The sequence below is a fragment of the Solanum lycopersicum genome, chromosome 8 (assembly GCF_036512215.1).
Source record: "Solanum lycopersicum chromosome 8, SLM_r2.1".
In the NCBI taxonomy this organism is placed as follows: Eukaryota; Viridiplantae; Streptophyta; class Magnoliopsida; order Solanales; family Solanaceae; genus Solanum; species Solanum lycopersicum.
The window spans coordinates 3,277,050-3,346,785 of NC_090807.1; the positions used below are offsets into that span (position 1 = coordinate 3,277,050).

Below are 69,736 nucleotides of genomic sequence, written 5' to 3' on the forward strand. Positions count from 1 at the left end.
CCAGCTCCGCCTCTGTTAACACAACACTTAACCAAAACAAGCATATCTAAATACACGACTATCATCTTTATCAAGAAAATAAAAATAAAAAAAGTTAACGTTTTTCATCCATAAACAACAAGAAACAGGAGAATCTTAGTAACTCCACTAGGTTAGCTACCCGAACTTTCACCTTGTTAATAAGAGTTCGATTCCCTGTCTTCCCCTCTCCATTTTCCCATTTTTAATTTAAAAAATCACGAACTTGCTGAATCAGCTGAAGAAAACATTTGGTCCATGAAAAAAACAAACTCAATTTCAGTCTAGAACAAGAGGTGTCTATTTACATGTGTATATAGTTATGCAAATCAATACAATATTATACAAACTGGGATCGTGATTGTCTATATATTATACATAAAAAGAAATATTTATATTGTCCTGAGAATAATTGTAGTAGTACCTACATTCGATGCTAGAATACAACAATAACGTCTCAGCCTAGAACAAAATAGGATTGACGATATGAATCCTCACTAAAGCTCGAACCAGATACTATTAGCAGGTAACCAACAGAAGAAGTTAACGTGCAAAAAAAAACAATAAATATTCATATAGTCAATCAATCATAATTCATATAGTCAATCAATTTATGATGAATCCTGGCGATACGAAAATTGAAAATTATGATCAATAATAGAAAAGTTGAAACATTGAATAACATCTGTTTCCAAGGATGGACATAGAGTGAAAGTTACGGATTCATCTGAAACAAGTAACTTTGGATTGAACAATGTATATAATAAAAAAACACAACTAAAGAAGAACAAATGGTAATTGATTCAGAACCCAGTAAATCAAATGAGTTATGGCAAAATTCCAAACTCTAACTACTAATTTAAATTCTGAATCTGCCTCTCGCGACTAATAGAGTTTCTCATTTATCAAAGGAATTCCAGAGCACACCAAGATCAACGTTTCCTCCGGACAGAACAATTCCAATATGGTTGCATTCACTATAGACTGGATTTTTTCGAAAACCATCTGAAAGAACAGCTGCAAGGCCTATAGCTCCACTTGGTTCCACTGCAATCTTCAGAATCTCATAGCAAAGTTTCATAGCTTGTATTATCTCCTTATCATCAACAACTATAACGTCATCCACGAGATCACGGACAATAGGCCTGTTGATGGTAAAGGTAAATGCCAGAAGTTCAAGAAAGGTTTGATTTTGACTATGGAAAAGCTTCTTATAATAGGCAGACAGTAAATTATAGTAGAAGGAGGTCGACTTTACCATGTGAGATCTCCAAGAAAAGCTCGAAGGCCATCAGCAATAGTGTTGACTTCAGATAACTTAGTAATCCTACCATTGCTCTTTGATTGGAAAGCATCATTTGCCCCCAGTGGTTCGGCAGCCAAAATGCGAATGGCGGGATTGATGGCCTTGGCAGCTAATGCAACTCCCGATATCATACCACCTCCTTCATCCCGAATCAGAAAATGAGGCTGATTTACAAATTAAAATTTCAAGTAAATAATGTATCAAAGTCTTAAAATTGTTGAATTTACCGCTGATTGGAACTATTAAAGTGTCAATATCTGAAGCTTGTTCCAGAAACTCCAGAGATATTGTACCCTGCCCACTGTAAAGATCATAAAGAAACATATTAGTAGAGAAGTATTCATTAATAGAGATCATTCTGTGTAGATTCCTAGCGAAAAAAGTGAGACTTGCGTTACCTTATAATGCGCCTATCATTAGAGGAAGGAACAAGAACAGCACCAGTATCTTGCAACACCTTGTTTGCAGTATCTTCCCGGGACTGCATCGATGGCTCACTGAAGATAACTTGACCACCGTAACGTTTGACATTCGCGACTTTGCATTTTGGAGCATCTTTTGGTATAACTATATATGCAGGGATGCCCCGCAGTTTTGCAGCCAAAGAAAGAGCTGCAGCATGATTTCCACTGAATTCGACGGGAAGTAGATTAGGGGATAATCCAAAAAATAAAATGAAGATATTTTTATTACAGAAACCAGAAATCTCTGAATGAACCTGCTATGAGTTACAACTCCTTTAGTGGCCTGATCATCATCAAGTGAAAAAATAGCATTGCATGCCCCTCGGAATTTGAAAGCTCCCCTGATAAATTGCAAGAACAAATGGCTCTTAATTAGAAGCGAAAATATCAGAAACTTTAATTCACTACAACACAGTTATATAGGAACTACTTTGAGAAAATCCCTGGCGTTCTATGTTAAAGAGTTGCTCACCCCTTCTGAAAGCATTCACATTTGAAGTACAGCTTTCTTCCAGCAATAGAATCTAACGTGTCTGAGGTGAGGACAGGGGTTTGTTGAGCAAAGGGTTTAATGCGTACTTGCGCTTCCCTGATGGAAGAGATATCGGCAGCATAAGTGTCACTAGATTTTGTGTGATTCGGTTCCATCAATGATTACTTTGGAAGTTAACAATCGCGAAGCTGTAAGCATGTGATATTTTTTGAGTCAGTCCAGGGAAGATCAATGAACAAAAATACCAAACAAGGTGGAATCTTTCAAGTCTATCAAGTGAAGATCTAAGACAAGAAATATATAATCAGTTGATTTTGAGAACAAACACAAGAATAACACGCCTCCAAGACAAATAGCCTGAGCAGACTTCATGAGAAAGGAAATTCTTTTGATCTCAACGATCAACCAAGGGAAATGATGGATTATGGATACGTTACCCATAAGCCACGGAGTCCAAATCTATAATCAAGTTTAAATTTTAATGTCAAATGATGGGTTAAATCTCAATTTCCCTAAATTTCAAACTTGAGGCCAAATCTCAATATTCTACGCCTCAAATCATAAATCTAAAGCTGAAAGCATATCTCATTACCACAATCCATCAAAATATTTAATTTTAATATATCAATGTATATAGTAATATTCTTGTTCCAAAGTAAAACATCTAAACCATACACGAATCGTTATAGAATCATTAAATCATCGTCATTTCTTACTACACAAAACATTTTCAAAAGAACCATCAAAAGAAAGCAGTTACATGGAAAATGGATGTGACCATTATCACAGTTGATTCTCTCATCATCTGCTCCATTTGGACTCTACATTATATCACTATCAAGTTCTAGCATATCCTTATCAACAAAAAATTTTAAAAAGCAACCAATAAAGCTATGAACCAAGTAAATTCTAACCTGAAGCTTAAATTGACGAGAGCTTCACTATCGGCTCAAATAAAGTTTCAGACCCTTCCTTCAAGCAAAAAGCTTTTTCTCAAAAGAACCAAGAGCTCTCTTACCCTAATATGTCTCATATACTTATATGTTGATAAGACTAAATGGGCCTAGCCCACTTCGTCGCACATAAATTAGTTACCTAAATAAGCAGATATAACTACTATATCAAAAATACATATAGTTTTAAAATATTACCAAATGTGACGTCACTTACCATTTTATAGCAAATTCACTAGCTTGTGTCCTTTCCCCTTTTTGAAGGCTGAATACACTGTATGTATCTATCAGTTAACTCTCTTACCAAATCCCACTTTAATCTGGTGGTTTAGACATGTGAAAAACTAAAATTAGAGTGTTGCCCTAAATTTGCTTTTTTTGAGTTTCTTGTGTTGTAATGCCAAATGAAGATTTAGTTTATTATGCTAATTATATTTGTTTCAAGAAAAGCTCACTTGTCATACCCCAAAAATTGCAAGGATTCAAGTAGAAGATCAAGAAATTAGATGTTTGTTTTAGTTAAATTCCCTTTTCATTTGTTTCAAGAAAAGCTCACATATCATTTTTTTTCTTCATCAAGTTTGTAGCTTTTCTTAATATTCAAGTACAAATATAGTCCTGGACTATATTTGCACTATATTAGACATAGTAGCTATATTTGCTTGTTTAGGTAACTAATTTATGAGTGAAGAAGTGGGCTAGACCCATTAATCCTTGAAAAGGAGAAGGAAACAAGCTAGTGAATTTGCTATAAAATAGTAACTGACGCGACATTTGGTAATATTTTAAAGGGAAAAGGGTCTGATATACCCCTCAACTTTGTCATTTAGAGCTGATATACTCTTTGTTATGAAAGTGGCTCATATATACCCCTACTTGTAAACAAATGGCTCACATATACCCTTTTCCTCTAACGGAAATGAAAAAAATAATAATTTTAAGCTAAATTTTTATTAACCCTTTTCCTCTAACGGAAATGAAAAAAATAATAATTTTAATCTAAATTTTTATTATTTTTTTCTAAAAAATATAATCGCATATGATTAAATTTAATCCTCGTCAAACATATTTTTTTTTTACTTTTTTTTTGTTTCAATGACTAATTTATAATTATTATTTTGATAATCAAATTTATTTATGTTTCACTAATATTCTTGTAAAACTTATTGTAGATGACCAAATTTTTTTTTCGAATACGAAATTAAATTACAATACACACAAAAAAAAATAGTTTAATTTTTTATTCTCTAAACTAAGGAATAAAAGAAAAAAAACAAAATAAGAATAAGAAATTCAAATAATTATGATAAAAGAAGTCAAAAAATAATTTATGTATGAAAAAAATTAAAATATACCTTGAACTTTGATAGAAGAATCATATATACCCCTAAATTTTAAAAAAAAAAATTAGAAGTAATAAATATAAATTTAAAACTAATTTTTTAACTTCCGTTAAATGAAGGGTATATGTGAGCCATTTTGTAATGGCAGGGGTATATGTGAGTCGTTTGTATAACGGTAAGGGCATATATGAGCCACTTTTATAACGAGGGGTATATCAGCTCCAAATAACAAAGTTGAGGGGTACATCAGACCCTTTTCCCTATTTTAAAACAATAACCATGTATCTTTGATATAGTAGTTATACTTGATTATTTATGTAACTAAATTTATGAGTGAAAAAGGAGGCTAGACCCATTTATTCTTATCAACATATAAGTATATGAGATATATAAGACATAATACATCAATGTACCCTCAACTTGACTCCAATTGACGTATATGTCCTCCAATTTTGGATATGCAAGCAAACACTTAAACTTGTATAAAATTGTATAAATAGATGCATTCATCTTACGTTGGAATTCCATATGACAATGTGTCTTATGTGAAGTTCTACATGTATTATGTCATGTAATGAACCTATCCTGAAAATAACCAAAACTGTTAAAGTGCACTTGGTAAATTGCAACTACCAAATGCGTTTTATGAGTAAACTTCTTAGGCTTGACATTTCCTAGGTGAATGGGATTTATTTCCTATTTAATATATTGTCCCACTATTTTGGATGATATTTTTCTTTGTTCCCACCTTTTCTCCCCCCTCTTCACTCATACATTAGTTACCCAACTAAGCAAATATAGCTACTATATCAAAAATACATAGTTATAGTTTTAAAATATTACCAATTGTGGCGTTAATTACCATTTTATAGCAAATTCACTACCTTGTTTCCTTTCCCCTTTCAAGGATTAATGGGTCTAGCCCACTTTTTCGCACATAAATTAATTACCTAAATAAGCAAATATAGTTACTATATCTAAAAATACATAGTACTAGTTTTAAAATATTACCAAATGTGGCGTCACTTAGCATTTTATAGCAAATTCACTAGCTTGTTTCCTTCCCCTTTTCAAGGATTAATGGGTCTAGCCCACTTCTTCACACATAAATTAATTACCTAAATAAGCAAATATAGTTACTATACCTAAAAATACATAGTAGTAGTTCCAAAATATTACCAAATGTGGCGTCAGTTACCATTTTATTGCAAATTAACTAGTTTGTTTCCTTTCCCCTCAAGGCTTAATACATTGTATCTATCGGTTAACTCTCTTACCAAATCCCACTTCCCTTAATTTGCTCCTGTTCTCAATCTCGCAATTTTGCTTATTCCTCAATTCGTGGTACAATGATTTTTCCAGTTATGTAACGGTTTTGCATAAATATGTTGGTTATGTGTATCTAATAGTTTCTTCTCCAGATTCTCAGACATCAAGTTGTTAATTTGAATTATTTTAGGGGGCTTCTCAAGCTTTTTTCTGTGTATCAATGGCGGAAGCTTCTACTCCTAAGAGTCTTTCTCGAGGTATTTCCTTCTAACCAACATTCTTATCAAGATTGTCCATACTTTGTTTTGTGCATTTTCACTCAAGAAGATAACAATGCAGGGGTTGTTGCTGCTTTAAAAGCCATGAGGAGAACTAAGTTCTGCAATGACCCCATAAAAATGCAGTCATTGGATGAACAACAACAAAAAAATCAAAGAATTTGAAAGTTGTTGCAGAAGATGCAAGTATCGATAATAAGAAAGGAAAGAGATTGTTTAAGATACATGTATCGAAAAGGGGAAAAAAGAAATTTCAACCCATTCTATCAAGGACACAAGTGTAGGGTAAGAGAGCACTTGGTTAGGTAACTTATCCCTTTCCAGACACACACAAATTTCTAGACATTACCCAAATATGATCCACAGAGGGTTTGATTGAATTTTTTTTCTTCTCGATTGTATACATTTATTATTATATTTTGCCACAATATGTATGAGATAATAAACATTGTATTTTGCCACAATATGTATGATAAAAATATGAGTAATAATACATGTATCAGATATATTACTATAACCGGAATAATGACAGAGTGGAACCAAGTATCATTTATTCAAAAATGATTAAGAAAAACAGTGTTACCTTATAAAGCGCCCGGCATTAAAGGAAGGAAAAGAACAGCACCGGTATCTTGCAACACCTTGTTTGCAGAATCCTCTCGGGACTGCATCAATGGCTCACTCGGGATAACCTGACTACCAAAACATTTGACATTCTCGACTTTACTGAATCAACTCAAAAATCCATTTGGGTCCATGACAAACAGACTCAACTTCAAATAATTTTTACACCCATTACAGCAATTTTTTTAAAAAAAAACTAAAATCAAGAACCAGTATTAGTATATAGTAGACACTGAAAATAGAAAGAGAACTAAGAGGGAAAGAATGAACCTTAATGGCTGGAAAGAACTTACAGTACCTGAGCAGGAAGATACCCCAATACTCAGTAGCTGAAATCACAGAAATCGACTCAACATTCGATGGAACTTCCATACCAAGTGTAATCCCGCAAGTGGGGTCTGGGACAATAGAGTATATGCGGACCTTATCCCATACCTTGTGGAGGTAGCGAGGTTGTTTCCAAAAGGCCATCGGCTCAAGAGCACCAAAGCAAGCAGTTATAGAAAAGAAAATAAGACAGTAGCGAGAAAATGACAACTAAAAAAAAAAGCAGTACAGAGCATTCAGAACAAAAGAACAGTAAAAAAAACAAATAATGTGAAACATAAAACAAAGAACAAGAAATTGCAAGAATACATGAATCATATAAAAGTTTGTTCCAATGAGGGGAGAGATTGAATACATAGTTTCTCATTTGTTAACGGAATTCCAAAGCACACCAAGATCAACATTGCCTCCAGAAATTACAATGCCAATATTATTGCATTTACTATAGGCTGGATTTGTTTTAAAACTACTGGAAAGAACTGCTGCAAGGCCAATAGCTCCACTTGGTTCCACTGCAATCTTTAGAATTTCATAGCAAAGTCTCATAGCTTGTATTATCTCTTCATCATCAACAACTATGACGTCATCCACGAGATCACGGACGATAGGCCTGTTCGACAGTAAAGGTGAATGCCAGATACCATTTATCAAATTGGCTCATTAGAAAAAGCAAAGTTATCAAGAGTGTGTTAGAAAACGCAAAGATATCAAATTATCTTGTTAGAAATCTCCATATAAGTGATAGAAAAAGAGCTAGCGGGTAGAAGGGCTTGGGAAAAAGGGACCAAGAGGCTTCATCAGTGCAGGGGTAAATACACTAAATTTGAGAACCAAAAAATTCTGTTGGTTGGAACCTCCAAAGATGTTGCCTCACTTGGGTGGGATCCTCAAAAATGCATACCCATAGTATTTTTGAAGAATCTAAGCAACATAGTTGAAAAAATTAGCACGATCTCTAAAACATTGAGTCATGCTGATCTTGCCGCCAACAAAACTTTGATCTTGATTGCTAAAAGCTTTAAACAGGCACAGTAATTTAGAGTAGAAGGAGATAAAACCTTACCATGTAAGGTCTCCAAGAAAGGCTCGAAGCCCATCGGCAATAGTGTTGACCTCGGATAACTTAGTGATCCTGCCATTGATCTTCGACTGGAAAGCATCAGCTGCTCCCATTGGTTCGGCGGCAAAAATGTGAATGGAAGGATTAATGGCTTTGGCAGCCAACGCAACTCCCGATATCAGACCACCACCTTCATTCCATACCAGTAACTGAGGCTGGTCTACAAATTAAAATTTGAAGAAAATGATACATCGAAGTCTTTAAAAAGTTGATTTACCGCTTATTGGGACTATTAAGGTGTCAATTTCAGAAGCCTGTTCCAGAAGCTCCAGTGATATTGTACCCTGCCCACTGTATAGACCACAAAAAAAAACATATGAAATGGAGAAATATTCATCAGCACAGATCATATTGTCTAGATTCCTAGCAAAAAGGTTCATTTTTTGGGGAAGAAGTATATTTGGAATACCAAAAACTACTATTCCATACAGTTCGATTAGAAGTTCAAGGTTGACTTGGAATAGTTCGTAATGAAATTGCTGCAAATGTCGAGAAAGATGAAATCATCATACAGAGGGATCATTAACACATAAAGTGAGATATAAGGCTCAGTTTGTCTTAGGCAGGAGATAGAATTTTAACAAAACACGTGCACACGAATACTCTTAAGGCTTCTTTGCGGGCTTTCAGGCCCCTCTCAATCTATTTTGTAGTTGAGAAGGGGGAAGTACCAAGTATCATCTAATAAAAAATAACAAAGAAAACCAATGTTACCTTATAATGCGACCATCATTATAGGGATGAATAAGAACAGCACCAGTATCTTGCAACACCTTGTTTGCAGTATCCTCTCGGGACTGCATCGATGGCTCACTCCAGATAACCTGACCACCATAACGTTTGACATTCTCGACTTTGCATTTTGGAGCATTTTTTGGTATAACTATATAAGCAGGGATGCCCCGTAGCTTTGCAGCCAAAGCAAGAGCTGCAGCATGATTTCCACTAAATATAAAAAGAAGTAGATCAGGATGTAATCCAGAAAAATAAATATAGATATTAAACCACAGAAACCAGAAAGATCTGCAAGAACCTGCTATGAGTTACAACTCCTTTAGCAGCATGATCATCATCAAGTGAATAAATAGCATTGCATGCCCCTCGGAATTTAAAAGCTCCCCTGATAAATTGCACAAACGCTGGCCCTTAATTAGAACCCTTAGGCAGAAACTCTAGTTCACTACTACACACTTATGCAGGACTACTTTGAAAGAAAACCCTTCCACTCTATGATAAAGAGCTTCTCACCCCTTCTGAAAGCATTCACATTTAAAGTACAACTTTCTTCCAGCAATAGAGTCTAAAGTTTCTGAGGTGATTACAGGAGTTCTGTGCGCAAAGGGCTCGATGCGTACTTGAGCTTGCCTGATGGAAGAGATGTCAGCAGCATAATCGTTGCTAGATGTTGGGCAGTTTGGTTCCATCAATAATTACTAGAAGTCAATACTCCTGAAGCTGAAAACATGTGGAACTTCTCATGTCAATCCAGGGAAGAACAAAATACCTAACAAGGTGCATTCTCTCAAATCTATCCTATGAAGAACTAAGACTAGAAAGATATAATCACTTAAAAACTGAGAAGAGAACAAAAGAATAATACACTTCCAATAAAAACAATAATATCATATAACATGACAAATTCTGTGAACTCGGCAAGGGGGAATCAAACATGATACCCATATTTGCCTATAAACAAAGGGCATTCCGTGTCCGAAGGACCTCAATGTACTGAACTCAGACTTATCAGTCTTTAACCCTCATCCCCCACAATCTGAACGAACTGTCTTCAGCTCGAACTAGTTATATGAATCAATCAATCAACTACGTCTTAACCCTCAACTACTTGGTCTCTGCTATAAATACTAGAGTTTACACCAAGGATTTGAACCTATGACCTAAAACAATTTTTAACCCCCTTTACCACTACACTAGAATCTTTCCTCACGCAAGGCAGGAGTGGATGTAGTTCACAATTTACGAGTTCATCTACACCAGTAACTTTAGCTCAGACCTAGTATATATGTTAAAAGATTCACTAAATAAGAACAGATAATGCATTTGAATGGGATGCAACAAAAGTTTTGAACTTGAAACCATTAAGTTTAAAATTTGGATCCACCTCTGAGTCGAGGGATTCAATAAAACATTGTTTAAGCGAACGGAATCAATTGAACCCCTTTACCTTTCTTTGCTCCGCCTCTGGATCCAGATACACAGACCAATCAACCAAATAACCATATGTAAATACGCCCCTGTCAAATCCTTCAAAAAGGCACTATTTTTGGAGTACCAAACACACACCTTGAAGAGAATCCGAGCAACATAACTTATAAGTCAGTGGTCTCATCCTCACAACATTATTCTACTTCCGCTACCTTAAAATTCAACCACTCAATGAGATAACCAACTTCCCCCATCACCAACAAACAAGATTGCAGATACACAGACACATTGATAGAGTTAGCATATATCTTTGGTTCAAATCATGTATATGCATTTTAAAAAAAATCACCAAATAAATCCACAATCCAATTACTAGCACTTGAGAAAGTTAAATCTTAGAACCCAGACCTCATACTTCCAAATCCTAGCTCCGCCACTGTACAGAACACTTCACCAAAACAAGCATATCTAAATACACTACTACCATCTTTATCAAGGAAATATAAATAAAAAAGGTACATTTTTTCATACATAAACAACAAGAAACAGGAGTATCTTAGTAACTCACTCCGTTAGCTACCCAAACTTTCCCCAATAAGAGTTTGATTCCCCATTTCTTATTTAAAATCAAGAACTTGATGAATCAGCTCAAGAAAACATTTGGGTCCATAAAGAAAACAAACTCAATTTCAGATAATTTCTAAAATCAAGAACTTGATGAATCAGCTCAAGAAAACATTTGGGTCCATAAAGAAAACAAACTCAATTTCAGATAATTTCTACACCCATTACAGCAAATTAAGAAATATACTACCAAAATCAAGATTCAGTATTAACCTTTATGAGTGGCAACAACTTAAAGTCACTGAGCAGAGAGAAATTGAAGTTCCCCAACAGTATAATCAATAGTCACATATGGGATCGTTTGGTGGCCCGAATAGATTAGACATAAATATTTCGAAATAAAATTTCATGTTAAATTTATTTATTATGATATTATCGATTTTTTATTAAACATAAATATGATTGAGAATTGAGATATTAACTTTTTATTTATCTATAGTAAAATTAAAATTTACATATTTAAAAATTAAAGTATCGAAACTAATTGTGGTAGAAAATTATTTGGCTACTCAATAAATGCGTATATCAATTCTTCTTTATCAAAAATCAATTTAATTTTAGCTTGAGACTGTGTCAGTGATTATTTCTTTATCACCTTTTGTTGTTAATAGAGAAAAGATATACAAGAAGTAGTATAGACACTAAAGGTAATTCCATTCCTATTGAATCTTTATGTTTTTTCTTTTTTATTATTTTATTTATTTAATCTTGATTTTGTTTATTGTATTTTAATATATTTTCTTTAAGTTTTTGATCTTGTTTTCATCAAATTGTGCTAAGAATCTGTAAATACAATTTGTTAATTTTGTGTGACCTTTTTAGTGTTATTTGCTTTTGATTCTTCTTTCTTAATGTTAGATTTTGATGTATTCTTTGAATATCAACTTTTTTTATTGGTTTTATGGTATTTGATATGCTTAGCCTCATTATGGTTTCAATCTAGACTAAAAGAGGTTTACACAGTTATTATTTTATTTTTGTGTGGTCTTGTTAATATGTTATATCATTGAATGTTTCTTTATTATTTATTTTTTGACTATTTTTAGTAATTTTGAAATGTATTCTCGAGGTATTGCTCAATTTTATACGTTATGTGATAGTTTTCTATTTTTTACCTTGGAATTTCAATTTTTGTTGGTTCTTTGACGAACTTTTTCATCCTTTAAGAAATGTAGTTATTACTGTCAACACATAGTATAGGATCATAGAGACATTAACTTTCAGAAAGTCATCGTAGTAATGCCACTTTTGTGATAACAATTAAAATAATAAGGTTGACCCTCACTTTTATGGTATCAATTAAATTGAAAAGTCATGCATATATATAATACAAGTGTATGTAATACAAGACCAGTGAATAAATATATGGTTCTCATATCTATATTTGATAATAGGGTAATATTACTTGACGTTTCAATTAATTCACAAAATTTGGAGTATACATGTCACCCTTCATTGTTTCAAGTTTATGATTATTTTTCTAAAAAATCTACTTTATGCCTCATTTATATATTATATACTTATATCATTTAAAAAACGAAATATTAATTAATAGGGTACACGTGTGTTGCACGTGAGCAAAGACTAGTTAAAAAAACGTATGAGGGCATGTACATTTTTTCTAATATAAAATATTTTTAGTCTTAAAAATACTAGATGATTTATTACAGGCACAAATTATTACTATTTTTTCTTCTTCTAATTTATATTTCCTTTTTATCAATTCTAGACAGGTATATAAAAGAATTTATTGAATAGTAATTACGTTTGTTTTTACTTCCTCCTAATAAAAAAGAAAGTATATGAAAATCAACTAAATTCACTATACTAATTAGCTATATCGCTTTGACTTTCAAAAGTTGTCATAATTATGTTTTTAAAGAGTTTGAGAGACCTAGTTAACTGGTCAAGTTTAAAAAGTGTGTTTGATGAAAATTAAAATCCGACACAATCTTTATATGTCAGACCTCTATGAAGACTCAACTTCGCAATTTGTGCTTTAGTCGTCATAGCTTTAAAATGCACCACAGCAAGGAATCAAACTCGGGTCTGTACTGTGGCAGTGTACTGTCCTACCACTAAGTCACTAGTGTCATTTGTTTAATGAAGGATGTATAAAACTTATAATTCTAGCTGAAATTTGACTTGTAGCGGGATATATATAATTTTTTTGGTCACAAATAAGAAATTTTGATTTCGTGCCTTCAAAATTGACAAAATTTTGATGAGGAACACTTCCCTAAAATGGATCTTATGCATTGTGATGAGATGTATAAGGTCTTTTCATTCTTTACTTGGAATCTCGAATTCAAATCTAGGAATAAATGCAATCTTAATAAACAATGTTTTACCTTGAGATTGTTTTGTTACTTAGACTAGATTGTCTTATACGTTGTGATAAGTTGTATAAGATTTTCTCATCCTTCGTTTGAGATCTCATGTTCAAATCTAGGAACATATAAAATCTTGATTCACCTAAGAGTCATCAAAAGGTCGTTTCGTTACCAAGACTAAATTATCTTATGCATTGTGACGAGATGTACAAGATTCTTTTATCCTTTATTTAAAATCTCCGTTTCAAATATAGAGACAAATACATACAATTTTGATAAGCAATGATTTACCTAAGATTCATCTTGTTACCACAAACATAAATTGTAATATACACAAAAAGATTTACGAAGCCAAGCTAGAATTTACGTGAATGTCAATGGCAAAATCAGACAAGATCGAAGGGTTTCGATAAAGGAAATCAAACTACAAAAAAAATAGGCACACAAATAAGTTTACAAAGATTCAACATATAAATTAAAGAGAAATATTAAAAATATCCCTAACTTTGACGCAGATTATTAGTTTCATCCTTAAACTATTGAAGACTTAAAACATCCCTTTACTTGACTAATTGAAGCTAAATACACCCCCGTTCTTGCAAAATTAGTGACATATACCCCTAAGTTCTCGTCAAGTTAAGGGGTGTTTTCAACACTTCTTTTGATTTTTATTAAGAACTTCATGTTCCTACAAGAGTTTGAGACCACTTACTATGACATGTTGCATATCAAGAGTATATCGGGGGTGTATCTAAGTTTAGTTAGTCAAGTAGAGAAACACTTTTAAGGTTCAGGTATAAACCTAATAATTTGCACTACGTTTAGGAGTGTTTTTGTGATTCCCTTTATAAATTATAATGTACATAAAAAGTTTTATGAAGCCAAACTAGAATTTACGTGAATGTCAAAGACAGACTCAAATGCAATTGAGGAAATTCAATAAAGAAAATCAAACTACAAAAAAAAAAAATAAGCACGCAAATAAGTTAAAAAGACTAATCTATAAATTACACTTTCTCCGTTTCAAAAAGACTGATTCTATTTCCTCTTTAGTCTGTTTAAAAAAGAATGACCCCTTTCCTTTTTTCGTAACACTTTAACTTTAACTTTTCACGTGACATGTTTAAGGCCACAAGATTAAAGGATATTTTGGTACATTTGACATAACTTTAATTTAGAACCACAAGATTAAAAAGTTTTCTTTTTTTTCTTCAACTCCGTTTCAAATCAAATAGGTCATCCTTTTTAAAACGGAGGGAATAGTATCTTAAAAAGTTTAAGCCAAGGGCGGAGCCAGATTGAATCGATTGATGATTTATCTATTACACTCAAAAAAAAATACACCAACCAGAAATCGAACCTGAGTCTATACCGTGGCAAGGTACTATTCTACCACTAGACCACTAGTACTTCTTGTTAAAACGTTGAAGGCATAAAATATATAATTTATCTCAATTCTCTTTTTTTTCCTTTCAACATATATAATTTACTTAATTATATATGTGCTAAAAGTAACATAAATTAAGAAAGTATATCATAACTACATTGAATGCAAGATTTTTTTTAATCCTTCATTTGATGTCTCAAACTCAAATTTAAGAATTAATACAATCTTGATAAGCAATGTTGCACTTAGAAGTTGGTTGTTTTTTTCTGAGGACTGAATCGTATTTTTTATTATGATGAGATATATAAGATTTCTTCATTCTTGATTTGATATCTCATATTCAAAACTAAGAATGCGTACAATCTAGATAAATAACGATGTATCTAGAAAGGTTGTTTCATTATCAGGACCAGTTCATATTATGCATCCTTCATTTGAATTCCCGAATTCAAATCTTGAATTGAATACAATTTTAATAAGCAATAAGTTTCATTTCGTTACCACAACGTGAATACTAATCTCGATAAAAAAAATTTGAAATTGTATTTATTTTATGTTCCTTATTTATATTAGCTAAGATCGATCCATTTATATAGAACATAAGATTATAATACTATTTATAGTTTTACAGATATAATCACGACATAATTTTGTGATAAATTAAATAACCATATTATAAATCTCATCGACATGAATTTAGATTAGTCGAATCAGTGAGCTACGAAATAGAAGATGCCTCGATAAATGTGTAAATGTGGGACCATGTAACAGGCCTTTAATGTTAATCTAAAAGTACATTTAATAAGATAGTATTGGCATTTTAAAATTGTCAATTCCTAAGCCCCTTTATGATATATCCTTCCAATTATCAAACTCCATATTTCATCACAATGCCCAACATAAAAAGATATAATTGGTGATGGGGACTTTTCATATTTTTATTTAAAAATAAATGTCACGGTGGAGTTATATCGTAAATATTTATTCTTTAATTAAAAATCTCGTTTTTTATTTCTTTTAAATATGTAATTATCTTTGTTAAAAAGAATTTCATCTTTTAATATAAAAATTTTCAATGCGAATTAAAACTTAGTTAAATTCTAATATTGATATCAGATATCGAACGAAAAATCTAAAAATTAAAAAATGCCAAAATTAAAGGCATGGGAAGTTTGGGACCATGTAGATATCCATTATTAGGACCATTACTTCCTATTATCAATGAAAGGATTTTGTAAGCTCTATTAGTAGATAATAAATTTTATATTTGTACTTTTGAATTTAAAAAATTGAAACTCGATTTTGAATCTCACTCTTGATTTTTAGAATTTGTAGAAAAATATTTGAGCGTTTCGATATTTTTGTAGAATAATTTGTGGCCTTGGATTAACGAATTATCATTGATTTCTTCGTAAAATTTTAGTATATATTTTATTAACCTTTGATTTAATTTTTCATTTTGATATAGGATTAAATTTTATTGGCGTTTTAATTTTAATTGATATACTGATTCATTTGACACGTGACATCAAATTAAACCTATAAATTACTTGTGGACCTTTTTAACCCTCGAAAATGGTGTCACTTCCATTGTATTTTTCATTTTCTGTTTGATATCAGTATTGGAATCAACATATATTTAGATTTATATCAAATAGAGCTTTATGTAAAAAAAATATTTTTATCAAGAATTTTTACTATATTGAAAATTAAAATTTAAATTTGAGATTTTTAATTAAAGAAAGAATAACTACGTTACATTCTTTAGTGGTGTGTCAATTTGATCTCGATATTAGCTATATAAAATTCATCTTTTTATCCGTTTATAGAAAATCACTAAAATGATTTCTTATGTTTGATATAAGTTCAAAATAATCGTCTAAAAGTATGCTCTCAACAATTTTAGTTTTTAATAGTTTTACAAAAGTGAAAATTCTACTAAACGAAATGAGTTTGTTAGATTTAATGAAAACGCTAAAAAAGAAAATAATTTCGCAAAAACTCATAATTATAGGTATTATATAATTTTATAGTTTAAGTTAGTATTTTTTTTGTCTTAATCTAGACTAGGGTGCAACATTCTTATTTCTAATTTTTTTCTATGTTTGGTCTATGATTTAGTTTACAATCCATAGGACTTAATTAGATTTTTTTTCTTGATGTTTATGGTTTAAAAACTATTTGTCCTTTGAAGTAGTTACAATGGAAACTTATTGATTAAAATTGTTAAATATTTGATAGAGATTGAAAATGTGCAAAGATATACTTCCTCCGTCTTATTTTAAGATTTTGAAATTAAATAAATCTATTTATTATATAACTTTTAAATTGTTAATTATTATTTTATATGTCCAACAATAATTATTTACTATTCACTCGACATATTCCTTAACTTTTTGTTTAAAAAAGAATGACCTAGTTTTCTTTTTAGTCTGTTTAAAAAAAGAATGACCATTTTCCTCTTATTACAACACTTTAACTTCAACTTTCACGTAACATGTTTAAGGCCACAATATTAAAAGACATCTTGGTACATTAAACATAACTTTAATTTAGAACCATAAAATTTAAAAAATTTCTTTTTTTTTAACTCCGTTTCATGTCAAACTAGACCATTTTTTTTCTAAACGGATGGAGTAGGAACAGTAACGGACCCAGGATTTTCATTCAGGAGGTTCGAAAAATAAAAATATAAACGTGTAAATAAGTCTTTCGAAATGGGCCCTTTGAATTTCTTTGGGTTTAAAACCACACTTTTGACACGTTTTTAAAATAAAAAATATTTGAAAAACAAGACTGATTTTTTTAAAAAACAAAAATAAACTGAACCTATAAAAGAAAATAAATAAATGTTACTGTAGGGATTCAAACCTGGGACATGTAGCTTAATATTTAGGGGTCTTACCATTGAACCATATATTTTTATTTGTTATTATGGGAATTCAAAATATATGAATCTACAGAAATATAGAAAATTTCCTTATATATATATATATGGTATTTTTTTGTCGAGGGTGTTCGGATGAATACCCTGGACTCCACGTGGATCCGTCCACGAGTAGTAATAATATTACTTATATTTTATCCTTAGACTTTATTAAATTCAATGCTTTGAAAAATATGTTACATAATAAATAATATTTAATAATAACGATAAAATAGACACAATTTTCTAATTAGAACAAATATTGTTGGACAATAATATCATGAACAATTATTATTAGACGAAAAAAATATGACTTTTATTACTTTACATAGTTTACACATTTATGAATTTCATTTTAAAATAAATCAAGCATCTATATAGATAAATCTCCGATCATATTTCAATGGTGTTTCGAAAAATGAAAAATATCATGTAAGTTGAGATAGAATTATTAATTTCTTTTTGTTAAAAAGAAATTTTTTTGAATCACATGAGTCCCTTACCCTTCCATTAAATTCTTGTATTGGACACAAATCTATATATACACACAACAATAATGTACACATCAATGCCAAAAAAAGAAAAAAAAGAAGTTTCATAAATACATTCTTGATTTTCTCTTTTGAAAATTTGTAATGTTGGTGAAATCTCAAGATTTAAGCTTTCTAAAGAAAAGGGTATGTTTTATTTTTCTCTTTTTTTCTTCTTGATGCTTTAAAGTTTGTTTCTTTTTTGTGTTTCATAACTTGTGATGTTCAAAAAACAAAAATATTACTTTTTTGTTCTAATATTTGTTTCAAAGATGAAAACTTAACTTGGTTTGCTTCAAAATGCAAGAATTTTGAAGCACAAGCTCAAGAAATTAGAATTTTATGAGTTCTGAATTTGTTTGTCTGATTTTGTGTTTATCAAAGTAATAGAAATGTATCAAAATGTGTTTTAATCTTGTGGTTTAGACATGTGAAAAAGTAAAAATTATAGTGTTGCCCTGAATTTGCTTTTTTTTGAGTTTCTTGTGTTGTAATGCCAAATGAAGATTTAGTTTATTATGCTAATTATATTTGTTTTTCAAGAAAAGCTCACTTGTAGTACCCTAAAAAAATGCAAGGATTTTAAAGTGGAAGATCAAGAAATTGGATGTTTGTTTTAGTTAAATTCCCTTTTCATTTGTTTCAAAAGCTCATATATCATTTTTTTTCTTCATCAAGTTTGTTGCTTTTCTTAATATTCAGGTACTAGCTCAAAAACCCAGATTATTTTTTTTTAGTTTCATGAATTGTGATATAAAAGAAAAAAAGATCTTTATAATTCATCCTTCTTAAAGTTTGGTGCTTTTCTTAGCTCCTGTTTGTTGAAACTTGAAAATTTGAGTTTGTGTTGTGTTTGGACATATGTTTTACTTGAAAATATGCTTTTGAGTTTGTGTTTGAAGGTACATTTTACTTGAATTTTTTAAAAGATTGTCCCATAAACTAGTCTTGGCCAGATTTTGTAATTAAAATATTAAAATATCATATTTTCAGAATCTGATCAAGTTTCATGGTCAAAGAAGATAAATTTTTTAAAGCTACTCAGAAAAATCTATGGTCAAACGCGAGCTTATATTCAGGCTTAGCTAAGAATTTCAGAATTTGTTTTTTTTTGTTTCATGATTTGTGATGCCAAAAGAAAGAGAGTAATTGTTTATGCTAAATTTTAGCTCAAGAAAAACTCACTTCATTCCCCACAAATACATGAATTTTCAAGCTCAAGAACTTAGATGTCTCATTTTCCCTCAAGTTTACTTTTTTTTTTTGTTATTTGTATTTATATATTTATATTTGACTAATAATATCAAAGATCTTCTGTTTTTGACCAAAAGTTGAAATCTTGAAATGTAATTATTGTATCATTTTGTTTCACCACTTTGAATTGATCCTAAAGTTGGAGTCTTTTTGTTTGCATCAAAGTGTTATGGCCTTCCTTTTTGTAATTTAGTTACATGGATAATGACCACTTTTTCCCTTTTCACTTTTTTGTCAAGATCAATGAACTTTATGTATTTTAGTGGCTTATGGTTAGATTTTTAGTTGAATATGACAACTCCATGTGTCTTTAGCTATTTTTAAGGAACTTTAACTTCAAGCATGCTTTATGAATTTTTTCTATTTTTTTCTTTAGTTTTATATTATTAAGTTTGTAGATCTCCACACTTGGCTGACTAGCACATGGTATTCAAAGATAGTTGACCTTTTTTATTTTATTAATCTCAATTTAGTTTCACACTGCATCTTTTGAGTTTTATAATTAATTATTCATATATCTTTAGTTTTTTAGATGAAAAGTGTCACTAAAAAAGAAGGTGAGAGTATGCAAATAGAATGATTCTGTGGATTGTTTGATGAGTAATTAGATCTTTTCTAGTTGCTGGTTTTGTTAAGTGAGTTTTTGAGTAAAGGGACCATACTTTTTTTTATTGGTAGGCCTTATTGATAGATACTGGCAAATCAGCTGTTTAAATATACTTGACTTTATTTTTCTGTGGCTGAGGGTCCTTCGGAAAAAAAAATCTCTTTTTCTCCGTAAGGTAGAGGTAAGGTATGCGTACGCTCTACTCTAACCTCCCCAAACCACCTCTTATGGGATCACATTGGATATGTCGTTGTTATTGTTGATTTTCCTGTGGTAGCATGCAGGTTTTGAAAATGTTCTTTTCAGGTAGAGTCTGCATGATTATTTTCACCATGTTGGTAATTCAAACGTCTTTTATTTTAGAAAGTTTTGCACAAATAGTTGGTTAGATTTACTGTTCATTCTTTTTAGCCGGTATACATAAATTAAGTATCGTTGTATACATATTATACATTAGTCGGCTATTTCTAGTTTAAGTGGTTGTATGAGCGACTGTTTAAGTTAATTCTTCTTTATTTTAAAATTGGATTACTCGTTGGAAGTATCTTTGACTTAGATTTGTTAATGATCTTTATTTTAAAATTGGATTACTCGTTGGAAGTATCTTTGACTTAGATTTGTTAATGATTTCCACAATGATCAGATTGTTTGAAGTTATTCGAAGACTGTTAAGTACTAACTAAGCTTTGCATTTTGCAGATCTGTCTTTGAGTTAGAGAAGTGCAAATTCTTCTGCTTTTGGTAAGTTTTCAACATTATGTTTTTACCATTTGTGATTTTATTATAGGATGTGGAAATGCGGATGTTGAAAATATGGTTGTTTTCCTGGACTAGGTTATACTTGAAGCTTCTTTTTGAATTTCCTTTCTTTTAATGGTCTTATTTAGTTTATGACGTGACATGAGTTGAGCTTAAATGTAATAGTATGGATTCGTATAGCCGATCTCAACTTGTATGGGACTGAGGAGTAGCTGTTGTTCTCGTCTCTTTTTTGTGTTATGGTTCAATGGTGCTTGTTTATTGTGTCTAACGATGTTATAGGTTATTCTTGTTTAGTGGTGCTTCTTTTGCATCCAAAATCCATCTTTACTCGAGGATCATTTTCTAGCATACTTTCATTGGTTTTTCCATCTTGTGTGAACTTATCTCATAAGTTTGATCATCTTGTGATATCGTTGACTGATAAGGTTCTTGTAATCTGTACCAGATCGTTTAAATTTTTTTTTTTTAAATTGAAGAACATATTTTTGTCTGATTATGCCTATGAAAATTCATAGTTAAATTCCTCCTGACATCGATAGTACTTAACAATTACCTCGATAAGAAATATGAAAAGTACATTGTTTTCCGATTTTTAGAATCGATTTGCTCTCCTATCACATCATAAGTTACTTCACCGAAACTTGTTTATGGTTATTGGCTGATTAAGTACGATCAGTTCCATCGCATTTGTTGCTTAATGAGTCGAATAAGCTGTTTTTTTTTCTTTTTGGATTGTATGAATTGGATATTGTAGGCCTCCTTTGTTTCCATTAAGAATAAGACATCTGAATTTGAATAAACATCTTAATATTAAGATGTGCATTAAGTCTGGGTGCCTAAGATGTTGTCTTTAGATTTGATCACTGAATGATCACCCTGTCTGATTTCATTTTAATGTGGTACATTTTTCGCCGAATGGTTCTCTTCCAATTTAAATGTTTTATCTGCCTCACCCTCCGGAGATAGAGTAATTTTTTTTTTGCTCAATATCTCTCAGGTACTGCTGCCCATCTTTAGTTTCTGTTGGTTCGACACATTCTTAACGATAATCTCCGAAGATGATCTTAAACAATCTGAAGCTAGGTGTTGAAGTTGTTGGTGCACATAACCTTTTGCCGAAAGATGGTCAAGGTTCTTCGAGTTCTTTTGTGGAACTTTACTTCGATGGTCAGAGGTTCCGCACTACCATCAAGGAAAAAGATCTGAGTCCTGTGTGGAATGAAACATTCTACTTCAACATCTCGGACCCTTCCAACATCCATATGCTCACTCTTGATGCCTACGTCTATAACAATATTCGAGCTTCTCAGTCCAGGTCCTTTCTTGGAAAGATTACTATCAACGGGACTTCCTTTGTACCTTATTCTGATGCTGTTGTCTTGCATTATCCTCTTGAGAAGCGCAGTATCTTCTCACGTGTGAGGGGAGAGCTTGGTCTTAAAGTGTATGTTATTGACGATCCATCCATAAAGTCCTCTACGCCTATTTCCACAGTCAATGATACTCAGGTTCACATCCATTCAGCTCAAACTCCAGCTCCGAAAATTCCTAGATCTGAAGTGAGACACACCTTCCATCATCTTCCTAATCCAAATCACCCACAGCAGCAACAACAAGCTCCTGCTGTTCCTGTGCCTCATCAAGGAGCAAGATACATACCTGAGGAAATGAAGGTTCCAGAACCACAGCCTCCACCACAGCTCGTTAGGATGCATTCTGCCACAATGGCACAACCCGTTGATTATGCACTTAAGGAAACAAGCCCATTCCTTGGAGGGGGTCGAGTTGTGGGTGGTCGTGTTATTCGTACAGACAGGATGTCTGGTTGTACTTATGATCTTGTTGAGAAGATGCACTTCCTTTTTGTTAGAGTTGTTAAGGCTCGTGAGCTCCCTGCGATGGATATTACTGGGAGCGTGGATCCTTATGTTGAAGTCAGAATTGGGAATTACAAAGGAATTACAAAGCACATTGAGAAAAATCAAAATCCTATGTGGAATGTAGTATTTGCCTTTTCTCGGGAGAGGATGCAGGCATCCGTGCTTGAAGTTGTTGTTAAAGACAAGGATCTTGTCAAAGATGATTTCGTAGGCCTGTGCAGATTTGACCTCAATGAAGTCCCCATGCGTGTGCCACCAGATAGTCCTCTAGCTCCAGAGTGGTACCGGCTTGCAGATAAGAAAGGAGAGAAGATAAAGGGGGAGCTCATGCTTGCTGTCTGGATAGGTACACAAGCAGACGAAGCATATCCTGATGCATGGCATTCTGATGCAGCTCTATCCGTTGACACAGTTGCATCCACCCTTATACGTTCAAAAGTCTATCATGCACCCCGGTTGTGGTATGTCCGTGTTAATGTTGTCGAGGCACAAGACTTGGTGCCAACGGACAAAACTCGTTTCCCTGACACTTATGTGAAAGCTCAAATAGGAAACCAAGTTTTGAAAACTAAGCCAGTTCAGGCTCGAACATTCAATCCTCTTTGGAATGAAGATCTCTTGTTTGTTGCTGCAGAGCCATTTGAAGACAACCTTGTCCTCACAGTAGAGGATCGTGTGGCTCCAGGGAAAGACGAGATCATTGGTAGGGTCATCATCCCTTTAAGCATGGTTGAGAAGCGTGCTGACGATAGAATGATCCATTCTCGTTGGTTTAATCTGGAAAAGCCTGTGGTGGTGGATATTGATCAACTTAAGAAGGAGAAATTCTCAAGCAGACTTCATCTTCGAGTCTGTCTTGATGGAGGCTATCATGTCCTTGACGAATCCACTCATTACAGTAGTGATCTTCGCCCAACTGCAAAGCAACTATGGAGGCCACCAATTGGGGTTCTTGAACTTGGAGTCTTAAATGCTGTGGGACTTCATCCTATGAAAACACGAGATGGAAAGGGGACATCAGATACATACTGTGTAGCAAAGTATGGTCATAAATGGATTCGAACTCGAACAATTGTTGATAACCTCTGCCCAAAGTACAATGAGCAGTACACTTGGGAGGTTTTTGATCCAGCTACAGTTCTCACAGTTGGTGTGTTCGACAACACTCAACTCGGAGAAAAAGGTTCAAACGGTACCAAAGACCTAAAGGTCGGAAAGGTAAGAATTCGTATCTCAACACTTGAAACAGGCAGAGTTTACACACATTCATATCCGTTGCTGGTCCTTCATCCTACTGGTGTTAAGAAGATGGGAGAGCTGCATTTGGCAATACGTTTTACGTGCACATCATTTGCTAACATGCTGTACAAATACTCGTGTCCTCTTTTGCCAAAAATGCATTATGTAAGGCCTTTCACTGTGATGCAACTTGACATGCTAAGACACCAAGCAGTCAACATAGTGGCAATGCGGCTGGGACGAGCAGAACCCCCTTTGAGGAAGGAGGTGGTTGAGTACATGTCTGATGTAGACTCACACCTATGGAGCATGAGACGTAGCAAGGCAAATTTTTTCCGCCTGATGTCAATTTTCACGGGATTATTTGCAGCAGGCAAATGGTTCGGAGATATCTGCATGTGGAAGAACCCGATCACAACAGTCCTTGTGCACGTTCTCTTCCTTATGCTCGTCTCATTTCCTGAGCTTATTTTACCAACTGTTTTCCTTTACATGTTTCTAATAGGAGTGTGGAATTACCGTTACCGGCCTAGGTACCCTCCTCACATGAACACAAAGTTATCACAAGCTGAGTCAGTGCATCCCGATGAGCTAGACGAAGAGTTTGACACATTCCCAACTAGTCGCAGCCCTGAACTTGTGAGAATGAGGTATGATCGTCTAAGGAGCGTGGCAGGACGGATTCAAACAGTTGTTGGTGACGTTGCAACACAAGGCGAGCGCCTCCAGTCACTGCTGAGCTGGCGTGATCCCCGTGCCACAGCCCTGTTTGTCACATTTTGCCTTGTTGCTGCTCTGGCCATGTATGTGACACCATTTCAGGTAATTGCTGCCCTGATAGGCATTTACATGATGAGACATCCAAGATTTCGCCATAGGCTACCTTCTGTGCCTGTCAACTTCTTCCGCCGACTGCCTGCTAGGACAGATAGTATGTTGTAGATTGTTGAGGTCCTAGTGAGGATTCATATCGCCAATCTCTATTTGTTGGGAACTGAGGCGTAGTTGTTTTTTGTTGTACTTGAGCATTGGATGGCCTGCTACATCTATATGTATAATAAAACTCATTCCTACAATCTTTTTCCTTATTATGATTTATACATGTATCATTATATTAAATATGCTTTATTGTTTTTCTTAAGATTTTGGATACATGAATCTCAATCTGGTTATCATTACAAAAAAGAATAAGATAAAATTTCTATGAAATTGATGTTAATATGTCATTACATAGCATCGAATCCTTCAGAAGCTATGCATTTTTTAGAAGATCCAACATGGATATAACTACAATTTTAAAAGATATGAGCTGCATATTTCACTGCTGTCCCACTTATAAGGTCTTAATTCACATTTAGTGTGAACTGATTAAAAAAAATCGCTACTTTTGAAAGATCCAACACGCACCTAGAAGCATTTTTGAAGAGTTCGGATGACATAGATGAGCAAATACAAGTAAATATAACATCTTTCCTGGCAAGAATCTTGAGGCAAAAATTGCTCAAACAGAATTGAGAGAATATATCAAAGAAAATCTCAAAGTTTTTCTTGCTTTGCCAATTAGTACACCAGAAAGATGTAGTGACAAAAAATGAGGCAAAAAGCTCATTCATCAATTTTTCTAAAATAACATATGGTCCACAGCATAAAAAAACAGAAATATTACAATCTAACTTCCACCAACACCATCTTCTACACCATTTTGCTACTTTAAAGAACCTAAAAAAGAGGATACTTTTGTTACATTGTGTGTTAGCCAAAACCATCATTCTACTAGATGGGCAGAGCTAGTTAAATGGCTCGAGTTGATCTCTCCTGCCGCGTTTCATTTACAACAACAGCACATATATACAACCTCTGTCTTCATGTGCCCATTGAAGCAAATCATAAATAATCATCCACGTGTCAGGTCAATCTCGGGCTGGGAATTTCTTAGTTCAGGCCTTGAAATCGGAGGCCAAACGCCAGTTGCTGGATTTGAAGTTGGATCTTGACTCAGAGTAGCCTTAATCGGTATAGATGGCTTTTCAGCAGATTCTTCCTCACTGCCTTTGGTACTAGTTTCTGGTTTGCTCTTTACCTTGGGACCATATACAAAGCTGCACACAACCACCTGCAAACAAAATTAAATTATTTGCTCGTCATGTAGATACTCCCTCCGTTTTAATTTCTTTGTTTGGTTTTTACTTGTCAAGGAGTGCAAGTAATGATTCTTGTGGTCATAAACTAAAGATATGTAAACATACCAAAATGCTCTTTAATCTTGTGGCCTTACAATGCCATGTGGGAAGTTTGAATTCAGGGGTAGTCAAAGAGCAAATTAAGACAAAATTGAAATGGAAGGAGTACTTCTGATCTCCACCTCAAAGGTAGAAGGTAAGAGACTCGTCGATATTAAATATGACAAGTGCAAGTTCATTATAACAACAGCAACTTCACTACCTGTACAGGGCTGGTTGCAATGAGCCTACCACCAACAGCACCCCCGAGTACATGCCCATCAGGGCTGCTAACTGATATACTTATACCACCGGTGCGATCACGTGGACCTCCACTTTCAGCGACCAAGTACGATCCAGACAAGCAAAGTATCTCAAAACGACCCTGCACAACATGATGAAACTTTTGAATCTCAGTTTAGTCAAACCACAAGTTTCACTCTATAGGGGGGCAGAAGACTCCCAACGAAATGATAAACGACCAGAGCACTGACAAAAGGTAACAAGAACAATTCTAGAGTTAAGAAGAAAATAGTAGCTAAATACATTTTTCAGCTGACATCAACATTCGCCTACATGATCAATGTTAAGACAACAAGAATCACTTCTGAATATACAAGGGAAAGCATGTATACATTTACATGTACATACCAGTTCTAGCATGGAAATAAAGGAAAAATTGTGGGACTACAAATTGAACTTTAAAAATAACTTCTTCAATTCTTGTTAGTTTTGTTTTATATGATCAACACGATATTCTTGTTGAGTTTGACTGCATGCTCAACATCAACCTTAAGAATTGTAGGATGAATAGACTATTAGGCATTCAAAATCCAATTCCATATGGTTAATAGGCTTAGCACAACTTATAAAGTGTGAGTTAAACGTGCATTACGAATTAGAATTCTGCCACGAACAAAAATCAAGTATTTAAGTGGAGAAACGTAGAAGAGCATCTCCAATATCCACCAAATTTTGTACAGTGAACCAACCAAGGATTTCTCGGTTGTCAAAATTTTAAAAGTAAATTCAATTTGAAGCATTAAAGAACTAGGGGTGGTTTATCAAGAGAAATAAACCTTGCCCATAGGTTTTTAATCATTTTAAGAAGAATATAACACATCAGCTGATTTTATCTGAACATAATGCAAAATCACTAATTTAAAGTAGTAAATTGTGAAAAATTGAAAACTGAATGCTTTAAGTTAACGACTTTGTAAGTTAATGGAAGCATTATAACATATGTGATCCGAAGAAGCAATTGTGTTTGAAAGCATGATCTTAGGAGGTCTGTCATGTTTCTGTTTGGCTAAAACACATAATATTAGTTGGATACAGCTTTGACATGAACTTTAAAGTCATGCTCTTACTATGGTATGTGTTGAGTAAATTAGTAAAATATTATCAACCCAGAATTTTGGGTTGAGATCCACCATAACTAATGGGACATTAACAATCGCGGGCACTTAAATCTGTACAAGATGTTTGAAGACATCAGAAAAAAAAAAAGACCAAATCAGAACAGCACCTCACTAGTCACTACAATGCAGTTCTAGCTTATCACGCAAAACAAACTATGAGGGGCAAACAAGGTTGTTCTATTCTTCTTAGCCATTATGCTCTTCCCTCATTAATCACTGCAGCAGGATCAGACCTATGCTATCCTTGGTGATGATGTTGTTGCATATAGCAGTGTTGTGAAGGAGTACCAAGGAGGAGAAACGCTCTAAATAAACGTCAAGATTTCAACTTTGAAATCCTCTAACCTCTAAACCTGGAGGTCGGGTTGATATAACACCTATATCAGCCTTCAAGACTCTTCTTCGGTGCAGAACAGCATTTGTTCTTGCTTCCATTCCTAACACTATTCCACCAATCATGCTGAGGAAAAGAGAGAGTTCAAGAAACTCTGATTTAGGGCCAAATCTTATCATACACTGATCAAAATATTAGGGTAAGAATTCCAGTGTTACATAACTATGCAAAAGTTCACTCGACATCAAAACTATATAGAATGTACATGGTGGACTCTGAACAACTAAAATATTTCAAATTCACCTTTATAAAATCCAATAACATACTCAAAAAATAAAAGAGCATGTTCATTAAACGATTGACATCAAATCAAACAGTAAAGATCAAGTAGCAACAGAATCATGAAATCATATTGCACTGCTTGTGCTTAACAAGCTCGAAGAATTATTACTGTTGTGCAGACGATAAAATGAGTCGCAGGAAACACTTGACATTTCAGAAGAACAAAGTTGTAGAACTCTAACCTCATAGGTGACAGTCGAACCAGAGCTTGTAGGAGGCCGTAATGTTACTGCAGAAAGTGACCCACTAGCTGATAAGACACATAAAGCCCTAGGCCTCTGTTCTGCAAACGCCAGTAATTTTGCAGCAACATCCTACAGACGTTAAGGTACTATGTCATGCATATTGCATATAGGGAACACGGAACACCAGTAAGCGCATTAAGCATAATACAAAATAATATAGGATGTAGGAAGCATGTTTTCAAAATCAGTAAAACGAACTGAAGAAGTTTTGGCTAATATAAAACTTTGATGGCGCGGGTATGCTTATCAACTGCTATCATATAATCCCATTTCTGCTTAAGAACTCTCTCCTCTGAGAAACTTCTAAGGAAGAGTCTTTCGAACAATATCAAGTGAGAATGGAGGAGCCATAATCTTATAAGAAATCATACAAAGCACTTCAATTTTTCATGTGATGCACATGGTAATAAACAACAACATACCCAGTGTAATCCCACAAGTGGGGCCTGGAAGGGTAGGATGTATGCCGACCTTACCCCTACCGTCGTGGGGTAGAGAGGCTATTCCAATAGACCCTCGGCTTAACAGATAAAAAAATAATTTGAAGCATGGTAGCAAGAACGTATGACAGCAAAACAGAAAGATACAAATCAAATCTAGCATCAGATAGTAATAAGTAAATTCTCATTCACCCATGTGCCTGATTTGGTAATATATGATAGCATGATTTCAAATGTACAAATCAACAAAGTAAAACAGATAACACTACTTAACCAGATGGCTGCAAAACCATCTTTGAAGCATGTGCAAGAACACATTATACAAGCAAAACTGTTATGATCGAATCATCAAAAGAACTGTATCTTTTTTAAGAATCTGACATGGGTGTAGCAGCATTTTTGGAGAGTCCGAGCAAATTACAAGTAAGACGAGGGAGGACGTTACCTCTCCTACGCTGATGTTTATAACATGAGGGGTAAAAGCCAATCCTGCTGAAGTATTCATCCATTCACCTGCAGTGAGCAATTCAATCTTCAGAACTAAACTCAATTATTGGTCCATCTTGTGAATTACTAGAATTGGAAAACTTAACCATCCAAGTCGAAAATTATCAATTTAGTGAGAACCATTACCCCACCAACATCCCAGCATAAAAGATAATCACAACAAAAAGACAAATTAACCTTTATAAAAGAAGGGGGTCGACTGTGAAAGTCAAATAGCATTAAGACCTTACAAGTGGCAGAAAGCATCATTCAAGTGTCACCATCCCAAGAAATACAACAAAAGAAATTTGTACTGCAAGGATGTTACATGTTACCATAGGAGTAAAGCAGAGTTTGGATTTTCCTTATAAGATTATATTCCCTTTTTTAATTGTAAACAATATTCAGGCTGCGACAGTGGTGAATCCAGGATTTTCAGATCATGGGTGCTCACTATTTAATAAAATGCATAATATTTTAATTAACGTGAAAATAAAAAGAATCTTATTTTTACAAATAAGATATCTAGTCTCAAATGACTGAGCAAAGTACGATTAATATTAATAATACTTTTTAGGGGAAAAAAAAAGGTCTTTTAGTCAGTACGACTCTCAATGACTTTTCATACTATGAAGATATTAAATAATTGTATCATATCATGCATGCTTGCAATTACAAGTATTTACACTCTTAAAAGTCTTATAAAGCTTAAGCTTTAGTTTTAATAAATGAGATATTGGAGACTTCAAAATGGAAAAAATAAACTAAACAAAAGGTTAAGATTGAGATGTTACCAAAAGAAGGGCCAAGATTGATAAGAAAGAAAAAACAAGAGAAAAATGTTCAGTACTATATGAAGTAGTAGTAACAAGCCTTCCCTTAAGGAAAAAAGTTCAACCGAGATTTGAATTTCTAACATGTTAGGCGCCGAAAATTCAACTTCAAAACCAATGCGCCTATCACGCTTTATTGTTTATGGGTAACCAATCTTTCCATATATTAGTTTTTAAATATATTTTCTGTTTAGCTTTACAAGTTAGGTGTCGAGATTAATGGGTGCTCGAGACTCGGAACCTACAACGTAGGTTCACCCCCCGGCTGCAAGCCTTGATTCTCACTAGAAGAGGCACCACCAACAATAACATAGTCGGTGTAATCCCACAAAGTGAGGTCTTGGGAGGATAGGTGCACAAAGACTTTACTCCTACCTAGGTAATTATGAAGAACACAAACATAGAATATGAAAGTATATCACCGGTTTCATAAGCAAAAGTTCTATATCTTATGATGTAGTATAGACAAATAAGTATATCATAGAGTCCAAAATCCTAATTACTCAAATTACTGAGGAGGTAGTGAGATTGTCATCAATAAACCAAGACAATCTTTCACATAATAATGCACAACAACCCAGAAAATTATCACCTAGATAACATGAGACAGAACATCTCATCAGCTATGTTGCTCAGACTCTCTACAAATGCTGTCACGCCCGTGTTGGATCCTCCAAAAATGCATTTATTTCGAGTATCAGACACACCAACAACAACTATGCCTCGGTACCAAACAAGGTGGAGTCGGCTATGTGAATCCCCACTACTTCATTTAAGCTCATTTCATATGATTTACACCACATTAAAAAAAAAGTCATAATCAACTAAGTTCAACTGAGAAACATACCAAGTGGAGCTAATTTTTGCTTCCATCCACTTCCAGGAGGTCGGCCCTTGGCCCGCTTAGGCCCAGGAGTGATTGAACCAGTTGAAGGAGTAGAAGACAAAGGTGACAGTCCTAATGACATTTTGGACCCATCAGGACCATATTTCCTTGGCCTACCTCTCTTCTTTTTCACTGGATCACTACCAGATGAAACACTAGATACCACACTCATATTAATACCATGAGAAAAATGAGGCGATGGGTTCTCAACAGCTTGGTATGTAGAACTCAAAGTACCTCCTCCCCCTACATTGGACTGAACTGAAATGTTGGGGTTTGAGAGGGACTTATAACTAGGTGGGGTAGTTACCCTTGTAGGTGCCCCAGACCCACCACCAACACCAGAACCAGACCCACTAATCCCTCTGTTGAGATAATATGCAGCACCCCCAGATAGCACCATCCCTTCTCTTCCATCCATGCATTTACTCACTAAAAAACTTCCAAAACTGATTCTTGATGCTTCTATACACAAAAAGATTGAAACTTTAACATAAATTTAGTAAAAGACTTAAGTGGGGTTCTCAAGAACTGAAGAAAAAAGCTAATAATCAGAATGCTGGTGAAAAAAGACGCACACCCAAGTAAGAAAAGCCAGTGAAAAATGCTAAAAATTGAATCTTGAACTAAAAGATCACATATTTTTATAGTTTTAAGACAAACCCAAGTTGTAGTTTTAAGTAAAAAAAAAAAAAAAGTTAATATACAAATCTTAGCACAACAAAGATGAAAAAAAGAAGAAGGAGAAAATGAAACCCTAGATTTGAAGTGAGAAAAGGAGAAGGAAGAGAGTTTTTTTGGGAAAAGAGAAGAGAGGGAGGGAGGGTAAAGACAAAAGTGCAATGAAATAGAGAAAATTTAAGCCCTTTTGAATTAAAGTAAATGAGTAGACAGAGACAAGTTTCTTTTGAGACTATAGAATAATTATAAACTAATGAAGGGAGAGAGGGTTCAATAGAAGTCAAGTGATAATAGGAATATATCGTTACGTATTATTTCATAATATATTATAGACATAATGTACAAGTATCTCTTAACTTATGTTCAAAATTTCAGAGACACACTAATACTGTACTAAGGTCCTATTATCCCTGAACTTATTTTATTAATAATTTTCTACCTTTTTCGGTCTACGTGACAAATTTTATGGACCCAATGCTGGTTGACTTTTTTTCTAAATAGTGCCACGTAAGCTGAAAAGGGGTAGAAAAATACTTATTTAATAAGTTCAGGGGTAATAGAACCTTAGTATAGTATAAGTGTGTTACTGAAATTTTGGGTATAGGTTGAGGGTGTACTTGTGCATTTTCCCTATATTATTATATTATATTTTATAATATTATATTATATTATTATTTATGATAATATAATGTTACACATTAATAGTTTAAATAATAAAACTACAAGAAAGTAAGATATAAGATAGAACTATTATGAAAAAGTGGATTAAATATGATTATTGAATCAATAAATAGAGTTCAAGATAACGATGCGATCACACTAAATAAATCGTTATAAAATAGAATTGTTTATTATTAAATTAACAATGTAATATAAAAGATTATTTAAATTTAATTGAGCTCTCAGATTTCAAACCTCGAGTTAAAAAAGAAATACATCCAAACAAGATGTTAGATTGTTTTTTTTTTTTTTTTGACTTAAGAGGTCTTTGGTGGACAGTTGGCTAAGTTGGGTGCACCTAAGTAACATCATGTCTTTGTCATTATTGACACTATATTGGTATGCAAATTTTTGGGCAAAATCAAAGGAGAGAGATGGGAAAACAAACACATTTTTTTTTTCTTTTATAGATTTAAGGTCTATTTTGTACTTTGATGAATTTATTGAGAGTTTGGGACTTTAGTTAAATTGCTTTTGGAAGTTTGAATAACAAATTATTGACCAAAAAGGAGGATAATAGAGTCATAGGAGAAAGAGTTGAGAGTTCTTTAAAAATAGCAAAGATTTAAATTAAGCAAAAAAAAATAAAAATTATTGGAATTAGTTCTTTACACCAAACATTTAGATACATGATATAATATGAATTTTTAGAATTAGTTTAGTACGAGAGATAAGAGATAATTAATTTTAGAATGAGTTTATTTCAAATTTAATTTGAATAAAATTACAATATAATTATTTAAGGAATATATTGTTATTTTATTACACATTAAGGGTGGAATAATGTAACGACCTGTTTAGTCGTTTTGAGTAGCAGACTTCAATTCTGGAAAAACTGGCAGAAGCGACAGACCCCACGACGGACCGTCATGGGCACGACGGACCGTCGCAGGGTCTCGTTTCAAAACACTTAGAAAATCTGAAATTTGGTACTGAAAATCGACTCTCTGAACTTCGTAACGGAATGGCAGGACGGACCGTCACAGATTATTCAGTGAAAATTGAGTCTCTGACCCTTGCGACGACCTGCAGGACGGACCGTCGCAGGCACGACGGGCCGTCGCAGGTTGCGCAATCCCAGTCTGGGTCGGATTTCTTGATACGTTTTAAGGGACGTTTTTGACTATTCTTGCCTTAATTATAAAGCTAGTGGATTAATGTTAATAAGTCTAATTACTTGGGGGTTAAAAGAGGTAACCTTAAGTTAATTAGTGGGGCATTATTGTCATCTTTTATTCTTAATTATATACTAATTAGGGTAAAAGAAAGAGGGTTGGAATAAGAAAAATAAGAAAGGACAAAGAGAGACAGAAAAAGAAAGAGAACGAGTAGGGAGAGAGAGAAACGAAGGGGATAGCAAGGATTTTGAGAAGATAGCTTGTTGATCGCAATTCTTCGGTGAAGGTAGGTTATGGTTTCTCTTACGATATTCGTAGTAAACTCTTAATAGAGAATCATATGTATTGATAATATTGTAAACCCTGCTATGTGCTTAATTGTGTGCTTGCATGAATGTAATTATATAATTGTGATTATATAAGCATGATGAAGTTATTGAATCCCAAATCTTGCAAAATCCTAATCTCTTTGTTAATAATGAGGCCTTGGTATAAAAGAAGGCGTGATGAACTAAAATAATGGGATTGATGATGTCTTGGTAAGAAAGAAGGCTTGATGAATTGATGGAAGGAGACTAGGGGATCGGGTGTCACGAACCGACACGTAGTATTAGGGGATCGGGTGTCACGAACCGACACGTAGTATTAGGGGATCGGGTGTCACGAACCGACACGTAGTATTAGGGGATCGGGTGTCACGAACCGACACGTAGTATTAGGGGATCGGGTGTCACGAACCGACACGTAGATTTAGGAGATCGGGTGTCACGAACCGACATATAGATTTAGGGGATCGGGTGTCACGAACCGACACATAGATTTAGGGGATCGGAGTGTCACGTACCGACACAAGAGGATTAATGAATATTGAGGGAGCGGAGTGTCACGTACCGACACAAGAGAAATAAAGATAATGAATCTTGAAAGATGTTAATATACTCAATCTAATGAACATGATTCCCAAATGAGTATGGTATTGAGGTTTGAGTCCTCATGTGTGAACTTGACGGTAATTGTTAATGATATAATATTTGTTGTTGCTACATGTTGAGTATCATAGTTGATTTTATGATATTACTTGGTATATATTGATTTCTAATTTGAGTTGGCCGATGATATCTACTCAGTACCCGTGTTTTGTACTGACCCCTACTTTTATGTTTTCTTCTTGTTTATTTGTGGAGTGCAGCAAACGTGCCATCGCCTTCGACTCAACAGTAATTCAAGCCAGTCTTACTACATCGAAAATTCAGGGTGAGCTAATGCTTCTAGCTTGGACTGGATCTTCTTCTTCAAGTCTTGATGCCTTGAACTTCCGGCATGGACTAACTTCTTATGTATTTTTTTTTTAGCTTTTAGAATACTCTTAGATTTAGTAATTTGAAGTAGATGTTCTTGTGATGATGACTTCCAGATTTTGGGGAATAATAGATGTTGAATTTTAGAAGTTAATGAATTGGTCTTTATTTAATGAATTTAAGTCTTCCGCATTACTTTCTGTTGATATTATATTGAAATGTTAAGGTTAGATTGGTTGGTTCGCTTACATAGAAGGGTAAGTGTGAGTGCCAGTCGCAACCCGGTTTGGATCGTGACAAATAATAAATCTTGAAACAACTTGTTTAAAAATCAAATAAGCCCTGACTATTTTAACATAGTTAAAAATAGGAATGCAATGATACGATTTAATCGGTTATTTTATTAAATTAATATACTATAGTATCAAATTTTTTATTATTTTATTTTGTATAATCAAAATTAGTTTTACATTGTCCCATCACTTTAATATTAGTTTGGTTTTGATTAATTTACGATATTCTTTTATTAAAATATCATCTAAGAGTCACATAAAAAGTTAAGACATGATACAATGCCTACTTTTGTGGGTGAGGAGGTATTTGAAGTTTCGAGATTTTGATTCGTAATTACGTGCTCTAATCTTTTATGCTATGGCCTATGATAACTATAAGAATCGTTACATCACCTTTTTTTTTATATTCTATTTATATAAAAAATTTACAATATACTTATTTTTGTGTAAATATTTTATCTATTAATAGATATATATGGAGCGTATAATTTAGGGGTGTGCATTCGATTTTTCGGTTTGATTTTATATTATTTGGTTTGGGTCTTTGTTTTTTGTTTTTGAAGAAGTGTAACCCAATTCGAACCAAAATAAATTTGATTTAGTTTGTTTTTTCTCTTTTTGGTTTGAGTTTTTCCGATTTGGTTAATCGGTTATGTCAATAATTAGAAGCATAACTAAGTTATATATGCAATTTAAAAAAAAATTTCTATATATAATATTGAATTTCTTAAATAATTTTTTAATAAAAATCACAAGTAAAACGTAAAGCACAATACTTAAAAATATATCAATTATAGATGTCCAAACATAAGAGAATAAACCAAAATCATATATATATATATATATAATGATTTTTTTTTTGGTTTTTATTTTCTAAAACCTAAACCAAATAAAAAAATCAAACAAAGTAAATTATAAATTTAAAACCAAACAAAAAATTCAAAAAACAAATTCAAATTCAAATTCAAATTTGATTTGATTTTTCGATTTAATCTAAATAGTGCATACTCTAGTATATATTTATAGTGTATAGTATTGTTAGGCCCATTAATGATTAAACCCAAATTCACAAAAATCCCGTGACCCGTAACTATATATATATACATATATACACAAACAAATAGCCCCAATTCAGCAAATTCTAGGGTTTTGATTCTCCTAATCGCCGGCGCCGATTGCCGTCAACCTTCAAATCGCTGATCATCATCTATTTTTAGCAGTTATAGTCGGTTGACGATTCACCTGTCCAGGTAAGCTTCTGACTTCTCTCTTTTGCTTCATATTTTTCTCTTTTTTCAGGCTTTAATTTCTCCGTCTTCGCTGTGTGTTTGCTGCTACAGCTTAGAAGAAGGAAATTACTTGCTCAAGTTGCATTGTAACTCTTTTACATTAGAATTCTGTAATTTAGCTTGTGTTTAAGGCCTGAATGGTTTTCTCGTTTTGGTGCTTAAACTTGAATACTAATGAAATTTGATAATATGACTTCTCGAAACTCAATATATTGCTACTAATGAAATTAAAGTTTGAGTCTTTTTTGATGCAGTACAAAATTAGAGTTTTTCTTTATTTTATTAATTATTACAAGTAGTGTTGTAGTGTTCCTCGGTTGAAATTTCGTTCAGTTTCTTGTAAGCTACCACTGTATGTTGTCACAATTTATGGATGCATTCATAAAATAAGATATCCCTTTGTGTATGAATAATTTTCTTAAAATTGTATTGAATAAAACTTGCAGTATTGCTCATCTTTTTCTGTTGAAGTTTAACTTTCTGTTATCGTTTTCTCTTGCTTGCTGACAGATGAGGGTGAAAAAGCAGAAGCGGCATAGGAGAGCTGTGAGGTTTTACACGGCTTGTTTTGGGTTTAGAGAGCCTTTTAAAATCTTCTGTGATGGAACATTTGTGCATCATCTTGTTGTTAATCGCATTACACCTGCTGATACTGCATTGACAAATATTCTAGGTGCCCCAGTTAAACTATTCACCACAAGGTTTATATCATCAGCTCCATTTATCTCATTTCTGCTATGGTCTTTACATGATCTAACTTTGTTTGCACGATTTTTAAGGACAAGTTAAATATGTTTCGCTTTTAAACTGTTTGGTAACTTCCTGTTCTCTTTGCTTTCAGATGCGTTCTTGCGGAGTTGAAGAGTCTTGGTGGTAACTATCAGGAATCACTGAATGCAGCTAATAACCTTTTTACTGCACGGTAAGCCATTTATTCTATTCTTCTTGCTGGATCCTTTCAAAACCAGGATGTGTTTTGCTTCAGTTCTCAGGAAGTTCTTTTGAGTTTTGCCACATATTTCAATCTTACTCTATTGCAGATGTGACCATGAGACACGCAAAAGTGCTGAAGATTGCATAACTGAAGTTATTGGGGAGAACAATCCTGAACACTTTTTTGTTGCTACTCAAGATGCAGATATGCGTAGAAGTCTTCAGAAGGTATTTGGACTTACTTTCCTTGATTTTGAATGTCTTATCAATCAAATCACTTAGTAAAACATGTGAACTGGAAAAATCCCATATTCTAGGATGTCTTGTCAGAAAAATCTTCAGCAGTTACTTATTGTAATAATGTTGCATCCATTTCGAAATGTGAAACTTGCAATCTCTGACTTTTGCAGTAGTAGTCAAAGATTTTTAACTAAGTGAAAAGTGGTAAAAATAAGAGATCTTTGTGCATCTACAGGGACTATATTATGGTTCACCAGTTAACCTTAGCATGTGGGACTAAAATGATAAAACTGCAAAATATTTCTGTCTCCTTCTGGGTGCGAGGGGGTAAGATTAACAGTCCCACGTTGTTTGGAATTTAAATGGTATTTTATGTACTTGCGAGAGAGTGACCAGAATCTATTTTGTATCTGTATCTCTTATAGCTTGTTTAGACAAGCTTCTCGGGAGTCAAAATTGCTTTTTTTTTAAGTGCTTATCCTAGAGGATTGAGGTATTTCCCATACTAAGGAAAAAAGTAAGTGCTTTTAAGTATATCAGTAGAAGCTGAAAACAATAGCTTTTTCCCGGAGAGCACTTCTGAAACCACAGCCAATCAAAAGTTGCTGCTCTAATATTGACAAAGTGCTTTAGATTTGATTAACTAAGCACAAATTGTACTCTCAAAAATTACTTATCACGAAAAGCACTTATCACAAAAACCACTTCTCAAAATAAGAATATCTCAAACGATCGGGCAAACAGGTATACCTTAAATGAACCGGAAATACCTCCAACATTTAGGAGAACAATTTATTATGTATATGCTAACTGGCTTTTCTCCTGTGTTTTCTGACCTTTGTTTCCCCTTTTCCTGAACTGGGTAGATACCTGGTGTGCCCCTAATTTTTGCTCTTAGGAATGCATTATTTCTCGAACAACCATCATCATTTCAACGTGAGTTTGCCAAATCTGCTGAAGAAAAACGTCTTCACATGACTGACCTGGAGTACAACATGCTTAGACAGGGGAAAAAGAGGAAACTGTCCGATGTCAAACAAGGGGATTCTTCCAATGCATCAGAGGGAGAGACAGATGATGTTTCACAGGCTCAGATTATCAATACAAATCTTCAGAGGAATGGAAGTGATGTCAAGGATAAAGTTCGTTTCAAGAGAAAGAAAGCTAAGGTCAGGGTTCATAATAATTTCTTATTCTCTTTGTACAGCTTAAACTTTAACTTGTGGATTTCTCATTCTATTAAAATATTGATGTTTAGGAACAAATTCTCCACTTTCATGTGATCATTACATGTTAATGTTCAATGCCTTTGTTAAAACTTCTCTTTTGATAGGTGAGCAAACATTTTATTGAAGCAGAAAACATTAAGATAGTCACGGGTAAATGTAGAAAGACATGGGCTACAAAACTCATCCCTGCCAATTCCTTGGAAATGCAGCTTTTGCTGGTTTTTGACATGAACTTTTGAGAAACAAAATAATTTTAATAAAAAGAGGTTTTCTGGAACTTCTGTGTGTGTCATTTCATGAATGAGTATTAGGATACAAAAGTTACTCTGAAAGTTGCTTGATTCATAAAGAATGCTTTTTTTCATCTAGATTGAAAGTATTTCTTTATTTTTAGCTTGTCTGCAAATTGTGATCCTCAAGCTCTGAACAGAGGTTTTTCCTTTCTCTATGATAGATGGCTGGACATATATTTGAAATAAGAGGTTATATCTTTTTTGTACAAGTGTGATAATATTTCATATAAGTATACTTCTACATTTACGGCTGTTGTGTGCACAACCCTCTCTTAACTTTGAGTTGAAAAAGATTTAGTGACATAAACTAAGTAATTATGTTGTCAGGGAATCGTTTTGCCTGTTGTTCCTCTAAATTGATTAAGGCCGGTACCATATTTATTATTTACTTATATAATATATGTTTCATGGACATTATTGACGTAATGCGTGAATTCACTAAACATGTTCCTTAATGACTGTTTGGTTTATGCCTTCCCTTCTACAGGGTCCAAATCCACTCTCTGTGAAGAAGAAGAAGAAGAAGCCTGTGGATACAATCACGACCTTGGGAAAGGTGAGATTAAGTTTCTCAAGTAACTGAAGTCGAACTGGGCATATATTGGGTATTCATTATTTTCTGCCTGCCTCACCACTCCTTTGTTAAAGAGAGAAAAAAGAACGTCTACGTGCTACACTTTGTAAAATTTGTCAGTAGTTCTTGTATTCTTCACCTGTTTAATTACTGTAGCGTTTGACCTGTATAAATATCTGCAGGGAGATGGTATGCACTATGACCACTGTGAATTATACCTTCACACGTAGTAGTTCTCTTAGGTGTGACATTGATGGTTAAGGGTTATAGTAGGGGACGAGGTAGACCTAAAATCATAGGAAAGGAAATTGTCCCAATAGGACTACGACCTGTGTATAAAAGCACTGGTGAGTTTGGCCATTGTATTTATTATTGGTCAGATTAAACCCCACTGATGGTTTTTAATTAATAATATAAACATTGACTAATAGATTAAAACATGAAAAAATATAGAACTTCCTCAAAATTGTACAAGGTTCAAAAAGAAAAAGATGCAAAACTATCTAGGCATAGTGATAGAGTATTCTAAATCAACAAATTCTTTATTATAGAGCAATATTTTTACTATGAGTTATACTTGAGTTTCTTAAAAGTGAAATTACATATAATGGAAATCAGTACACTAGTAAGGATATACTTGTACCACTAAATGATAAGGCAACAAGTGAATATTGCCCCCTCACTCCCCTTGGTAATTATGCCACTGAATTATCTGAATTAGTGTAATAAACTATATTATTTCCCCACCTTTTTACCCTCTTGGTGAATGTGGAAGTTCCAAGTGCAGGAAAACAAGAATGGTGAGGGAACTGTGAGAAGCAGGAAGAGATCAAGGAAGAGGTCACGCAAAAATGTCGTAGTAGGAAATGCTTAGTGTTGAAGCCATCCACCCCGGCTGTGATATCAGGTAAATAATGATCTATAAAGTTAAAAGTGAAATGCTGATATGCTGCATTGTAATGAGATAATTTTCTGTAGAGCACCCTATAACTGAAGACACAGTTATTTCGCAAAAACACCAAAGTATTGTGTACAAATTGTTAATTCCTTTAGAGTTAACACGATCTACTGTTTTTCTCTTAGAACTTCCGAGAATTGACAATGGTTGATTTTTAATGCATCGATAGTTTCTCTATTCTCGTCTAAATACTTGCTTGTGTTGGTCTACACTGGTATATTTTTTCTTCAACTCTGCGCGCATGTGAGAAAATTACCTAGTGTTTGTTGCCATCTACTGTTTTTTATCTTTCAACTTCCAAAATTTGATTATGGTTGATTTGAATGGATCATGAGTTTCTTTCTTTCTTGGAAGTGTTGCTTCTTCAACTAAATCCATTTATTGTTTTGGACGCGTATGATATTACGATTTTGTTCCCACCAGCATATGTATCAGACAACTCCGCCCACCAAAGCTTAGGTATAACCTGGTGTCATTGCCATCTAGTGAGATTTGAACCCGAGATCTCATGCTTCTCCTTCCACTTCGTTGACGTTATTATATGCTTGACTGATTCTAAGAATTATTGTCTCTTTTGCAGGAGGAATTTTGATATCAAGCATAGTACAATCTTATATTTATCAAAGGAAGAGTCTATTGCTAATTTTTGATCAATTTTGAATTTTCCATGAATTTTGCCCTTATGATAACACTAGAAAAAGGTGCCCGTGCTAGTATGGGCCCAATATCTACTTATTTTTTAGTTTTAATTAATGCGATATAGATAGAATTAGAAAGTTGATTAAATCTTAATATGATTTTTAAATTTTTTAAGTTGTTAATTACTTTTTCTTTGATAATGTGAAGAGGCCCATTAAGATGTCCAGTATTTTTCATCATCGGTCGTTATGTTTTATTCCATATAGTTACAAGATATAGACAAATATTTTACCGACATTAAAAATCATAAAGCTGTAACTAAAAAATATGAATTTAAAATTAAAAGTCGTAGCTTAACAAATTTCAGGATTTTGAAAATATTATATACTGATTAAATTATAATAGAATTAAAAAAAAAAGTTTTTTTTTTGCCCTGAAAGGGGCACATCGATGGAAAAGTGCCCCTTCAGCGCGAACTCTCTTATACAATAAGAGAAAATGATGAAAGTTGAAAACGCGTTAGTTGTTAATTTTAAGTTCTAACGACTAATTTAGATTTGTGTAGTATATGTAGTGCACATAACGAGAAAATATTTCTTATTCGATTCTCAAATTCAAATATAAGATTAAAAAAATAATTTACCCATTATTGCAATTTGCAAATAACTTGATTCGATAATATGTAAGTGCACAAAATTTAACTTGTACAACATTCTTTTTCATATTATATAACATGATAAATTAGGCACTAAACAATCATTTTGAATAAAGCACAATTGTTGACATAGATTTAATTATTTAAAATTGCATATGAAAAAATTATGGTCACAAACTTGTTCAATAAAATAGTATAGTTGTGATTAAGACGTGAACTATTATTATCATCATCATATTATTATTATTACCATTATATTCATAATTAAGAAACCATTAAGAGTTGGCTAGTAAATAATACATATACAATAAAAGTATTCCTAATCAATTACATCTTATAAAATAATCATATGGAACATAATTGATTGGTCGGTTTGATTAGGGCGGTTCTTAATAAATAAATTTTACTAATGAGTTTTGTGACACAATGACACAATAGTCGATAATATATTAATCATCTTGATAAGGTTTTGGACGACTTAATTTATTCGGTGGTCAACAGTTCGAGCCTTGAAAGTAATGAGGATATAATAGTCTTTTTTCTCTTGTATTCAAAATTTTCATTTTTGAAACTATACGCGTTTATATTAATTCAGTATTACAACGTTTAATAAGATATTTTGTATTTAAGTCTTGATAATAAAGTTATCGCTTCATCCAAACCGATCGACATAAATTTAAATTAATTAAATTTAAGATATTAAACTAGACGAATTCAAAATAAATATTAAATAGAAAATAGAAAAACTAAGAAAACCTTAAAAGGACTTCTATAATAAAAATTTAATTTAAACATAAAAACGACATACTTTCTCTCAGCCATTCCATTAGATTCAAAATAAATCGTTTTAAATAAAACTGTGGCTGTGATTCTCCCATAATTTTCTTAAAAAATAATTAGGTTTTAAAGTTTGATATTAGAGTACAAAAAATTTACATCTTTTTTCGATACGAACGATGAAAGAAGTATTATAAAAAGCGAAATTAGAAAAAAAGGATCATATTTCAAGAAACTGTAATATATTAAGGTTCAAATTAGAAATATTTACTTCAAACTTCAAGTTTTATATATTTAATTTAAATAAGAAATATTTACTTCATTTTTTCATAATTGTTGAGATGAAGAGATGATTTTTTATGCACTCATTATCTAATGGAAATTTTATTTATTTATTTTTTTAATTTTGCTTAGCTGCCCACATTATCAGAATTATTTGAAGATTAGGTGATTAATTAGTAGGTCCAGAGCAGCTAATCAAATGCATATATGTTTAATAAATAAATAATGTGATATTCTAAATTAAAACAATAAGAAAAAGAAATAAAACCTTACAAGAATCTGCCAACTTCTTCCCTTCTGTTAACGTTGATAATATATCAATAACTAATAATTTGATTTATAAATCAATTAAATATAGTCACATTTTTTTTTTGTCATTTCTAACCATTTATACTATATTTATTCTTGAAAGAGGTTAAAATCACATTTAAAAAAATTAAGTACTTCTGATCTACTGTAAACTTTTTTATATTTAACCCACTAAGGAAATGAAATCACACGATGATTTGGACGATTCTTTTATTCATAAGCTGCAAGTGAGTTAAATTCAAGATACATTTAACATGACGTCAGAGGTAGACTCGTGATATTGCCCCCTCCCCCCTTCACTTCTATCCCCGCTCGTTCTACAATAGATTGTTTGCATGTTCAGTATTTAAATAGAGTTGGAGCGCGAGGGAATGATTAGTGAAATTTCAAATCGAAGATGAATAATTTTATAGAACTCTTTATATGTAAGCACCTTTTGAGCTATATTTTGAAGTTGAATTAGGTTCAATATACATTTCTTAACATCGTATTAGAACTAGGCTCTCGATATTAGACCTTCAAATAAATTGTTCACCCATCCAATGACGAAGAATGTCTAAACGCACACCAAGTAGGTGGGGAGTCTCACATTGGAGATAGATAAGTTTTCTTGAACGTTTAATATGACTCGAATAATCCTTCCTGAATTAATCTTTCGGATAGATTAGATTAAAAAATCATTCCACATATTTCAATAGATACTAAATTATGAATACAGTATCAAAAATGTAATAGTAGATTCAATAATCAACACTTCAACCTACCCCTAATTTGGTCGGCAGAATATATAAACGTATTATTTAACTGTCTCGATATTCTTCAATTTTGAATCTACGCACGTAAATATCTTAATTATCATAAATTTAAATAAGTAGACATACACATTTTATTTGACAAATCTCATGAGACCCATCCATCCTACATAAAAAATCACGTGAAATTTGCTTAAATATGTATATCTACTTATTCAAATTTATAATAATTTTAAATGCTTATTTGTTATTGAACAATATAGATATTAGCTAAAGATCAAATTAACGTCATAAATGTTAACTGAGACCGAGTTAAAAGAAAAGGGTGTTTATGTATTATTATAATGACTTCTCCACTATATAAGGACACAAACACATACCTCTTTTTTCAGTACCAAAAAGTAGCCAAAAAAAAAAAACACAAGAAATCTTAGTGAGTGAGTGAGTGAAGAAATGGCAGAAAACAAAGAAGAAGATGTTAATCTTGGAGCCAACAAATTCAGAGAACCACAACCCTTAGGGACATCAGCACAAACAGATAAAGATTACAAAGAACCACCACCAGCTCCTTTATATGAACCTGGTGAACTATCATCATGGAGTTTTTACAGAGCTGGAATTGCAGAGTTCATGGCAACTTTCTTGTTTTTATACATCACAATCTTGACTGTAATGGGTCTTAAAAGATCTGATAGTTTGTGTTCTTCTGTGGGTATTCAAGGTGTTGCTTGGGCTTTTGGTGGTATGATTTTTGCCCTTGTCTATTGTACTGCTGGTATCTCAGGTCAGTTCTTTTTTCCCTAAAAATTTCAACTTTTTTTTTGTTTTTTTTGTACTAAAAATGTCATCTTTCTTTGTGTGTGTATAATGGGGTTGTGTAGAAACTAGTTTTATGAGTTCTTGATTATATACCCACACAAAAATTTTATAGCTTTCTTTGCTCTTGTCTATTGCACTGCTAGTATCTTAGATTAGTTGATTTTTCTCTAAAAAAATGATTTATTTTTTTGTGTGTGTATAATGGGGTTGTGTAGAAACTAGTTTTATGAGTTCGTGATTATATACCCACACAAAAAGTTTATAGCTTTCTTTGCTCTTGTCTATTGCACTGCTAGTATCTCAGATTAGTTTTTTTTTTTCTCTAAAAGGTTGAATCGTTGTTGTGTATTTGAACTAAAAATGTCAACCTTTTTGTTTCTTGTACTAAAAATGTGATCTTTTTTTTTTGTGTGTATCATGGGGCTATGTAGAAACTAGTTTAATGAGTTCTTGATTATGTACCAAGAAAAAGTTTTTAGCTTTCTTTGTTCTTGTCTATGGCACTGCTGGTATCTCAGGTTAGTTGATTTTTCTCTAAAAAGTTGAACTTTTTTTGTTTCATGTACTAAAAATGTGATCTTTTTTTGTGTGTATATCATGGGGTTATGTAGAAGCTAGTTTTATGAGTTTTTGATTATGTATCAAGAAAAAGTTTTTAGCTTTCTTTGCTCTTGTTTATAGTAATGCTAGTATCTCAGGTTAGTTAATTGCTCCTAAAAATTTGAACTTTTTTGTGTATCTTGTGCTAAAAAAAATGTTAAAACTTTCTTATTGTTGTTGTGTGACATGAGTTTCTATGTGTGGTTTTGTTGCTGATTTTCTGATCTTGTTCCTTTACTTGCTCTAAAATTGTGAACTTTTTTTTGTGTATTTCTAGTAAAAATGCCAACTTTTTTGCTTTGTTTGGTGTATCATGGTTATGTATTCAAAAGGGGTAGTCTATTACACATGTTTTACTTCAAAACTATCAAGTCAGCAAAGTGAAAGTAGTTTCTTGAAAATTGAGAAATAAGGCAGTTATTAATTAGACAATGGTTATTTCGTACTTTGAGCCGAGCATCTTTCAGAAATAGCTAGGGATAAGGTCTGTGTACAATCTACTGTCTCTAGACCCTAGTTATCTTTGTGGTAATGTTGTTGTTTTTTAATTCTTTATTACTTCTTGCATATGTAAACTAGTGTTGAGGGCAGTATTTTCACCAAGAGAATTCATCATATACAGTGATTTTATGGCGAATGAATCGCCTTCACATGATTCGAGTAGAAAGCAATGTGTTTTTGGTTGAGCAAACATTTCTTTTTGAAATTTATCTAGAAACTGACTCTTTTCTTTTTTGTACTGAAACAGGAGGGCACATTAACCCAGCTGTGACATTTGGTCTGTTCTTAGCAAGGAAACTTTCCTTAACCAGGGCAGTGTTCTACATGGTGATGCAGTGTCTCGGTGCCATCTGTGGTGCTGGTGTTGTCAAGGGATTCATGCAAGGTCCGTATCAGAGACTTGGTGGTGGTGCCAATGTGGTTCAACCCGGATACACGAAAGGTGATGGTCTTGGTGCTGAGATTATTGGGACCTTTGTTCTTGTCTACACTGTTTTCTCCGCCACTGATGCCAAGAGAAACGCTAGAGATTCACACGTTCCCGTAAGTGTTTTCTTGTTCAACAAAGCATACGACTTTCTGATAACGAATGCATTCAATCCCAACCTGCATCGGATTAAGGCGTGATTGCTGTTGTTTGAAGGATAAAGGAACTGCATTCTTAACTTTCGTATTGTGTTATACAGATTTTGGCACCACTTCCAATTGGATTCGCGGTGTTCTTGGTTCATTTGGCGACCATCCCAATTACCGGAACTGGCATCAACCCTGCTAGGAGCCTTGGAGCTGCTATCATTTTCAACCAAGACCAAGCTTGGGATGACCATGTAAGTCCCTTCAACTTACATTCATGTGATGATCATATCTCATACTTCCATTTCTATTTTGTTTCTGATTACCGAAAAAACAGGGAGATTAGTTGGCGCGTTTGTAATTAAATGGATAATGAGTTCACCCTTCTACCCTTCTCCACTTAGATACCAACGATCATAGTATATCTACTCATCTAATATAAAATCAATGAGTAGATCTCACCTCTCCGTCTCCATATCATAGTCACAAGAGATAGGTATACACTGAAACGAGACTACGACCCCTTGTCCAACAACATTTAGTTTAAACATGATTCGAACATCTTTATGCTATAAGTTGTGTTCAGAACTGTCAATATGGACTGGCCAACCCAGATAAGCCGACTCATCATCTTGATGTGCCTTAAGATAGCCAGCCCAACCCTACATGAGCCAGGCCGGACTAAGGCCAAGGCCACGACCACATGATAGAGAACACCTGTCTCGAACTCATGACATGCGCCTAATTCACATAATTACACATCACATGTTATGCTCTTACTACTGAAACCAAAATCGCGAAGGCTCTCGTTTTTTTTTTTTTTTTTTTTTATAGTTAACAAATTTTTTTTTTCTCTTTTTCAGTGGATCTTTTGGTTTGGACCATTCATTGGAGCTGCACTTGCTGCAATTTACCATCAAATAATCATCAGAGCAATTCCATTCAAGAGTAGAGCTTAAGAGTCTCAAACCATTTTTCTTTTATCTTTCTAGTGTTTGTCTAAATGTGTATTTTCTTCAATTCAAATGTCATTTATGTGAAATAAATTATCATCAAGTTGTATGTAAAAGCTTCTTTAAATGAAAATAATTTTTATTTTATCCTTCTTAATTATTTGTATACTATTGAATTTTCTACCTTTACGAGAAGACATTATAATCTCAATATAATTAAAGTATGGTAGATGTGATCGAGATCAATACGTTCTAACTAGATATGAAATATAATGTAGATATACCTAAAGGAAAAAACGTAATTTTCGAAACGTATTTAAAAAAAAAAGTAAAACAAGCGAATTAAAACAGAAGAATTAATATATTTTTATAGAAAACTTTGATAATCTTGTGTCTATGTTCATTGTTGGCATATACTCCTTGTGATTTTGTTCAATTTTCCTTGATTTCTCCCACTAAAACAAGAAACAATTAAAAAAAATTAATTAGTTCAATATTATTGCCTACTTATACTCTTGCTGTTTTAATTTATTTGTCTGAATTTAATTAGATATGAAAAATTTAAGAAAGTAAAGAAAACACATTAAATGTATAAAAAATGTTGTTAAATATTATGATTTTGTCATATGAAAAGCTAGAATTAAAGAGTTGTCAGTAAAAAAAGAGAAACGTTCTTTCCATAATAGACTTAAAAGTAAAGTAAAACAAACAAATTAGTCTACTACATTTGGTTCAATTTGTATGTTAGATTTTAACTTGATACCGAGTTTATGAATCTAAAGAAAACTCTACAATCTTGAAGTCTTAATATAAAGACACATAAAATATATCGAAAAATTCTTTAATCTTATGAACTTAAATATGCCATGTGAATCTAAAAAACCTCTATAATCTTAAAGTCTTAATTTAAAGATGCATAAAATATATCAAAAGATTCTTTAATTTTACAGTCTTAAATATAGCACGTGAGAAGTTAGGATAATAGAGTTATCAAAAAAGAAGAATATAATTATTTTCTACACATATTAAAATGAAAATAAAACAAATTGAAACTTTAAAAAGTATATATAGTCCACTATTATATATATATATATATTATTCTATCATCAATTTTTATGAGTGAATTCTCCAAGAATATAATTTATAGAGTGAAACTAAAATTAAAATTAGAATTAAATGTGGATATTTGGAAGAAAAGGAAATTCTGGTTTCTCATGTTGTTCAACTGCTGAGGAAGTTACTAAAGGAATTAATGGATTTGGCCTCACTGCCATTGTTACAGGTCCCGAAAAAATTGTCGTAAAGTTTTATTCTTCGTTTTATTTGTTAGTAACGATTCTATTTATGAGACTGTTTTCATTAGGAAAAAATTGTCGTAAAGTTTCATTCTTCGTTTTATTTATTATTAACGATTCTATTTATGAGACTGTTTTCATTAGGAAAAAATTATCATAAAGTTTCATTCTTCGTTTTATTTATTATTAACGATTCTATTTATGAGACTGTTTTCATTAGGAAAAAATTGTCGTAAAGTTTCATTCTTCATTTTATTTATTATTAACGGTTCTCTTTATGAGAGTGTTTTCATTAGGAAAAAATTGTCATAAAGTTTCATTCTTCATTTTATTTATTATTAACGGTTCTCTTTATGAGAGTGTTTTCATTAGGAAAAAATTGTCATAAAGTTTCATTCTTCATTTTATTTATTATTAACGGTTCTCTTTATGAGAGTGTTTTCATTAGGAAAAAATTGTCGTAAAGTTTCATTCTTCGTTTTATTTATTATTAACGATTCTATTTATGTAACTGTTTTCATTAGGTAAGAAAAGAAGGAACCTAAGCATGATAAATATCACACACGAAATTCATTGATAATCCCTAGCTAATCCGTAGCTAAATAGCTTTTAGTTGAATTAATTTTTTATATTCTATCGATAAATAAGATTATCATGAAATTTTTACTGCTTAGCTATAAAAATTTGCATACCGCTAATTCCTTCTTTTCTAACCATGTTAGTGGAAACAAAAAACATATTGTTCAGTTCTATTCATAGTATAATTTTTCAACGTAGGAGATTTAACTCGACGAAATTTTTTCTTTCGTTTTTATTTATTTCAGGAGCAACAAGTGGCATCGGCGTGGAGACGACACGTGTCCTCGCCTTGCAGGGTGTGCATGTAATTATGGCAATACGTAATATGGGAAATGGCAAAAAAATTAAAGAAAAGATAGTAAAATCCATTCCAAATGCTAAAATTGATTTTATGGAATTAAATCTAAGTTCTATGGAGTCAATAAGAAAATTTGTCAAAGAATTTAACTCTGCTGGTCATCCTTTGAACCTTTTAATGTAAGAAAACAATATATTTATAAGTTTTATATTATGGTCGATACAAAGAAAAATATTTTTCAATTTTTTTTTAATATTCAATTAGAAAATTCATAAACTATTTTAATTAAAGAAAAAGTCATTTTTCTCTTTTTGATGAATATATTCTTGGCGTCTGATTTTTCTTTAAAAAAACGTTTTCTAGAAAATGTTTTTTTTTATGATTCTTTTTTAAAGAGAATAAAATTTTTAAAAAAACATTTTAAATATTTATTGAATAGTGGAAAATATTTTTCAAAAGAAGATGGATAATAATATTATTTAATTGTTTGTTTTGGTTTTGTTAAGTAATAATGCAGGGGTTATGATTCCACCATTTACACTTTCTCAAGACAAGATTGAATTACAATTTGCAGTAAATCATTTAGGTATTACTCATTTTATCTAATTATGTTTAATTTGTTAAAGATATAATTAAATAATTAAATAAAGTTTTTTTTTTAAAAAAAAATTTAAATTTTTTAGATAAGATGATTATACTCTTTAATATAATATCGTAGCAAATATTATCATGTGATTGATTCATTAACCCATGATAAAGAACCACGTTCGCATATGAAAGAATATATTGAAGATACAATTAAGTAAATAAAACATATGCTTCAATACGTGTGCAAAAACCACATATTAAAGGTATAATGAAGTAAATATAAGTGTGATCAGGACGTTTTGTTGTTTTGAAGATACAAACTAAAATGAATGAAAATTCACTCTATCCTTAGTCTTTTAGACGCAATAAATAACGATATGATGCACTAAGCTCTTATTATGTGTGAAATTCTGAAAAGGATCGTATCACGAGGATCTATACAATTTTATCTTATATTTCTGTAAGAGAAAATTGTTTCTATATCTCAGATTTGTGACCTTCTTTCCTAATCACATGACAATAACTTTATCGATTACGACAATACTGTCGAAATAAATACATTATTCAATCAAATATGATTTGTTAATATTTTGTTTTTTCAGGTCATTTTCTTTTGACAAATCTTTTATTGGAAAACATGAAAAATACAGCTAAAAATAGCAAAAAAGAAGGAAGGATAGTAAATGTTGCATCAGCAGCACATGATTTTGCATATTCTCAAGGAATTATTTTTGATAAAATTAATGACAAAGAGAGGTATATATATATAGTCCATAATTAAATAACTTCTTTAATTATCATATTTTAGTTGAAAATTCTCTTATTCAAAGAATTAAAATATGATATTATTTTATTTCATGTTTAATAAAATTAAACATGAAATAAAATTAAGGTAAAAAATGAAAATAAAAGTGTATCCCAATTTATTTATATATTGTATACATTATATTTTTAGAATTTTAATATTTCTTATTTACTTTCAGCTACCATAGATTTCATGCTTATGGCCAATCAAAGCTTGCTAATATACTGCATGCAAATGAACTCGCTATTCGTTTAAAGGTAATTAAAATTATTATCACCGTTGTTATAAAATTTAAATTTTATATAATTAAAATTCTGATTTCACCTCTATCGATAATTTTTTTTAATAAATAGGAAGAAGGAGTAAATATTACTGCTAATTCTGTTCATCCTGGACCAATTGCCACTAACATTATGCGTTATGACAATATCCTTCATGGTAAAATATTTTAAACTCACTTTTATTTTATTTTTATTCCACCATTTATGTAAAAATCTCTTTAGTATTTAAATAAATTTAAAATTTTAGACTTACAATTTTAGAAGTGTAGTGTGTTCAGTATTAAGAAACTTAAAGCATGAATTCGTCAAATTTAAATTTTGAATCGATTCTTCGATAATCTTGTTGAAAAATAGTAGGTAGTTATTAAGTAGTTTTCTACCCTTAAAAAGAGTATTTGGATATTTTAAAAACGACTTAAAAAAAAGTTAAAAAGTTAAAAATAGGTACCTTACTTTAATATTTTAAAAACTATTTTTTAAAGCTAAGTCGAACGAACCCTTAAATCTTTAGTTTAACCCTACTTTCTCCCCCCTAACTAACAGGAATAGTTAACTGGATTGGGAGATATGTGCTCAAGAGTATTGAACAGGTACTATAGCTCCGCCCCTGTATTTATCGTCAAATCTTGAACCCCCTAGCTCCGCCCCTACTTATGATTGTTTATCCTATGATTGTAGGGAGCATCAACTACATGTTATGTGGCTTTGCATCAACAAGTAAAAGGAGTAAGTGGTGAGTACTTTTCAGATAACAACATAGCTACAAACAAAACAACTTCTTTGGCTAAGGATTTAGATTTAGCAAAGAAGTTGTGGGAGTTTAGCTTGGATTTGACCAAATAGGATTGTCAAATGGGCGAGTCAGGTTGAATCTCGATGAATCTAAGACATGATGAGTTAATAAATAGACGGGTTAAAATTAAATTTTAGTTGAGAACCTTTATTCATCAATTCCTAATTTGACTATATTATCATGTCTTTGTATTTTGTTTGTTGGGCTAAGTCGATTCAAAGATGTTTTTAGCATCGTGTGATATTGTCTGTTTTGGACCACGTCCACAAATCAGTTGAGATGCGCAAACTAACCCAAACTTGAATTAAAAAAACGTAGATACCTGTGTTGATGAAAGGTAATAGATTTTCACCAGGTTTACTATAGAATTAGCCGACTTATACGCAAACTGACTTTGAACACCACGGTTATCCAGATGTCAATACTCATGACAATTTGCAGGACTCAAGTGGCAGTTACTATTCAAATGTCCATGAGTTTTTCAGTCCGCTTGTAAAGCTTCACGACTATTAAGAAATGAACCTTAGACCTAACCCGACTTCAAAATTTGTCTTATGAATCAATGTATACCAAGACCATAATGAGACTATAAAACTCGTATCGTCAACCAAATGAGGGCGCAATATTGGGTAAACCATGAACAAGGATTAGTCTGACTCTAATTCTATATAAAGAAAATGGAGATTGGCCTCGCTCAACCCCAAAAACTTCCCCGTGAGGGGAGGATGATTCAAACTATATAGAGAGATTACATCCCATACCCTCAAGGCTTCAACAGGTAAAGTTGTTGTCATGTGACCAGGAGGTCACGGGTTCAAGCCTTGGAATCAGCCTCCGGCAGAAATGCAAGGTAAGACTGCATACAATAGGACCTTCCTCGAACTCTGCGCATAGCGCAAGCTTTAGTGCACCGGGCTGCCCCTTCTTACCCTCAACGGGAAATGAGTTTCTCCCATCACGAGATCAATAGACGACAACATATAACAGATTCATACAGCTAACTGCAATGTATGAAACATCTGTAAACTGGGAATGATGCAATATGTGACGATGGCATTCCACCAAACCAAAACGAACAAAGAAGTAGTTCGAGATGACAAAGTCATGGCAAAACAAGAAATGCCATCAGCTTAAAAGTATGTCCTGACTGCAGTAAAGATGCAACAGTTCCAGGAAGTATACTTACACTGAATCATATTTGGTAGCACAAAGGTACAGCAATGTATACTATCTTCGAACAACTTGATTAATTCTCTTCTGGAGCAACTTGAAAGGCTATTGGGATCGATACCTTCAACTTAACTTGGCATGGAAAAGAAAACTATTGTTCTTAGCAGCTTTTTCTACCTACCCGACCTCAGCTTTAGAAGTTAACTTTAAGCAAAGTAGACAAGAACTATATAACAAAAGAGCCATACATTCAACAAAGACTTAATAGTGAAGAAATGAACAAGATTGAAACAAAAAAAGAATCACATTTCGGCATTTCATTAGCGTTGTATAAATACAATTCTGTGCACATAACAGGTTAGAGGAACTAAATAAAACATTTACAAATAATAAAACTAGTCACTAACCTTCTTTTACCAATCAATAAATCAATCAATGAACCGCGTCTCAGTCCCAGACAAGTTGGCTTCAATGCCACGACCTACTCCTACCAATGCTCGCGAAAAAAAAACTAAAATCCCCTAATTGAACGCTGCCAAACCTCAACAAATTGCTGATCCTTTCGTGTAACAAACATTCTATTCCCTCCAAAACTGAAGTGAGTTATCCGATTTCCACAAAAATCTTTTGCTCTTCCCAGATAGTTCTTCCTAAAAACTCTGTCTTCTGATCCAAACTTGCCTTTTATCGAACCATCGATAAGAACCTCAGACCACAACTCAACATTTCCTCCTTTAGTGCAGAAAACTTGATTCCCATGGCTCTCGATTTTGCATCCACTTCCTTCCTTTTTACCATTCGTTACCTTTCTTTGATCACCAAGACAAATCCAAGCATTCTCAGAACCAATATTCCTCAAATCAGCAAGAAAAACCTCGCCCGAGTGTACTCCAACTTTAAAAATACCAGACAAACTATCCGAAACTGTGATATCGGAGAAACAATCAACATTTTCCTTTATTTCCCAAACCGTATTCCCGGACCTTAAATCCCAAAACTTAATATTCCCAAGTACACCAGAAGGACCACTATGTGAACCAGCAGACATTAACAAGTTATGACTAGGTAACCATCTTAACTTAGTAGCTGGAATTGCTGAATCCAACTGAGCACCAAAGATTTCATAATGACCAATCTTAGTAACCGGTTTAAAATCATCGTTAACATCATATACCATAATGCAATTCGAATTCCTCCTAGATGATTCGAAACTCGTAAACAAGAACTCACCTGATGATCCAATAGCTTGTACTGTTGAACCAGACTTGGTCACATTTTCCCAATTAAGATTCTTCTTAACAGAACCCTTAACAAGATCAAGAACCTGTAAACCTGAAAAATCAGTAGCACCAACTGCAACAGTTCTTGAATTTAAACACAACATAGAATCAATAGCTGGAAATAGAGTTAAAATTGTGGATTTTCTCTTTAAAGACCAATCAAAAGAAGTAATTTTACAACCATGAGCTACTTGAACTGAACCATTTTGTGTTGTGGAAATTGCTGTAGGTGAATCTCTACCAGTTAAAGGTAAAAGAAGAGATTTTTCAAGATCAAAAGGCTCAAACTGAGATGGGTTTGACTGGGAATTCAAAATAAGTTGTTCTACACCATAAAATTTAGCTTCAAAAATCAAATCTTGAATATCAAAGTTTTTAGCTTTTGATGGTAAATTTCCAGTTCTTAAAAGGGATAGTAAAACAGAGAAAATTTCAGGGTCTCTATCAATAAATGGAATTGAATCATTACTAGAAATTGTGGAAAAAAGGGATTTTGAACCTGCTTGATTTAGGGTTTGTTTGGTTGTTTGAAAAAGATGACCACCAACATTAATGGTGACTATGTTGGAATCTGAATCCATGTTGTTGTTGTTTTTGTGTCTGAAACCATATGAAAGAGGGTTTGATCCAACAAAAGGTGGCATTTTTATGAGGAAAAAAAAAACAAATTTCAAGAAAATTTATGCCAAATGAACACAAGCCAAATACTAACAAGACCTAAATTATGGGGTTGTTGAGTTTGTTATAAGATGAATCAAGAATGGTTGACAAATTTGATTTCTTAGTGATTTCCTTTTACCATTTGAGTGTTATTAGGAAAGGAGTCCAATCTTGACCAAATTTGTGGTCTTTGTGGGGTGTTGTGTGTGGGGGGTGGGGGTGGGGGGTGGGGTTGGGGGGGGGGGAGACATGGTAGAAATAACATATTCAGTTTAATTTTCTGTAAGTTGAGTCGAAAAATGGTATGAACACGAATCAAGATTTTAAAATTTTTGATAAAGATATGATAAAAATAGAGAGAGTGTTTTCGATATATATTCTTGGCTCAAGTAAGAACATAACCTTAAGGAATACAGAAAGTTACCCGGAATTCCTGAGCAATTGCAATAATCGGGTTCATTGATATTCCTGGTATAGTAGTATGAAATTACCTTTTTGCTTATATATAGGCAGAAACCCAAAATTGAAATGAAGCTCCTTTTAAATTTTTGTTCACGTATAATTCAAAACTCGATGAATATTGGATGCTTTTTTTATTTTTCTTCACCTAAAAAGTATTTTTTCTGCAATAGAGTTTGGAACCTATGACATGTACTTAACTCACTTAACACATGTTGTTAGAGTTTTTTCGATGCGAATTTCTAAAATACTTCTCTATCTTTTTCTTAGCTCAGCAAAACACTACTTATCTTTTGGCTAACGTCTGACGATGATTTTTATATTGCTCGGACCTTAAAAAAAATATTACCACGCTCGTATTAAATACTCTAAAAATATACCTCATTTCTTCCGAAGATAAATATTCACAATTTGTTTTAAATTGATAGTGGGCTACAAACCATGCAAGTCGGTTGGGCCAATTTAGTAACCCAATCAAATTGGCCCAAACAAAAACTTCAATCGGCTATGATTTTGGTCTAGCCCCGGCCCATATGCAAGTCGCGGTTCGAGTCCATTTACCTGCCCAATTAGAAGGGGCAAAATGGACAAATATCCGCGGTTAAAGATCAACTTTAGACATACGTGACTGACGTTGAAAATCCACATAACTTCGAATATATTTGTATAAAATAGAGCTTTCTAAAGATCAAATATCAAACATTTTGACCTAAAGTTTGTTATATCTTATCAAGGATCACATTATATTAAGATGCGTTTTTTTGATAATATTTTTTACTGAAGTTATTTTATCGAACTAAAATTATTAATTGATTAACTTAATCATCAAAGACCTAGCTAGGATACATAATCTTTCTTCTTTTTTTTTTGTTTGAGGAATCCTAGGTTAGGTAAGCTAAATATAAAAACCTAAGACCTAAGCAAAGCAAACTCCAATTGTTGAAACAAATGTTTACTTTGAGGCTGACACTAACTTATATAAAGAAATTAAATAAAAAAAAAAGTCATCAAATCGGGGGCGAAGCTAGAGAGAAAGCTATTAGATCGACATAATTCAGCAATTTTTATCAAAATATATATATATATTCACTCCCTTAATAAAAAATCTCATACTCGAACCTTATATATACATTCTCTCCCTTTTAACAAGAATATTTCACGTAATATATCTGAATCAATCGGACATAGGGTGAAATTAGAAAATCTCAATCACTATCAAAAAAAATTGTTTTGCAATCTTTTTCTCTTACGTGCTTGTGACTAAAGTCGTACCTCCTATGTAATAACATTTCAATATAAAGAATCTTACTTCGCTAAAACTAGTCTCTCATACTTTCTAAGCAAAATATCATTTGACTATAACAGTTAAAAAGTGTCGAAACAACGAATATTCGTATATCTTATGTAATAGCATTTCACTATAATAACTTTAAAAAAATTATCAAAATTATGAATATCGTTACGTTTTGTTATAAAGAAATTTGACCGGATATAACGCCAAACTTACTCCTCACAAAAATCATTAACCCCCAAAGCCAACCACAACTTCTCGTTAAAAATCCCCATCATACCCTCCGGTACAAACTCCTTCCTACAAAGCGGACACGTCTTCTGGTCATGATCCATCCAACGGTCCACACAGCTCCGGTGAAACACGTGTCGACAATTCATCAACATCCTGATCTCGTCGCCGGAATCAAACTCGTAAAGACAAACAACGCACTTCTCCGGCGGTTCGACTATCTCGGAAAACTTCACTACCGGTAATATCTCCCGGATTATCGCCGCTGACACGGAACACAATCGGGTATTCTCTTCACCGGGTCGGGTCGGGTAAGGAAAATCGGGTTCGAGGAAATCGGGGAGACCGAGAATTGTGAAGAGATTACAGATGAGTTTTCTGATGAAGAATAAAATTGAAAGAAGATGGAGAAGTAATTTGGGGAAATTGAGATCTGTATAGCCTAATGGAAAACCCATTAAAAAGGTGTTTTTATGAGTAATTAGTGTGTGTAGAAATGGAGATTTTGAACTGAGCTGAGGTTCCTCGTTAATGGCGGAATGAAGGGTTTATATAGTGGGGAAAATGTTCAAATTTGCCCCTACACTTCACGTGAAGTAGTCGAAGAGGATTCAACGTATATCAGATCATACGTACTTGAAGAAAATAATTTTAATCATTTGTATTTTATTTAATTTCTTTTTATCGAAGAGAATCTGAATAAACACCATTAGTTCTATTTACCTCCGCGAATGGTCGTGATAAATATATATCATTATATTGAGATTAAAAATAATTTTTTTTTGAAAAAATTGATACTTATTTTCATTTAAAAAAGAATGACATAGTTTGATTTGGAACAAAGTTTAAGAAAGAAATTTTTTTTTACTTTTGTGGTTCTAAATTAAAGTTATGTCAAATATATCAAAATACTCTTTAATTTTATGGTCTTAAACATGTTATGTAAAAAGTTAAAATTAAGGTTTTACTAAAGGGTTATTCTTTTTTAAACAGACTAAAAAGAAAATAGGGATATTTTTTTTAAACGGAGAAAATATGATTCTGGATAAATTAATAAATTATGACTATCTATTTGTCAATGATAAAATATTAAAATCAAATTAAAAATATGAAATTATAGTGAATTACTCTGATAAGATAATGAATGGTAAGGTATGGGTAAAATTTACCCTTTTTAAATCTTATTTTACGCAAATTATATTAGGTATGTTACTATTTTTGTTATAATATATATTTTCTATTAATTAGCGGTGTAATAATCTCTCTATTTTTAGTAGCATGTTTGGATAATATTAGACTAAAAGTTGAATAAACTATAAAGTTGCTCCATTTTGAATAATAATGAGCATATTTATCCTTCTCTATTTTTATTTCGATATTTAATTTTTAGCTTAACTAATTTAAAGTTATTCTTTAAAAATTATATTTTGAAAAATAAAATATTTCTTATCAAATATAATTATAGTTATAAAACTCAAATCTGAGATCAATAAAAATAAAAAATCGCTTTAATAAATACATAAAATATGTTTTTTGAATGGGGTGGGGGGGTGGGGGTGGGGGTGGGGTGGGGGGTGGGGGGTTAGTGATAGGGATAGAGTCAAGTGTGTGAGTGTGTCCCATTCCAAGATGTAGGAGCCTTGTCCTATGATTGAATTGTCAATTTATATCTTCATAAATCAGACTTTTATCTGTAATAAAAAATAAAATTATAAATTCTTTTTATTTTATAAAAGATCAAAGTAATTAAACTTTATTTTTTGAATAGTACAAATGATGGAAAATATAATCAATAATCCTTTGAAATGTTGATTTTTAACTAGTTAGAAAGAAAAAGAAATTACTAATTATTTCGAGAATCATGAAATTTGTAAATTTATCCTACAAATTTAGGATAACGATCTTAAGTGCTAACTAAATTTTGAATTTAATTTTTATATGTTTGTGCTAACATATATATATCCGATCAGATGCTAATATATATATATCCGATCAGAAGATAAAGAAGATAGACGAGAAGATAAGGGGCGAAGGACTTTTTGAAATTTGATCGGTGTTTATATTAGAACTCTTAAACTCTATTACACAAAATTGATGTTGCTTACTTTTGGGGCCATTGACAAATAGTTCTATGGCCATGATGATGTGTATAATGTACTAATTTTTATACAAATTCATCAAAAACACAAATAATCAAATGATTTTGACTTGTTATTAGTAGGTACCAACGAAGGAACATAAGAAAAGGACTCATTTGAAAGCCACTAGACCAAAATATGTATTTTCAAAACTAGTATCACCATTCTATCAAGTACATTGATTGAAAATTGACCACAATTCTAGTTTATATATTTTCATAAATAAAAGAAAGAAAAAGGAGAAATTTTGTTTATATAAATGGTTTTATCTCCCATCGAAGAATGCGATGCTTATGACAGAGAACGAGTTGATAAGGATAATTCGAATAGAAAAACTTATATGACTTGGTTCTAGGCTGAAATTTTCTAAAGAATGGTGCACTCTTACGTCGGAAAGGAAGAGAAGAAGACTGAAGTTCACACTGTATAAGATATTTCATCAGTTTTGCGTGTTGATTAATATGACTATTCAAAACAGTCACCTAAACCGGATAGACAACTTCATTTTAAATAAAACAATCTTTTTCTATTATTTTTAATAGGAAATGTTTGATCATAACGTGAAATTTTTAATACGAATTCAAACTCAAGACACCGATTATATAAGAAGTTGAAGTATCAAAGTCATGGGGCCAAAATGGGAAAAAAAAGTCATGAAGGATTGTGCAATGTCCAAAGGCATCAAGTGGGGGCAAATGGTTCCTACAAATGCAATAGTCCCTTTCACAAGCCCACAAACACCTATGTGAACCAAATTGAAGACCCACCAATCATCTTTTTCAAAAAACATACTAATAATTACTCTCTTCGTTTAAGAAAGAATGATCGTATTTTTTTTTAGTCCGTTTAAGTAAAATGAACTATTTCTTTTTTTGACAACACTTTAACTTTAACTTACACGTGGCAGGTTTAAGACCACAAGATTAAAAGGCATTTTGGTACATTTGACAAAACTTTAATTTAGAACTACAAGATTAAAACATTTCTTTCTTTTCTTAAACTCCATTTCAAGTCAAACTAGATCATTCTTTTTTAAACGAAAGGAGTATTTTTTAACCCCCCACCCCCAATACACACTTATGTTTAATTATCTAGATTGAAGCTCGATTAATTCGCAACCTACTTATTAAAGAAGAAACACTTCCTACTAGTTTTTTTGATACTTACCACCATTAAAAATATACTAACTAAATAAATAGAAGTATCCTCTCTCTGATAGTTTAAATTTAAAATAATATCTAGAAATTAAATCTCACTATAACTCATTATAAAAAAAAAGCCATAAATAACGAATATATATCTATAAATAGTTAATTGTGAAGGCAACTATTATACTATTATATATCAACTCAAAATCATCATATAGAAATTCAAAAACCTTGAATCTCAAAATTTATCTCACCAAAATCTCTAATTAACGATGAAGTGATTATATATATTCTGTCAATTGTCATTATAGTCCATCGAACATATAACATAATTAGTATATGGTTTCATATAAAAAAAGAAATTGGTTAATTTTACTACTTATTTATTAATTATTTTGTGGAATTAAATTTTTATCGATATACTAATATTCTTCATACAATTCAAAATGGTGGGTATAATATTTGAAAATTAATATTTTAGGTTCTTGTGTTGTATTTCACATAATTTTACTTATGGATATAGTTTTAATTTATATAGTTATACATAGTTGTATAGTTATTAATTATTTGATCAACGGTAAAATAAATATTTTAAAATTAATGTATACCCTTTTAAATCTTAAAAACCAAATAGTTACTCTTTGTATTACGTAGCGATAGAGTAGAAATTGAATCTCATTAAGTCAAAAAATTTTGATTAAAATTCTAAAAATTTTTAATTTCGTCATACCTTATAATATATTTTGGTGTCACGTCGTATCCCAAATAACATGACTTTTTTAATTTTTTATTTATTAATATAAATATCGAATACGAATTTAAATCTCCTCATTCTATTCCTCTAATAAAAACTAGTAAAATATTCTTTTAATTTTTTTTTTATAGTAGCCTCCCCCTTGTAACCATGTCTTATTAAGGCCAAGACAAAGTGACCCATATAATATAAGAATAGAAATTATTATAATTATTAGCTTACAATCATTTACTTTTTAATCTTGAAAAATGTATCAACCATTTTTTGGCCCTCCACCGCCGACCAATTATTATTTTGCGGACTAATTTTTTTTTTTAAATAGTGTAACAATCAATTATTTTTTGTCGTCAGAAATATTAAACGATAATTGAGTTAATATTATTATATACAGAATCGTTAAAGTAGTTAATAATATGGATGTAGAGTGTTTTTTATTGCCAAGTTATTGCATAATTCTTTGTTTATTATAGTAAAATCATATTTATTTTATTATAATATTTAATAAATAATGAGACTCGTCAGATTTCATAATTTCCACTTAATTTTGTTGGGTCTCTTTTTTCACCCTTTCTTTGTCTCTATGTGATTGATTGGTATTGTTATTTTGATATCGGATTCATCTGAATCTAAAATTATAAGGAGAATAGTACTATATACTATAAATCAGATTAAATTCATCAAGTAGAATTTATGAATACATCTCTTATATATATATAAAATATTAAAATTTATTTAATTATTTAACTAATCATCCTTATATCTATGTAATCGAACTAATAATTTGTTATATCTTGCAAGTGAATTTATTTATATATATGCTTTTTTTTTCTTTTTTCTTTTTTTCCTTTTTTAATATTTTCCCTTTCTGCATACCTAGAAAAATGTCCTATGAGATTTCTCCAAAGAATTGAAAAAAAAAAGTGAACATATTGTTTATTCAATAAAAAGTTCCAATTCCAAGAATTAAGTGACATGTATTCATTTTTAGTTACATGATTAGAGATAATTATTATTACTATTTATTAGAATACTCAAAGCTTAAAAGCAATGTGTTGGATGAAAAAGTGTGTAAATTGTATACTGAGATTTTTTAAAATTTTTATATATATGCACTTTTTAGAAAACATTCATCTCCTAGATTTATTTGTTTTTTTTTATATATATTTTATTTCACTTTATTAAATCATATAGTAATGCATTTTACGTTGATTTGGTATAAACACTCGATGCGAATATGTTTTTTTTAATATATATTTACGTAATTATTTTGTAATCAATATTGTATATTCTTTTTTAATCTTAGTGGAAAAGATTAAATGATATTCCATCCGTTTAAAAAAAGAATGATCTTCTTTTCTTTTTCGTCTGTTTAAAAAAGAATCACTTTTTTTCTTTTTTGGTAACATTTTAATTTCAGCTTTCCACTTGACATGTTTAAAGCCACAAGACTGAAGGGCAATTTAGTACATTTGACATAACTTTAATTTAGGACCACAAAATTCAAAAGTCTTTTTTATTTTCTAAAATTTTGTGTCAAGTTAAACCAGATCACTCTTTGTGAAACGGAGGGAGTATCTATTTTTTACGAAAAAATGAAAGTATTTGATAAAATATATCTAAATGTCCACAAATTAGCCTGAAAATTAACCACAATTATTAAATATATCCCTCCCTATCCAAAAAAAGTTGAAAGAGAACTTCAATGATGATCAAAACCAGATTTTTAGGTTGTTAATTAATTAGTTCCAAGTATTTGGATCATGATTATCATAATTAAAAATTATTAGAACTAAAAATAAAATAAAATATTACTAAAAGATGTCTGCCATATAAGGCTTAAGTGTAGGATTACAAGGAATGCATGTCAAAAAGTGTATTTGTTGATAAACATGAGATTAAGAAAAGATAATTGATAATCATATGTTATTAAGAAAAAATTAATTAAAATACTACGTGATTTTTTTAGTCGGTCTTAGTATTGATGGACAGAGTGAAAAACAATAGATATTTTCATAAAATTAATGTAGATACGTAAAAGCTAGTCCGAATAAAACATTAATAAAAATAAAAGTAAAAAGCTTTAATTATCATGTTATTATTAGTGAGACATTATTTTAACAACAATTTGAGTATTTTAATCATGCTTAATTGATAGACAATTATATGATATATATTAATTAATAAAAAGCTATGATTCTCACTAGATTTTAGTAGATAATGGTATTCACGTCTTGAACAGTTTAATACAAATAAAATATGATTAGCACATAAATTAAGGATAAGCACAAATCTTCCAAACGTACTATCTTATCTTGGAGAAAAGAAATACTTCGCGATAACGGTAGATATCGAGATTTATTTTTAATCAAAAGTCACAACTTTTAATTATATAAATAAAATTGTCTTTATTAGAAAGTAGAATGTGCCTTATTTTTAAAATAGGACTTCATTATGCGAACTCGAAAATTAGACCTTAAGTCATCACCACCAAAGATTATAGTACTGATAAATACTTCTTTATTATTAATTAAAGATCTCAAATTTAAGTGTCGATAATAAAATTACCTTTCATAGATTTTTTATTTACCTCTAAAGTAATTTTTTTTACATAAATCTAAATTAATCGAATTCAAAACATAAACCAAACTTTGAAATCCAAAGTCACAACATGTGCATATGCATATGCAAATACTGCAGCAACAACATTTGTGTCTGTGACCCTTTAGTCTAAAGGACCAAATGTAGACAAACAATAATGTAGTTGTCCACGTTTTTATTTGCCTAAATAAATGACCTTTATATGAAGAGATGTTTGATTCGAAATAAGTTATATCAGAATTATAATTAAAGTCGTTCAAATGGTGTTAGTCTATGGGAATGACCTAATTTAATCATTATTAGGGTAGAGTTGGAATAAGATTTTTTAAGTTCATTAAAACTAGGGCTAATAAGTTCGATCCATATAAATATTTGGCCCTTGAGATTTGATCGAGGTCGGATCAGGGTCGTCCATAAGCCAAACTATTTATTTCAGGATAACTTAAAGAAATCACTAGTGTATGAGCCAATTACTTAGTTGTGCGCTATGTTGTATCAGTACAAATCTTATAAGATTTTGGTGTATCGATACATACTCAAAATAGTTGTTATTTTTTCAAGATACACTCTATCCAAGTGAATTCACATGTATCTAGGATACATTGACAAATTTCGCGCCTTCGATTTCCTCCCATCTCGCTCTCCACTCTCTCTTATCTCGCTCGCGTATCTGAAATGCATTACACGTGATACATGTATCTCACATATCACAAAAAATAATAATATTTTTGCTGCATTAAATATTGACCTAATAAATAGTGCTAAAGTCTTTACAGGCATTAGTAAAGTGTTGTTAGAACCAATGTCGCTAAAGGTTTTAGGGACACACAGAAAGAGTGACAATTGCCGCAAAAAAATACATATTTAGCGGCAATTAAGAATTAAATGCCGCTAATGATCATTTTTGTTGTAGCATATCTAGTATCCTAGATACATGCTAATCACACTAATTTTTTTTTACTATTGTTATTGAAACAACACCATTATTTTCCATATTAATTTGAATTTTTTTTTCATTTTTTAATGTAATAGAATTTTCAGTTTGAAAAAAAGAGCTAGCCTGCTGAAGCCCACTTTTCTAGGGTTGGATTGGATTGTACATTTACAAACCCTTCCTAATGAAAGACCGCCCTCTCTAGCCCATCGAATTTCTTGACCCGTAAGACTTGAACCAGATGGATCTGAACTGACCTATTTTGACGACTCTAATTATAGTTTATCACGTGTAATGCACACATATGAATATTTTCAAGAAAAAAGAGAATTTTATTTTTTGTATTTTCATCTTAATATATATGACTAGTAACTATATTCATATCTCGGTAATTAAATTTCTTTTCCCACCAACCAAATAATCTTTGACATTAAAAATATACATAAGTATTTTATTTTTAGGTTATAACATCAAACTTGTTAAAAGAGGGTTACATATGGTTATAAATCAGTAATTCATATGAAAAGCTAAAAAGTATTTATGTATTATCAATGCATAAAACATAAACTTATTTGCTTTAATTCGTATTTCATATATAAATATTTAATAAAATCAGAGTGTCTTCTATTTTAATAAATCATGAACAAGATCAGAATCATTTTCGATGGATTCATAAAAACTGAAATAAAAAATTATTCTTTAAATTACTTATGTACTCTTGTCCTTAGTTCATTTAGTCCATGCCTTAACAATAATCATGAAAAAAAAACATTATTACAAATTTCCATGTGTACTTTGTACTCTTAATTCCTTTTTTTAGCTCTTGATTTGAATTTGCTTTTCTCAGAAAGTTGGTTGATCTTACGACGTTTCAAATCAACTTAGTACTATTTTGAATAGACGAATAATTAAATTCTTAAACTTTTTTCAATTCTAAAATATAATATTATAAATTTATCAATTTAATATAAACATTTAATGCACAAATTTTTCTTGTGGGTCATATTATCACGTGACATATTCTTTTGATCAATCTTGTACCTACTCAACTTTGTCATTTTTGTCCAAAAAAATGCAAGTTAACTAATGTTAATAGCATTCTCAATTAACTTTCTAAATCATGGACTTTAATTCTCTTATTATTTTAATATTTTAAGAAATCAATTTACAATTCCTAACTATTTAAATTTTTAGGTTAGATGGTCACATATTTCAACAGATTAACAATCAATGTATGTATAGGTTTTGTTCGTGTCTCACATCTCTTTATTTTTTTTAAAAAAAAGAATTTTTATATGGTTAATATATTCATCATAAAAAAAAAATTAAACTCACATTTGAGGAATCGTGTAAAAAACATAATTAAGTAAATACAAGTGTGTTATTTACTCTCAGTTTGAACTCTTTGATGATACACAAGCTTCATCAAACTAGCAAGATAGATAGAGGTCCTGAATTCAAATCTAAAAAATAAATTGTATACTTACACGTAAGCATTCATGTGAGAATTATCATTATAAGTAGTTATAATTATGAGAAAAGAAATAAAGTCACCATTGATATTGTCTCGAATTTGCAAAAAGACACCTTAACTTTGCAACTGTCCTACCCCACTAAACAATTTTGAACATATATTATTATACCATTTTTCTATCAGCCCCAAATTTTAAGAAGTGTGTTCACACATCAATTCTTATATGACACGTATTAATTTTATTTAAAATGTATTTTTTTATTTTAAGATTTTCCTTTATCTTTTTCTTTTTACTTTATTTCTCTCTCTTTTACTTTTTGACTTTTGATTTTAATTTATCTTAAATTTCACTTCGTCTTTCATCTCCCACTTTCAAGTTATTCATTCCTCCATTATCTGTTTTTTTTCTTCACCTCCTATACCCCATGTCAAATTGAGCCATACTCCCTTTTTTTGTTTTCTTTTTCTTCTACGGCTCAAATTCTTTACAAAATTCATTATTTTTTTAGACTTTATTGAATTATTAATAGCAAAATTAATTATTTTTGTAATAAAAAATTTAAAATTTTGAAGGTACCATAGACAACTCATTTTCATATAAATTCCAAATTAGAAATAATAATTTTAAAAGAATCAATTAATTCCCCAAAAATTGAAAGAAATTAATTGAAACCGGATAAAAAAAAACTATATGATACATCCCAATCATCTTGAAATCTAATGGGTTTATCAAATTGTTCGAAATGTAAGAAAATATTTAGATAAAATTTTAAAATTAAAGAGAGAAAAACTAATAGTAATAAAAAGGGAAGGTGAAGTTGTAGTAAGAATGGTGACACTGAAAATAAGAAGTTTTAATAGATGGAGATGAGAATGAATTTTTTGAAAAAGAAGGAAGAAAGAAAAGGAAAAAAACAAGGAAAAAAAAAAGTTAAAATAACAAGAAAAAAATAAAAATAAAATACTTATAAAAAATAAAATTATATTAGTTATTATAGGTTGTTCATTCTCTTTGAGAGAGTGCACACCACTCTCTATGTCAGATGGACGAAAAATGATATAATTTATATCTATTCAAAATTGTTTAGTTAAGGTGTTTTGTTGAAAATTCGGAACAACTTCAATGTTGACTTTATATCTTTTCTTTATAATTATATTATAAGTAAATATAAGGGAAAAATTACATAAATTAATACATTATAAAAAATAATTACTGATTTTAGCGATATTTTTTTCTTATTACTATTTATAGCAATGCTTTGTTAAATCTATAATATGTATTAAAAGTGAATTATGTATGCAATATATATGAATTTTAATTATTTTTTTTTGAAATATATCATGTTTGTTTGTTAAAAAATTGTCACATTGTATTATAAGTGTATTAAAATGTGTGATAAATGTATTATTCATCATTAAAATTTGTATTAAATATGAATAATAAATTGTTCTTTGTAATATATATTAAACTTGTATTATAATTAAATTAAAAGTGATCAAGTGAATAAAAAAATATTATTACAATAAATGATAAATATTTTTTTATTATAATATATTTATGTAAGTTTCCGAACTATAAGTGTGTTATCTCTGACAGTAAAATATTAAATATTTTGAGTTAGAAAGCAAGGCCCAAGAAGGGTCCAATGAGTAGCAAGTTGGAAGGTATAGACGTTAACTGAATATAAGTTAAATGATGCGTTTGTATATTATCTTTAATTTAGTCTCAATTGATAACTAAATAATGTAAATTAACGCACCTCAATTTGTCTTAGTTGTGTTGAACATTTGACCTGACACATAATTTTAGAGGCTATCGAGATAATTCTTTTGTAGGTTAGAGTTTTCAATTTATGTATAGGTACGAGTTGAAGTATCTAATTGTAATTGAGATCAAGTTGTTTATTTATATATTCTGTTATTTTAAAAATGTATGAGGTTATTATCATGTAAAAGTGTGATGTTTTTTATCGATAGAGACGGAATTAGAATTTTAAGTTTATAAATTTTGAATTTTTATAAAAGCCCGTATCCGCCACAAAAGAAGGGTTACAACTTGAAGAAACAGAAGAAAAGAAGCAGAAAAAGGGAAGAAAAGAAGAAATCATTTGTTGTTGGTTTTGTTGTTTATACTTGTGTTAGTGTAGACTATCTATTGCTTCGTGTATCGGGATTGTCCTTTTCTTTCTATTGTTGGTTTCTTCTATCAGGTTGGGTTTGTGATCGATCAATATCTGCCCATGCTTGTGCTACCATGTAAATTGATGTGTTTCTAACAGACCCTCGGCTCAAAGAACAATCAAAAGAGGCAGAAACAACAAAAAGATAATAAGATAACCGCGCCAAAGGAACAACATGTAGTTAAGCAGAAATCACTCAATATAATGGGAAAATATAAATTGAGGCACTTATAATGCCCCAAGGCAAAATATAAATTTCGGATAATGACACTATGCCTAGGTCAGTTTGTATGCACCTCAACTAATTCACCAGGCGTATATAGCTCCGATCGAAATTCTATATAAAGCCTTTTCTTTTTCATTAACAAAGTATACTCTTTGACAATGTGACAATCGACAATATCAAATACCTTCACATTTGACACTACTGTTATATCCTCTCTTCCCTTTTTTTGTTGTAATGCTTTTTCTACAATTTTACTTCCAGTTCAAGGGAGAGGGACAACAATAAAATCAGAATGTGAGACTTTATGCAACAAATTCTGGCTAATGAAGCCAGCTACTAGAAGAGGATGACAGATGTTTCTATAATTCGACTCGAAATCTAACTAAAAGATTTAACTTAAAACATGAGCAGACAAGGTACCAAACATCACTCTGTGCCTTCGATGTCTTCAGTTTCCAAGCCCGTGAGGAGTAGAGGATCTGATTCCTCAAACTTATTTACCTTCCTGTTTCAAGAAAACGAAACGATGTTCAGTCCTAGACAGCAATATTTGCAGACAGTGATACTGAAATTAGAAACATGATCTATGCTGGCCAGGGCAAAGATTTCCGAGTAAGGAAATTCACTATACAGAGAACTATAGTTCACGAGTAAAAGGGTGGAGTGTTTGAAAAATATAAGGGAAAGTCGAGTACAATAGACTTTTGTGGTGCGGCCCTTTCAGGGACCTCACACATAGCGGGAGCTTAGTGCACAGGCTGCCTCAGTTTCGTAGAAATCAAGTTGTAGGCTGCGAGTTCAATTCAGACACATCTATGTTCCTCAAGACTCTGGTGAAGGACCTGATCTAGCTGCAGATCTAGAGGTTTGAATTAACACATAAATTTAGGTTTTGGGGTTATGATGTGCAGAGGTGCAGGGATACGACCAATAAAAGTAAAATATGACACATATAAGTATAT

General features: G+C 31.8%; 10 protein-coding genes across 22 annotated transcripts in view; 4 read left to right on the forward strand and 6 right to left on the reverse strand.

Annotated features, from left to right (window-relative positions):
* Nucleotides 1-673: 673 nt before the first annotated feature.
* On the reverse strand, nt 674-7,222 carry LOC101252307 (serine racemase-like). Of its 3 annotated transcripts, XM_010326324.4 has the most exons (8): nt 6,708-7,222; nt 3,452-3,554; nt 2,261-2,469; nt 2,043-2,129; nt 1,723-1,953; nt 1,552-1,625; nt 1,277-1,463; nt 674-1,163 (listed from the first exon to the last, which is right to left on the reverse strand). In XM_010326324.4, exons 3-8 carry the CDS (start codon nt 2,434-2,436, stop codon nt 917-919), a joined length of 1,002 nt encoding a protein of 333 aa, XP_010324626.1. In that variant the 5' UTR covers nt 2,437-2,469; nt 3,452-3,554; nt 6,708-7,222; the 3' UTR covers nt 674-916. The 3 variants fall into 3 exon arrangements, with proteins under 3 accessions (XP_010324626.1, XP_069144086.1, XP_019070917.1); XM_069287985.1 differs by lacking the exon at nt 3,452-3,554; XM_019215372.3 differs by lacking the exons at nt 3,452-3,554; nt 6,708-7,222 and adding an exon at nt 3,196-3,436.
* A 150-nt stretch (nt 7,223-7,372) lies between these two features.
* Nucleotides 7,373-11,347, reverse strand: LOC101252608 (serine racemase). 3 transcript variants are annotated; one of them, XM_069287984.1, is made up of 8 exons: nt 11,196-11,280; nt 10,378-10,570; nt 9,444-9,650; nt 9,229-9,315; nt 8,910-9,140; nt 8,413-8,486; nt 8,139-8,325; nt 7,373-7,685 (listed from the first exon to the last, which is right to left on the reverse strand). In XM_069287984.1, exons 3-8 carry the CDS (start codon nt 9,617-9,619, stop codon nt 7,439-7,441), a joined length of 1,002 nt encoding a protein of 333 aa, XP_069144085.1. In that variant the 5' UTR covers nt 9,620-9,650; nt 10,378-10,570; nt 11,196-11,280; the 3' UTR covers nt 7,373-7,438. The 3 variants fall into 3 exon arrangements, with proteins under 3 accessions (XP_069144085.1, XP_004244611.1, XP_010324627.1); XM_004244563.5 differs by lacking the exon at nt 10,378-10,570 and having other exon boundaries at nt 11,196-11,347; XM_010326325.3 differs by lacking the exon at nt 11,196-11,280 and having other exon boundaries at nt 10,378-11,177.
* Nucleotides 11,348-18,148: 6,801 nt separating this feature from the next.
* Nucleotides 18,149-25,019, forward strand: LOC101252905 (multiple C2 domain and transmembrane region protein 7). Of its 4 annotated transcripts, none has more exons than XM_010326327.3 (3): nt 18,149-18,305; nt 20,719-20,760; nt 21,779-25,019. In XM_010326327.3, exon 3 carries the CDS (start codon nt 21,840-21,842, stop codon nt 24,840-24,842), a length of 3,003 nt encoding a protein of 1,000 aa, XP_010324629.1. In that variant the 5' UTR covers nt 18,149-18,305; nt 20,719-20,760; nt 21,779-21,839; the 3' UTR covers nt 24,843-25,019. The 4 variants fall into 4 exon arrangements, with proteins under 4 accessions (XP_010324629.1, XP_010324630.1, XP_069144721.1 ...); XM_010326328.4 differs by lacking the exon at nt 18,149-18,305 and adding an exon at nt 19,954-20,205; XM_069288620.1 differs by lacking the exon at nt 18,149-18,305 and adding an exon at nt 19,969-20,200.
* Nucleotides 25,020-25,424: 405 nt separating this feature from the next.
* On the reverse strand, nt 25,425-32,079 carry LOC101253210 (AT-hook motif nuclear-localized protein 5-like). Its single transcript, XM_004244565.5, has 5 exons — nt 31,068-32,079; nt 29,347-29,414; nt 28,399-28,530; nt 26,343-26,504; nt 25,425-26,013 (listed from the first exon to the last, which is right to left on the reverse strand). Exons 1-5 carry the CDS (start codon nt 31,525-31,527, stop codon nt 25,795-25,797), a joined length of 1,041 nt encoding a protein of 346 aa, XP_004244613.1. The 5' UTR covers nt 31,528-32,079; the 3' UTR covers nt 25,425-25,794.
* A 4,183-nt stretch (nt 32,080-36,262) lies between these two features.
* On the forward strand, nt 36,263-41,597 carry LOC101253809 (uncharacterized). 3 transcript variants are annotated; one of them, XM_010326329.4, is made up of 8 exons: nt 36,273-36,466; nt 37,016-37,206; nt 37,347-37,427; nt 37,546-37,666; nt 38,545-38,847; nt 39,688-39,756; nt 40,550-40,681; nt 41,313-41,597. In XM_010326329.4, the coding sequence occupies exons 2-7, from the start codon at nt 37,016-37,018 to the stop codon at nt 40,646-40,648; spliced, it is 864 nt and encodes a 287-aa protein (XP_010324631.1). In that variant the 5' UTR covers nt 36,273-36,466; the 3' UTR covers nt 40,649-40,681; nt 41,313-41,597. The 3 variants fall into 3 exon arrangements, with proteins under 3 accessions (XP_069144115.1, XP_010324631.1, XP_004244615.1); XM_004244567.5 differs by having other exon boundaries at nt 40,562-40,681; XM_069288014.1 differs by lacking the exon at nt 41,313-41,597 and having other exon boundaries at nt 36,263-36,466; nt 40,562-40,921.
* A 2,971-nt stretch (nt 41,598-44,568) lies between these two features.
* On the forward strand, nt 44,569-47,728 carry LOC101253509 (probable aquaporin PIP-type pTOM75). The gene is made up of 4 exons (NM_001302906.2): nt 44,569-44,930; nt 46,314-46,609; nt 46,753-46,893; nt 47,503-47,728. The coding sequence occupies exons 1-4, from the start codon at nt 44,600-44,602 to the stop codon at nt 47,596-47,598; spliced, it is 864 nt and encodes a 287-aa protein (NP_001289835.2). The 5' UTR covers nt 44,569-44,599; the 3' UTR covers nt 47,599-47,728.
* Nucleotides 47,729-50,980: 3,252 nt separating this feature from the next.
* LOC101261938 (short-chain dehydrogenase TIC 32, chloroplastic-like) lies at nt 50,981-52,416 on the forward strand. Its single transcript, XM_004244675.4, has 5 exons — nt 50,981-51,108; nt 51,336-51,414; nt 51,511-51,595; nt 51,982-52,028; nt 52,117-52,416. The coding sequence occupies exons 1-5, from the start codon at nt 50,990-50,992 to the stop codon at nt 52,279-52,281; spliced, it is 495 nt and encodes a 164-aa protein (XP_004244723.2). The 5' UTR covers nt 50,981-50,989; the 3' UTR covers nt 52,282-52,416.
* A 1,270-nt stretch (nt 52,417-53,686) lies between these two features.
* Nucleotides 53,687-56,796, reverse strand: LOC101254114 (BTB/POZ domain-containing protein At5g41330). Its single transcript, XM_004244568.5, has one exon. The coding sequence runs from the start codon at nt 55,323-55,325 to the stop codon at nt 53,913-53,915; it is 1,413 nt and encodes a 470-aa protein (XP_004244616.2). The 5' UTR covers nt 55,326-56,796; the 3' UTR covers nt 53,687-53,912.
* Nucleotides 56,797-57,173: 377 nt separating this feature from the next.
* LOC101254407 (brassinosteroid-responsive RING protein 1-like) lies at nt 57,174-57,932 on the reverse strand. The gene has a single exon (XM_004244569.5). The coding sequence runs from the start codon at nt 57,778-57,780 to the stop codon at nt 57,304-57,306; it is 477 nt and encodes a 158-aa protein (XP_004244617.1). The 5' UTR covers nt 57,781-57,932; the 3' UTR covers nt 57,174-57,303.
* A 10,951-nt stretch (nt 57,933-68,883) lies between these two features.
* Nucleotides 68,884-69,736, reverse strand: part of LOC101254714 (uncharacterized) — a 6,598-nt gene continuing 5,745 nt past the window's right edge. For all 4 annotated transcript variants that reach the window (XM_004244570.5, XM_010326332.4, XM_010326330.4 and 1 more), the window contains exon 4: nt 68,884-69,279. In XM_004244570.5, coding sequence (XP_004244618.1) covers nt 69,201-69,279 — 79 coding nt within the window. In that variant the 3' untranslated portion in view covers nt 68,884-69,200. The remainder of the gene's footprint in view (nt 69,280-69,736) is intronic.

Bases quoted from the DNA above. Each gene is read 5' to 3' on its own strand.
- LOC101252307 (XM_069287985.1), bottom strand. From the start codon at position 2,436: ATGGAACCGAATCACACAAAATCTAGTGACACTTATGCTGCCGATATC. The intron at 1,954-2,042 runs GTTCATTCAGAG...CGTCGAATTCAG, and splicing joins GGAGTTGTAACTCATAGCAG to TGGAAATCATGCTGCAGCTC. The intron at 1,464-1,551 runs GTAAATTCAACA...TTCGGGATGAAG, and splicing joins TTTAATAGTTCCAATCAGCG to GAGGTGGTATGATATCGGGA.
- LOC101252608 (XM_004244563.5), bottom strand. From the start codon at position 9,619: ATGGAACCAAACTGCCCAACATCTAGCAACGATTATGCTGCTGACATC. The intron at 9,316-9,443 runs GTGAGAAGCTCT...GCAATTTATCAG, and splicing joins TGTGAATGCTTTCAGAAGGG to GGGAGCTTTTAAATTCCGAG. The intron at 9,141-9,228 runs GTTCTTGCAGAT...TTTTATATTTAG, and splicing joins GGAGTTGTAACTCATAGCAG to TGGAAATCATGCTGCAGCTC.
- LOC101252905 (XM_010326327.3), top strand. From the start codon at position 21,840: ATGATCTTAAACAATCTGAAGCTAGGTGTTGAAGTTGTTGGTGCACAT.
- LOC101253210 (XM_004244565.5), bottom strand. From the start codon at position 31,527: ATGGATGGAAGAGAAGGGATGGTGCTATCTGGGGGTGCTGCATATTAT. The intron at 29,415-31,067 runs GTATGTTTCTCA...TGCTCACTGCAG, and splicing joins GCAAAAATTAGCTCCACTTG to GTGAATGGATGAATACTTCA. The intron at 26,505-28,398 runs GTTAGAGTTCTA...CATGTTGTGCAG, and splicing joins GTTCGACTGTCACCTATGAG to GGTCGTTTTGAGATACTTTG.
- LOC101253809 (XM_010326329.4), top strand. From the start codon at position 37,016: ATGAGGGTGAAAAAGCAGAAGCGGCATAGGAGAGCTGTGAGGTTTTAC. The intron at 38,848-39,687 runs GTCAGGGTTCAT...TCCCTTCTACAG, and splicing joins TCAAGAGAAAGAAAGCTAAG to GGTCCAAATCCACTCTCTGT. The intron at 39,757-40,549 runs GTGAGATTAAGT...TGAATGTGGAAG, and splicing joins CAATCACGACCTTGGGAAAG to TTCCAAGTGCAGGAAAACAA.
- LOC101253509 (NM_001302906.2), top strand. From the start codon at position 44,600: ATGGCAGAAAACAAAGAAGAAGATGTTAATCTTGGAGCCAACAAATTC. The intron at 44,931-46,313 runs GTCAGTTCTTTT...GTACTGAAACAG, and splicing joins TTGTACTGCTGGTATCTCAG to GAGGGCACATTAACCCAGCT. The intron at 46,610-46,752 runs GTAAGTGTTTTC...TGTGTTATACAG, and splicing joins CTAGAGATTCACACGTTCCC to ATTTTGGCACCACTTCCAAT.
- LOC101261938 (XM_004244675.4), top strand. From the start codon at position 50,990: ATGAAAAATACAGCTAAAAATAGCAAAAAAGAAGGAAGGATAGTAAAT. The intron at 51,415-51,510 runs GTAATTAAAATT...TTTAATAAATAG, and splicing joins AACTCGCTATTCGTTTAAAG to GAAGAAGGAGTAAATATTAC. The intron at 51,596-51,981 runs GTAAAATATTTT...CCTAACTAACAG, and splicing joins TTATGACAATATCCTTCATG to GAATAGTTAACTGGATTGGG.
- LOC101254114 (XM_004244568.5), bottom strand. From the start codon at position 55,325: ATGCCACCTTTTGTTGGATCAAACCCTCTTTCATATGGTTTCAGACAC.
- LOC101254407 (XM_004244569.5), bottom strand. From the start codon at position 57,780: ATGGGTTTTCCATTAGGCTATACAGATCTCAATTTCCCCAAATTACTT.